Here is a 72,089-nt window from a genome sequence, read left to right as displayed (position 1 = left end):
TCGAATTCGTCAACATCGGATGAACCACGTGTCCGCCATTTTGAATTTTGTCATAAATTGCAATAACTTTTAAACAATTTGACATATCTTCACACAAATTGGTATGTATGACCTTTAGAAGGTCCTGAAGGTACCTGAGAAGTTTCAACACAGCGCCACCTACTGTTCCACAGATGTAATGATTATTGCAAAACCACTTATAACTTTTGAAAACACTTTCCAAAATGTGTATGCTTTATGTCATTTTATTCCCTGGCTTATGCCGATTCCGACGATGTGTCATTTGTCATTTTCCTTAAATGTACCTGTCCGCCATATTGAAATAAATTGAAAACAGTTTTTTCGCTACTCCTCCTACAATTTTTGTCCAATTTTGTCCAAAATCAGCTCAGGTGATCTTTGGACCGAGCCGCACAGAAATGACTGAATGGATTTTTGATATTCGCTACCATTCCCAAGATATTCATCTCTGAATGTGACCTTGCTTGTGTTTGTTGTCTTATGCTAGTTAGCTTAGCATGCTAATTGCTTAGCATGCTAACCAGTTGTCATTCTCTTTAATGTGGCTCTTCAGTTATCAAGTTAACCATGAGCTTCATTAGCATTAAGTTAGCTTAGCATGCTAATATGGTTAGCATGCTAAGTAATGCTTTTTTTGTGAATTCTTTGTTAGACTAAAAGGTTTCTTCCACAGTCTGTTGAATGTGCATCCTCAAGTAGCTCAATGTGTAAAGCCAGTTATCTAAAGAGCCCTGTATCCGAAGTTAGTGGGTTCGAATCCCAGGTGGAGCGGTTTTATAAAATAGTGTGTTTTGATTCCTTTACTGCCTCTTGGATTAGAAATAAATGCTTTTTGTTTCATGCTGTGTTCATTTTCATCTAAGCTTATGTACATTCTGAGTTCATTCTTGCCCGTAATTCTGAACCAGCTGTTTCATGTTTGTTCATTTTCTGCTGTTTTTCCTCTTCCTGCTCTGTATTGCACTACAGCATGATGAGCTGCAGAATGATCTAAAGTGCAGCTTTATAAGAATTCTTCATTTTGAGTTCATTTTCACATGAACTAATAAACTTCGGCAGGTGTGGAAACATTCACTTGCACAGTGGTGCAATGAGATGAGAAATGGACCTTGGACCCGGAGGTCGTGGATTCGAATCTCGTGTGGGGTTCCTTTATACAATTGTGTGTAATGAGTCATTTTGATACCTTTTTTATCCAAATAAGGATTGTGCTAATCTTTATTCCTCTTCAATGAGATACAAGTATTTTAGTTCATTCCGTGTTCGTTCTCTGAACTTCTATTGATTTTCATTTCATTTCCACCTGTCCTTCTGAACCAGATGTTTTGCATGTACATTCAATTTCTGCTGTTTTTGCTCTTCCTGCTCCGTATTGCGCTACTGCCCCTACTGGGGCTTGGCCCCGAATTGCTGCTTGCAGCTATATTTATTATTATTATTATTCCTCCCCAATGGGAGTCTATGGCAGCCCTATCAACGGAACATGAGAAAATGATGAAATTTGGCACACTTGTAGTGATGGTCATGTCTAGAAATCTGACCAATTTTGGAGTCTCTAGGACCAACTCTATAGCGCCACCACCAGTTCAAAAATTCAACATTCTAAAGGTTATAACTTTTGAACCATTTGCTCTAGAATAATAAAATTTAGTACATGTGATTTGTCTCTTCATGCTGATTCTATTCAAATTCTTACATTAAGTCTCCGCCCATGACAGTAGCGGCCATTTTGAAAAGTACAGTATCCCGTTTTTTCGCTACTCCTCCTTCAAAATTTGTCCAATTTTGTCCAAACTTTGATCAGGTGATCTTTGGTCTGAGCCGCACAGAAATGACTGAACAGATTTTTTTTATTCATCTTTGTTCAAAAGTTATGATGTCACGAAGTTAACGAGGTTGACCCAAAATTGCTATAGAGGCTGTATCTCGGCCAAACTTTGAGCAATCGAAACAAAAATTGGTACACTTGATCAATACCATGATCTGAGGTTCCTTGCCAAATTTGGGAACAGCGCCACCTACAGTTCATGAGATCTGAAAAATGGCTATATTGGCCAATAACTTTTGAACAGTTTGTCAGAAAATCAAGATCTTGGTGTCTATGGATTCCTTAGGCCATGCCGAATCCGAGGATATCGATTTTGTCAACATCAAATGATACACATGTCCGCCATTTTGAATTTTGTCATAAATTGAAATATCTTTTAAACAATTTGACATATCTTCACCAAAATTGGTATGTATGACCTTTAGAAGGTCCTGAAGGTACCTGAGAAGTTTCAACACAGCGCCACCTACTGTTCCACAGATGTAATGTTTTTTGCAAAAACACTTATAACTTTTTAAAACATTTTCCAAAATGTGTATGCTTTATGTCATTTTATTCCCTGGCTAACGCCAATTCCAATGATGTGTCATTTGTAATTTTCCTTAAATGTCCCTGTCCACCATATTGAAATAAATGAAAAACAGTTTTTTTGCTACTCCTCCCACAAATTTTGTCCAATTTTGTCCAACATCAGCTCAGATGATCTTTGGACCGAGCCGCATAGAAATGACTGAACGGAGTTTTGATATTCGCTACCATTCCCGAGATATTCGTCTCTGAATATGACCTTGCTTGTGTTTGTTGTCTTATGCTAATTAGCTTAGCATGCTAAATGCTTATTTTGTACAAATTGCTTCTGTTCCTGATATAGAATGTTTCTGTGAATGATCTAAACTAAAATTTAAATATAATAAATATAACATATGGTGCATTTTTATAAAAATTCTTGATTGTGAGTTCATTCTCATGAACTACTAAACTTCGACAGCATTGTGGCACTGTCTGCCCAGTGGCGCAAAGAGTTGAGTGACAGACATATGAGCCAGAGACTGTGGGTTCGAGTCCCGTGTGGGGCGGTTTTATAAAATTGTTTGTAATGTTGTCATTTCAATTCCTCTATCATCCCAAGAAGCTTATGGTCATTTTGAGCTCATTCTCACCTCTACTTCAGAACCAGCTGTTTTTCATGTACATTCAATTTTTGCTGTTTTTGCTCTTATTGCGCCGCACTGCATTACAACTCAGACATTTGAGTGCTTGAAATGCTTGCCGTGTTGCTCTGCTTTAAAAGCTGCTCTTTTTGCTGTGCTGTTCTGCCTGCAGTGTTGCTCAGCATGCTGTGCTGTTCTGTTTGCAGTGCTGCTCTCTTTGATGTTCTGCTCTGCTTGGTGTGCTGCTCTGCTTGCTGTGTTGCTCTGTTTGCGGTGCCTTCGGTGCTTGGCCCCGCATTGCTGCTTGCAGCTATATTTATTATTATTATTTTTCCCGAATGGGAGTCTATGGCAGCCCTATCAACGGAACATGAGAAAGTGATGAAATTTGGCACACTTATAGAGATGATCATGAAAAGAGATTGGACCATATTTGGAGTCTCTAGAACCAACTCTGTAGCGCCACCAACAGTTCAAAATGTCACTATTCTAATGGTCATAACTTTTGAACCATATGCTCTAGAGAAATGTAACTTAGTACATCCAGTTTGTCTCTTCATGCTGATGCATTGCAATATCATACATTAAGACTCCGCCCATGATAGTAGCAGCCATTTTGAAATGTACAGTTTGCAGTTTTTTTGCTACTCCTCCTTCAAAATTTGTCCAATTTTGGAGGAGGAGTCCAGGATCCAGATACTGTGGGTTCGAATCCTGTGTGGGGCGACTTTATAATATTGTTTGTAATGTTGTCATTTCAATTCCTTTGTCATCCCAAGAAGCTTCTGGTCATTTTGAGCTCATTCTCACCTCTACTTCTGAACCAGCTGTTTTTCATGTACATTCAATTTCTGCTGTTTTTGCTCTTCTTGCTCCGCATTGCGCTACAACTTAGACATTTGAGTTATTGAAATGCTTGTGTGTTGCTCTGCTTTAAAAGCTTCTCTGTTTGCTGTGCTGTTCTGTTTGCAGTGCTGCTCTGCTTGATGTTCTGGTCTGCTTGGTGTGCTGCTCTGCTTGCGGTGCCTTCGGTGCTTGGCCCCGCATTGTTGCTTGCAGTTATATTTATTATTTGTTTTTGGATCTGCTGACTAACAATTTGATAGTGGAATACAGTGACAAAGTTATAACCAAAGTAAAGCAGTTGAAATTAATGTTATGAAGTAAAACTGTTTCAAAACAGCTTTAAAGAAATTGATAATGTCTTATAGTACTAATTTGTATAATTGATGAGTGATATGGAAGATTATAAAAAAAATAAAAAAAAATCTGTCAGGCCTTGTTAAAGTTTATGACAATTTTGGTGCCGTGGCAAGCCTAATGAGATAAGTATCACTGCAAAATTACAGAGGTTTAAGATTTTAGTAATATAGCTGATGCCAAAGCAGTTCTAACAGACTAGACATTGAGAACAAAACTGACTTTAAAGGGAGTCCTAATTATTTGATTTTGAATTAAATTAAAAGTGAGTTTTAGATTAAACATAATTAGGTATTGAGTATGATTAACAGTGATGTCAAGATAAAGGTATATGCAATGTGTCATGATCCCTGTCTGTGTTCCCTGTATCTCCTCTGTTGTTTGTGCACCTCATGTTGCCCTGCTGCTCCCCTTGTTAGTTACCATGGACACTCATTGGACCACGCCCCCTTGTTAACTCGTTATCTTGTTAAGCTTGTTTGTGCCTGTGTACAAGTAGTGCCTGTGTCTCACTCATTCACTGCGAAGTATTGTTTAGTGTACCACTGCTATTTTGTGCATTCCCCTGGTTTCCGGTTCTTGGATTATTGCCTGTCTTTGGATTTCCCTGTATGCCTGTGTGGACTGCCTTCTTGTGTATTTTTGACCCTTTGCTAGTGATGGGCAGATAAAGGCTTTGTGAAACGTGAAAAGTTTTGAAACGGTTATGACATAACAAAGCCTCGTTTACTGAAATCATGTGACTTTGGCAGATTGATACATGCTCTGAATCACTGATTTGAAACAAAGATCCAAAAAGCTTCTGAACTTCGTGAAGCAGTGTTTCGAAATTGGCCATCACTACCCTTTGCCTGTTTCTTGACCTGGAGTGTAGGTTACCCATTAAATACACCTGCATTTAGATCCTCTACCTTCATGTCCCTGTGCAATATGTAACACAATGAAAGACAAGTTGTTGATATGAATATTGAATTTATGTTTCGATGTTTATGTAATTTTGATGAAATGTTTTTAACACTAACAAGTAGGGGTGTGACGAGTTCTCGTGTCACAAGATCTCGCGAGATTAAAATGTGACAAGATTTCTCGTCGAGGCAAAAAGTAGTCTCGTGATATTGCCATGACAGGGTGTTTGGATGATTAGGAAAGAATATGTCACTGCTACGTTTACATTATGCCTCCACTGTTGTTTTGATTTGTATTTAAATAAGAAACATTTAATTCAGTTGGATAACGGTCGCCGCCGCTCCATATTTACAGAGTACGCGCGACCGTGAAAGTGAAAGTAAATGCGAGGGCGCATTCAAACACGATTTCTCAATATGAAAGCTATTTTAGGTTAGGCAGTGTAGTTGTAACCATCTCTTAACTCTGTATCAAAGGAAAATTTGGTCTTATTTGCACTTTGAATATTGAGAGAGTGTGATTATGGTTGCACTTATTGTAAAGTGTTACCATAAAAATGAATAACAGTTTTCTCTTAATCTTATTAAGCATAAACAATTAGGTTTCATTTGTTAACATTAGTTAATGCACTAATGTTGACTATTTTTATTAAAATATTAAAAGAGCTTGTTTAGGCCCTCAAAAATGTGATTCATTTCAGAGAAGAAGAATAATTGACTCAGCAATTACAATAGGGTCCTCACACCATCGGTGCTTGGGCCCTAATAATAATAAATGGAGCAATTCCAATAGGGTCCTTGAACCATTGATGCTTGGGCCCTAATAATCCTAAGGAAAACAATAGGGCCTTCGCCATTTCAGTGCTTGGGCCCTAATAATCCTAAGGAAAACAATAGGGCCTTCGCCATTTCAGGGCTTGGAAGTTACTTCACCCGACCCTCCTCGGGGTTGACTATAGGCCACACCACCCCATTGAACTTCAATGGATGGTACCTGAATTGTATTCTGTAACCCTTTTCTACCATACACAGGACCCACTGAGATACATTTGAGAAGATTTTTCCATGCTTCTAAGGCTACATCCAGACAAAGCCAGAGCTTTCCCTATCCAATCTTTTTTTCCTCATCTCAAAAAATATCTGCGTACACATGAAACCACTGAAACGACTCAAAACGATGTAGTATACATGCCAGATCAGTATGTGGCACTGTAATTTTGCAATAGAGATACACTAAAAACAAAGAATAAGACTTGGAGTATGCGCATAAACCTTGCGCGCTGTATACAAACTTTAGTAAAGCTTCGAAATAAAGCTTTATTTTAATAAAGCTTTAGGCTCTGTAGCTTCTGCATCACGAATACAAGCATGTAGCACGCTGTTGTTGTTGCTGTTTTGTTCTGTTAGCGGTGTCTGACCAGGGTCGACATGTGGGGTGATGACATCATCGTTTCTCAAAATATACGGATTGGCTGTACACACGAAAAAATGAAAGAATGAAAAAAGCAAGACCTACATCAAACACCTGAGAGGGACTGCTACAGGTATTTAATTGTTTTCTGTCCTAACATTATCCTCTGGAATTCAGAAAGCTCTTATAGATTTAGTTCAACAACAAAAGGCTGTTGTCAGTGAGTCATGATAAATGGAGATTTGACAGTTTGATTGCAAAAGCTTTAAATTTTTTATGCTGCATTTAGCAATGCCTAACAAAACATTCACATTCCATAAACAGTGAGGTAACATTTGTTATTAGAGTATTGTGTTTAATTTACAAGCTTTTAAATGTCAGCCTGCATGAATGTTTCTGCTGCTGGTGTTCTTGGTTCTGAAAATGATTGTTTATTTTGTCTCTTTAATTACTGAATGAATTATAAATTAAACCTATGTTTAGTGTGTAATTTCTGTGCAACTAAAAAACAGAATTATAATAATGGTAACTGTTGTAAATCAGGTTTCCCAAACACTCCCCTGTCTGATATTGTTTGGACAATCACATACTCCCACCCCAAACTATGCCATTGGTTAAGGATGAGGCAGTGTTTAAAATGATTTGGTGGTCACTGGGTGTTTACAAGGAATCAACATACAGAAGATTTACTTATAGTTGTCCCTGCATATTAAACTGAGATATAATTTTAAAATGACAGCGATGAATGAACTGAAGTCAAGCAAATTTTCAAACAATACTGACCTCCAGTGGTTTTAATTCACCACATATCAGCTTAGAACGGGGCTCTTCAACTCTGATCTTCACCATGTTAACAGTCTTCAGGATTATTAGAAAGTCACAGGAAGATGAGTTTGATTGGGATTGGAGCTAAACTCTGTATGACGGTGGCCCTCCAGGACCATTGCTCAAGTTGGTTGCATGCATCCATAGTGACCTGTTTTTTTATAGCCAACCAGGAAAGTTAAAGTGAGTATTCATATGTTAAAAGTAATCTGCTACTACCTTAAAAGTGGCTCTTTCCATTGCTATAACCTTGAACAACTACATCATTCTCTTACTGCCTGCTTGTAGCATTTCATTTCTTCACCTATCCTATGCAACAGACCTGATCCCTTGAGATAGACCTAAACTGACATTTTTTTCCTCTCAAGCCACACAGAAGTTCCAGGCAGTGAGTCAGCACCTTACAAAACAGGAATATGAAATATACTGCACAGCCGTCTCCCTGCTGTGAAGGAAAGTGAGACAGGGTGGATTGATGGAACACTTGTCTCAGCAGTGGGTGATATAAGGCAGGATGCTTATGATTTTCTGTTTTTAAGTAAGCTTTTGCTCTCTGCTCTTGGGGGGAAAGTAGATTTTATTCCTGCTGTTTGTGAAGGCTGGAATGTGTTCATATCATCTAAGGAAAATGATTAGTTCAAACCTATGAGAAAAAAAAAAAAAATCAGGGTTGTAAAAAATTTTAAAGCAGCAAAGTACTGTTTTCCTTTATTTTTTTCCTGATCTTGTAGATTCTTATTTTTTCTTTGTGGATTTATTTTTTTTTTTTTTGACTTTTTGATGAAGAATTTGGCAAAACAAAAAGAAGTCAGAAAACTGAAACAATCGTCAGAGTCTTTCTACATTGTCTGCCTACAAATATGTAAAATCAGTAAGTTATTTAGCAGAGACTTAATGACACGCACTCCTTACTATGGAGCAACCTAGTTTAAAGTGGATTTAAAGGATTAGTTCACTTTAATTTTCATTTTAAAGTGAACTAATCCTTTAAGGGCAAAATTCATGATGCTCTCCTAATTCAACAACCTGTTGATTATCAGCCCAGAGATTTACCCACTAGGCCTTCTTTATCATAACATCTGTCAACAAAACATCAAATTATCTCTCCTTAAAGCAGTGGTCTCAAACTCAGTTCCTCGAGGGCCACAGCCCTGCAGAGTTTAGCTCCAACCAGCTCCAATTCACACCTGCTTGGAAGTTTCTAATAATCATGAAGACCTTGATTAGCTGGATCAGGTGTGTTTTATTAGGGTTGGAGCAAAACTGTGCAGAGCTGTGGACCTCCAGGAATTGAGTTTGAGGCCACTGCCTTAAAATAACATTTCACCCAATAATGAACATTCTTCCATGATTTGCATAACTCACTCTTATTTTCTTTGTGGAATTTGTGAAAACAGTGACATCATGCATATGCATATTACGTGTTCAGTCTATAGGTGCGTAGTGTTTCTTTACAAAGTGACATCGCCAACTACTGGCCTGGCATGAATAAAACAGCATTCTTAGTCATTTTAGCACATCCGTGTGAACGGGGTTCATTTGACATCACAATGATGTCATCTGTATGCGAAAAATGCAAAGGAATAACTTTTCAATTTCTTTATACATCGTTGTCATGTAAACGTACCCTAAGAGTAAACAAAACAAAAGCACATCCTGAGGAACGCCCACCTGGAGGGAAAAACAAACGTTCCTCCATTGCCTGCCAGTCATTTTTACTAAGTTTGTACTAAGTACTAATGTAGTAAGACAGTGATATTAATTTTATCCACATATTTTTGTTTTCCTTCTTTTGAGATGGTGAATTGACAGGGTGTGCAGCAGTTGTATGAATGTTTCGCCCTCCAGGACGCTGCGCCAGTCATGTGACTGAAAACTATGAACAACGACCAGAGGCTATCAAGCTCCAAATAGAACCAGAAAAGTAGTCCATAAAAAGTCAAACCACTTGTTAGTACGCCGATCGGAACCACTTCTATTGTTGTGATCCTTTATTTTCTTGTAATCTTGCTTTAGTTTTTTCAACTTCTCTCGGCATTGTTTTCCAGTGTGCACAATCCTAAGCTTGCATAACCGACTTACTGCTGAGTGGAGTCGACCAATCAAATGCGGGGTGAATCCGACCAATCAGCATGTTCAGCACCTAGTCCCACCCCCGAAAGTTCCTGAACTTTGAAAAAGTACCACCTCGCCATCAGGGACTTTACTGAGGGGGAAATTTTACCCGGAACTTTATTTAGTTCCTGGTTCCTGCGGTGGAAACACACCGAGTACCAGCCCAAAGTCCCTAGTTCCTGGGTAAAGCTCCTGCGGTGGAAATGGGGCTTAAATATCCTTAAGATCTTTTCCTCTTGAGTTCCATGGATGAAAGAAAGTAATAGGAATGTAAAACATTTCCTCTTGAGTTCCATGGAAGAAAGAAAGTAATAGGAATGTAAAACAACACAAGTGTTAGTAAATACAGGCAGATTTTTAATATCCACAATAATTGTAACATATTTTCTGTTTCATATAATGCTAAAATGAAAATGAAGACCTACTACCATATGAGTTAGAAAATACATTTTGAGAAGGTGGTAAAATAGAACTTAGAAAGAGGAAGGTTGAGTGACTTGCAGCTGGTGTAGAGGTCTGGCCCACCCAGTACACTTTACTCTCCTTGACTATGCATTTCTCCACATGACATCATGGTCTCTGTGAGGTCAGAATAGGCTCATGACAGCACTATAATGTTGACACAAGAGCTGTGTCCCAATTCAGGGGCCGCGCACTTCGAAGTGCATGAAAGAGGTGGGGTTTTGGAGTGGAGGGTTGCCAGGTCTGCGCAACAAAACCATCCCAAAAGTAGTGTAATCACAGCACAAGTGTAAAAGTATCCCAATCCCAGACATGGCAACAATGAGCCGAGCGTCGTTGCATGCCTAGCGCTGTGTGACAGACAGCTGACAGTTGACGTTTATGTGTGCATTTTAAAGTTTTATGACTTTCTATTGGGTTTTGACATGCTTCACTGCTGGCGACGATGGGACACTGGACCAAAATATGTATGGTTAAACTATGTAATGTTAGTTTTATATCGTTAGCAACTAGTTAACCTTGTTTGTTTTTTTATGTTAAATTATGTTAAATTTATGTTAACTGTGAAAATATATACATTCATATTTATACATTTACTCTGTATTTAATCTGAATTTAAAGTACAGTACTTTAGGATTTTATTCAACTACTCCATCTCAGTTGTTGTTTATGATGTTCAACCTAAGTTCTGTTGTAAACAGTTGTAAAGGTACTTTATGTAATGTATAGAACGATGTATTTTAATGTAAAAATATTTAATTTACATGATGAAAAAATTATTGTATATGTTGTATATGTATAATGTTTCATGTAAAATTATAAGTTGCATAAAAGAAATAAACAATGAACAGAACAATTCTTTTATTTACAGACGTGAACATGCGTAAAAAAAATTAATTATCGAACAGAAATTATAGTAATAGAAATTACTCTGGCTCATTTACAAATAAATTACTTTACAAATATAATGTATACAACTTATGCATTTCATTTTTAACTTACATCACAAAAATAAGCTGTACAGAAATTAGGCTGTTTCATTGACAAAGTGACATTTAAATAATATTTATATCGACACATTTTATGCACTGTATTCTGTTCTTGAGAAAAGTGGGGGGAAAGCAGCCTTTGAAGTGCGATTCACCGCGGCGCGAGGAGGGATGACGTAATTCGAGAGCGACTTCAAGTGCACCCTCTCCGTTTCCCAGTGGAATGAAGCACCGATTTCAAGACACTTCGTGGTCTACACTATCCCACAATACATTGCGCGCCAGTGACGACAGGAGTTCTGTGTGAATTCACATAAATGTAAGCAATGCCCCGTGTTCACCAATATCTAAATCAAACTGTAATATCTGTTTTTCATAAATACAATATTAGTCTCTAAGATGGAGTGCAGTTGAATAAAATCCTAAAGTACTGTACTTTAAATTCAGAATTAAATACAGAATAAATGTATAAATATGAATGTATATATTTTCACAGTTAACATAGCCTAAATTTAACATAATTGAACATTAAATAAAACAAACAAGGTTAACTAGTTGCTAAAACTAACATTACATAGTTTAACCATACATATTTTGGTCCAGTGTCCCATCGTCGCCGGCAGTGAAGCATGTCAAAACCCAATAGAAAGTCATAAAACTTTAAAATGCACACATAAACGTCAACTGTCAGCTGTCTGTCACACAGCGCTAGGCATGTAACGACGCTCGGCTCATTGTTGCCATGTCTGGGATTGGGATACTTTTACACTTGTGCTGTGATTACACTACTTTTGGGATAGTTTTGTTGCGCAGACCTGGCAACCCTCCACTCCAAAACCCCACCCCTTTCATGCACTTCGAAGTGCGCGGCCCCTGAATTGGGACACAGCTAAGGTCTCTCTGTTACCCACAGAAAAAGTGTAGGTTGGGCCATAGAGGATTGAGGGTGTGCATTTAAATGCAGTGAAACCAGGAAAAATATAAAAAGATTCCTGATTTAGCACCCACAGGTTGTGGGTAATGAAGACCTGTGGGTTTGTTTGTTTGTTTGTTTGTTTGTTTTTGGCTCTGTCTAAAAAATGTTAATCTTAAATTATGTATTGTGTTCTGTGTTAAAAATTACATTTGAATAAAACTGCAGTCTCTTTTACCATATTAAAGCTACTTTAATAGCTATAGTATTTTATGTGTCCTAAATACATAACATAAATAATATTTACACACCTTTTTGTCTAATTTGATAAAAATTTATAGCTTGATTTGAAATAAAGTTCAATAAAAAAAAAATTGTGAAACTTAGTTAACTTTTTTTCAAGCATGATCTTCACTGGCAAATTTGTTGGTTGTGGTAGGCATAGTTGAAATCGTTTAATAATTGATTTTTATATTTTATGAAAGTCTGGGTAGGGAACAATTTTTGAAAGGTTACAAAAAAATAAGACATTGTTTTAAAAAGACAGTTTTAGCATGACCATATAAAGAAAAGAAAATAAGTTCTTGGAAAAAAAAAAAAAATACTGGGACAAAAGTTTGTTCTATTTGAAGACACAATCAGTTATGCCTAAATGTTTTATATTCACCTTTCACCATGTTACATTATGGTTTTAAATTAACTAAGGTCATGCACTCATGTATGTCTGCAGTAGTCTTGCATAGCCTTCAGCTGAAGGTCTGGACTCTATCGCAGCTTTCATTAGCCAAGGACTACTCAAGAGGATGTTTGACTCACATGTAACACAACCAATCACAGATTGTTTTGTTCCGCGTCATGTTTAGGGGCATGAAAACATAAAGTCGATGTCCCTACAATAACAAACTGGCATGCATCTAGTAAATTATTCATTCAAGAATATTGTGCAAGTTTACTGCAACAATGGACCTGCGAACTTCATACACTTTTGAAAATCCAGCGTTTAGTTGATCCTGGTAAGCGCTTATTGTACAGTTGTAAACACAACGATGTTCTTCTTCCACAAAGGGGTTTGGCATCACGGCATTTGTTTAGAGGTGGACCATTAAAGAACGTGACACACAGGTCTCCCGGACATCCTGCAGAATTCAACCAACCAGATGATGACTTCGAAAATCCTGAAGTGTTTCCAGTTAAGTGTGCCATATTATATTGCATTTATTTATTTATAAAGCACAAACAAACTCAACAATATTTGACCACTGTGCTGTACAGGACAAATCTAAAATATATAAGAAGAAAGGAAGAAACAAAGAAAAAGGCACATAATAGAAATAAAACATAGTTAAGATGAGTTAAATGCCTGGGTAAAAAGCTATGACTTTAAGTTAAATTTAAACAAATGTACAGAGGATAGGGATCTCAGGGATAATGGGAGATCTGGGCTGGGACAGAATATTTCTGCTTGTGGACCGCAGACATCTGACTGGCGTGTTCAAATTTAAAAGTTCAGACAGGTAGGAAGGCACCAGACCATTCAGGGATTTAAAAACGAACAATAATATTTTGAATTCAACTCTATAACGCACTGGCAACCAATTTGCAACCAATAATATGTTCTTGCTTACGAACTATTTGAACTATTAAATATCTGTTTGCTGTGTTTTTAACCAACTGAAGCCTTGTCATAGTAGACTGGGATATTCCATAATATAGAGAGTTTGTTCATGTGAGATAAAACAAAGGCATGTGTAACTCTTTCAAGATCTTTGTTCCGCGTCACGCCACGGATCTGGCCCTGTGTGCTACAAAGGCCACAGCCCAGGACATCTGGTGCTCGATAGCCAGCCTGGTCATATGAGAGCACCATCTCTGGCTAAATTTGACAGAGATTAAGGAAGTGGATAAGGTGGCCTTCCTGGACTCCCCTGTCTCCCCCACCGTAGAGGGTTTCACTGAGCACTTCACCGACGCACAGAAGTCGTCCTAGGCCATGCGACACTTCTTGCCCAAGCGCTCTAGCTCAGCCACTGCCCCGAGTCGTCCCAAGTCTGTGCCGACTCAGCAGGAGAGTAAATCGTCGGCCTCTGCCACCCAAACAGTGCCTCACAAAGACCAACGTCAGCGATCTCGCTCCGCTAAGCGCCCGCCCTTCCCGAGACGTTAGGGACCTGGCCTAGGATTACGCTGGACCCAACGCCTCCGAAGTCTTCCTGATCTGTCACGAAGGAAGAGGATGGGGAAATGTCCCGCTGTGGCCAGACCACCCTTAAAGCTGCCTCGTTTAGATCTTCCACCACCCTGTTCACTTCAGGGTGTTGGAGACAAAATGTTTATTGCGCGTGCTGGGCCCACAGTTGTTGCGCCCACGCCAACCGCCGTTCTCATGGCGAGAAAAATAAAAAACATACATTTTCAAAAAGAGAGCAAATTTCCTCTTCCACCCACCACGGTTCACAGGCCCCAACTCAGTGACCTGTCAACTGATTTAATCCAGCCCCTTGCCACATGGGCCGAGGCCTCGCAGGTCATCCCCGGAGTGTCAAGCTGGGTGTTGGGGATAATAAATCGAGATTACTCACTGCAGTTCGGCCAAAGACCCCCGTGCTTCAGCGGAGTGGTCCCCACTTTGGTGAAAGTGGATGGCGGTCTCAGACCCATCCTCAACCTAAGACTCTTGAACCGCTCCCTCATGCGACGGAAGTTCAGGATGTTGACGTTGAAACAGTTCCTCCACAGATTTGCCCCAAGGACTGGTTCTTCTTGCTGGATCTGAAAGATGCATACTTTCACATCCAGATTCACATCTTTGTGTGCTTTGGCGGCTGCACCAAGGGGCTTCCAGTTACAAAGCAAAGACTCTTACGTTGGATTGTGGACGCTATCGCTCTTTGTTACTCCTCTATGGGCCTGGATTGCCCCATAGGAGTACGAGCCCACTCCACTAGAGGTATGGCCTCCTCGTGGGCCTGGTCTAGTGGTGTCTCCATTAAAGACATCTGTGAGGCGGTCGACTGGTCCTCGCCATCCACGTTTGTCAGGTTCTATAATTTGGACGTTCCAGCGTTGCACGCTCGGGTCCTTTCAGTGTGATTTGACTACGTAGTCCGTTGGTCGTGCTGTTATCTCATGGGAGCCAGCTCCCTCTTAGCATGTGTAACCATGAGGGTACGACGGCTTTTGCCTCCCTACTTATCCCCTGGGCCTCTCCGGTGCCTATGATAGGTTCAGTCGTTCCCTCCCATGGCACGGGCGTGATTGTATTCGTTCCTCATATGCAGTATGAGTGAAGTATCGAAATTTCACTAATTCCATTCAAAATGTGAAACTTGTATATTATATTCATTCATTACACACAGACTGATATATTTCAAATGTTTATTCCTTTTAATTTTGATGATCATAACTGACAACTAAGGAAAATCCCAAATTCAATATCTCAGAAAATTAGAATATTACTTAAGACCAATACAAAGAAAGGATTTTTAGAAATCTTGGCCAACTGAAAAGTATGAACATGAAAAGTATGAGCATGTACAGCACTCAATACTTAGTTGGGGCTCCTTTTGCCTGAATTACTGCAGCAATGCGGCGTGGCATGGAGTTGATCTGTCTGTGGCACTGCTCAGGTGTTACGAGAGCCCAGGTTGCTCTGATAGTGGCCTTCAGCTCTTCTGCATTGTTGGGTCTGGCATATTGCATCTTTCTCTTCACAATACCCCATAGATTTTCTATGGGGTTAAGGTCAGGCGAGTTTGCTGGCCAATTAAGAACAGGGATACCATGGTCCTTAAACCAGGTACTGGTAGCTTTGGCACTGTGTGCAGGTGCCAAGTCCTGTTGGAAAATGAAATCTGCATCTCCATAAAGTTGGTCAGCAGCAGGAAGCTCTGAAGTGCTCTAAAACTTCCTGGTATATGGCTGCGTTGACCTTGGACCTCAGGAAACACAGTGGACCAACACCAGCAGATGACATGGCACCCCAAACCCTCACTGACTGTGGAAACTTTACACTGGACCTCAAGCAACGTGGATTGTGTGCCTCTCCTCTCTTCCTCCAGACTCTGGGACCCTGATTTCCAAAGGAAATGCAAAATTTACTTTCATCAGAGAACATAACTTTAGACCACTCAGCAGCAGTCCAGTCCTTTTTGTCTTTAGACGCTTCTGATGCTGTCTGTTGTTCAAGAGTGGCTTGACACAAGGAATGCGACAGCTGAAACCCATGTCTTGCATACGTCTGTGCGTAGTGGTTCTTGAAGCACTGACTCCAGCTGCAGTCCACTCTTTGTGAATCTCCCCCACATTTTTGAATGGGTTTTGTTTCACAATCCTCTCCAGGTTGCAGTTATCCCTATTGCTTGTACACTTTTTGTTCTAACACATCTTTTCCTTCCCTTCGCCACTCTATTAATGTGCTTGGACACAGAGCTCTGTGAACAGCCAGCCACTTTTGCAATGACCTTTGTGTTTTGTGTCTTGCCCTCCTTGTGCAAGGTGTCAATGGTCGTCTTTTGGACAACTGTCAAGTCAGCAGTCTTCCCCATGGTTGTGTAGCCTACAGAACTAGACTGAGAGACCATTTAAAGGCCTTGCAGGTGTTTTGAGTTAATTAGCTGATTAGAGTGTGGCACCAGGTGTCTTCAATATTGAACCTTTTCACAATATTCTAATTTTCTGAGATACTGAATTTGGGATTTTCCTTAGTTGTCAGTTATAATCATCAAAATTAAAAGAAATAAACATTTGAAATATATCAGTCTGTGTGTAATGAATGAATATAATATACAAGTTTCACTTTTTGAATGGAATTAGTGAACTAAATCAACTTTTTGATGACATTCTAATTATATGACCAGTACCTGTATGTAGGCCATTCTACAGAATTTGTTCAAAGTCAGGAAATGTCTTAAAAAAAAAAAAAAAAAAAGTGTCTTTTCCCACAAATTATGTATTTATGCAAATTGTATAATATCCAAGGTACACATTTCTAATAATTGTGCAGTTAATTTTCATATTGTATTTTCAGAAAGTTTTGGAATATTTTCCCTCTCCCCAAATTTGTAACTACCGAAACACAATAATAAATAATTTAATAATAAGGGTTACATTGACCTATTTTGTTTACATCCACTTTGTAAATATATTTTTTGTTATTTTTAAAAAGGCTTACACATGTAAATCAATAACAATTACAATTTTAACAATATTTCAAGTGTAATTTGAGATTTGTTGTATTTTGAATCCAATCTTTCTGTGTAAAATGCATAAAGTTTATCATACTGATTTCAAAGTTAAGAATTAATTAATTTGAATATACATTAAAGGGGGGTATAATGCTATTTCATGTATTCTGACTTATTTACACTGTTAAAGAGTTGGATTCTCATGCTAAACATGGCCAAAGTTTCAAAACATGAGATGGACATATGACGGAGTATTTCTGTGCCAAAAATATTCTTCCAAATCCTCATAAATTTTGCTGTCTTTTTTTTTAATATGTGCCTGTGTGACATCAGATAGGTTGGAATTACTTGTACGGGCACTTCTCCTGGAAGAGCACGCACGCACACGTCGATCAGAACTAGAGAGCAAGACCACACCCAGCAACACGCGTTCGGCTTTACAGAAGTCGTCGGCAGCACTGCACAGGTCAAAGGACTTCATGAAATCAACAATGTCACCAAAGAAGCCGTGTTTTTGGTTGTGAGGGAAAGATAATGCTGGGTTCTTTGGGAAGCAAGGTTAAGTGGAGCTTAGAGTTTTGTGTTCACGCATTACATTGATGCGCTCTCGATATTTGTTATTAAAATAACCATAGAAACTGATAGTTGCAATCACTTTTTTTATTGGTTAAAATGAATGGAGAATATCTCGTGTTTTTCCGTGGCTGCTCGAGCCCTCAGGATCGGCGTTTATGGTTGCAAAAACAAGGCCCAGTTCTACACTGGATTTACAGATCATTTGAAACTGAAAGATGGAGCGGCCACAGCGGTAATGATCCCGGTCATGAGTCGGAACTGCAGGTGGTGAGTACTGCTTCAAATGTTTTGTTGGCAATAAGCGTCTAAGTCCATATAATGTAAACAACACGAACGTAGTGAATTCATAAATTCATCATTCACTATACGCAATATTCATTATAGTGATTCAAAAGTTATCCAGGGATAATGCGATGGTGTATTGTGTTTAAATACATGTTTAGCTGAACGTTGATAGCTTGCAGACAATCGCTGCGCAAAAGCTGCGCATGCTCGTCACTCTTTAGCTTCGCTCACATGGCACGCCTCCAGACGCTCGGCTGTTTTCAGAAAGACTCGCGTATGTATCTTTTACAAATATGATAAAACTAAAGACTTTTTGGAGATATGAAGGATGCATTACTACTTTATGGGTACTCAAGATTAACATGAGAATGGCAGAAACTGTGTGCGACACCACCACCTTTAAACCAAACATTATAATAACATCTTAGTCCTTTTTTTCACTTCCAAAACAATGATAACATGTTTGATACTTTTGAGCCTAGCTCAAAGATGCTAATCAGTACGTTTAGTTGTACATGCATAAAAACTAAATTTTTATGGAATAACACCCAAAAATGTTTTCTTAATTGCAGAAAAAAAGGTGTTTGGTAGTGACGTTCCTTAAAGTTACACACAGATTTTCAGACTTTTGAACACATTTAACTCAAAATGGTGGTATTTATCTACTATTAAAGAGAGGCTATGAGAGGGTGGTAATATTTCCTGATCAAAAATGTAGAAGTGTGGTTAAAATCATTCTCAGCCAATGGACTAAAACATACTCTGTTTCGGTAGTGACATGAAAATGTGGTCACATCTTTTTTTTTTTTTTTTTTTTTTTTTACATAAAGTTTCATGATTTAAAAATAAAATAAATATATATATTTTTAAACTTCACTTTAAAAAAAAAATTAAAAATATATTTTTTAAAAGGGAGGCTGCAATGTTCAGTTATGTTCATTCTTAGTTAGGTTCAGTTATGTTCATTCTTCGTTTCGTTTTCATGGACTTTTAGTTTGTTATTCATCACGTTTTCCTTTGGTTGAGTTCCCGTCTGTCTTACGTCTCCATGGTCACTCACACATCATTATTGGTTCTGTGTTTGGTTTGGTAGGTACTGTGATTGGTTATCACCTTGTTTTCTACACTACTTAAGTTCCTGCTTTTCTTATGTTCATTGTCCGGTCTCATATACGTTTGGTTGTGTTTGAGTTGTCTGTCTTTATTGAGTACTACTTTGTGAAATATTATTAAATTACATTGGAAACTAATCTTTGACTCCGTGCCTTCATCTGCAGAGCAACCGTTACAACCAGTGGAAAAGCTATGTTATAACAGGCAGACAGGATCTACATATCAGTCCCCGATGCTTAACAAAGGTACCCAAAAATTGCTATATTTGCAAGATTTGCAAATTACTAGGATTAATAAACAGAAGAATCATGTTTGTAATTAAGAAATCTGTGTTGCCTTGTTATATGCATTTTGAAATATCTTTTCTTTACAAATCAGTTTCCCGGTATGATGGACATTTATTGCCTTTAAATCTGAAACTTGGAACTTAGTTTTAATGCCTCTGTGTTGTAGTATGTGACTCACCTGTGTTGAATGAAAAAAATAACTTTTGGATCAGATATTAATTAAAGGAATATCTCACACAAAAATCTATTCTATATTGATCCATGTTGTTCCAATGACATCTATGATTTTCTTTCTTCTGTTAAAGCATGTAAAAAGACATTTATAAGTTTGGGTGAACTATTCCTCTAAGCTTTGAATAATTCATGTTTAGTAAATATTGATTATTGATGTTGAAGAGATAGAGGTTTCAATAAAAATAATTTAAAAAAAATATATATATATATATATATATATATATATATATATATATATATATATATATATATATCTGAAGACTGCATTTCTTTATTTAAAAAATCAATACTATTAATCCATGTTTCTTTGCAGATTTTTTTGTCATAATAAATTTACTCTTTTTACATTCAGGCACGTTTTCACATGGTGTTGGGAGGTGTTTTGTAGGGCAAAAATAAGTTCTGTGCAGCGTGTTTTTACTTTTTACTTTTTTTTGGAGAAGAAACAGCAGAGGTGTGGGTAGAGGCACTTTTTTCCGCCTGTTGTAATCATGACCTCACAGGCAGAGTCAGCACTCAAAACATACTCAAATGACATGAACAACGTCAGCTGCAATCCTGTCCGCAATATCACTGGTGGAGGAAAAATATGAAACAGACAAAAATGTTTGAGGTTCTGCTTCAGAGTCCAGCTAACAGAGCTTGAAGTGGGTGAGGTGTTGTTTAGTCATGGGTTACAGTATACGAGCAGAGTGTCAGCTCTATTATTCCAGCCATGAGAATGGAATATGATTAATATTGCCCCCAGGTGACTATGAACTCAGTGAACCTTCACACTTTTTCCTCCTTACGCAACGTGACTACCAGATCATGTTGACAAAGTTTCTCTAAAACTTTTGTCTCACCCCTTTTCTTGACATTTGGGACATTTACATATAGACTACATAAGGTACTGTAAGGTCATGAATTTTTATTATTATTATTATTATTATTATTATTATTATTATTATTATTATTCCTTAAAGGGGTCATGAACTGCATCGTTTTATTGTTGTATAATGTTTCCTGGGGGTCACTTATAATGTTAGTATGCTTTTTACACCCAAAATTGTCAATTTAGAAATAAAAGGCATTTTTCCTACCCTGATTTTAGCCCTCTGATTTGAAAGCTCTGTTTTAAGGGGTGTGTCTGCTGTGAGACTTCAGTGTAAATGCCCAGTGCTGTGATTGGCTAACATCTTTCCATTTGAAATAGCCAAGTATTACTCTCTCAAAAACTTTTAGCACATTTTACTATTAAAGCTCTCAAGGTTAACGAATCGTGAAAAGTGCTACAATACATTTAGATCTATGGCATTATGTTTACAGTAGATCATGGCATGAAAGTTTGCAGTGATGAACATTGTAGTCAATTACAGACATGTTGTTGAGCTCATGAAAGCAGTGATCTCGACATTGTAACTCAATTTCTGTACACTATCAAATGCTTTCATCATCACTAACAGTGCAAACACGATATAATTAAGAGATTCGTTGAATAAAACAGGAGTTTTCGCGCGTGTTCAGAACTCGGTCACTAATAAACTTGCACTGTTTGATTGACAGCTTCAGCGCGCACTGCTCCACTGATTACAAAGGGAGCTTTCTTTGATCGCTTTCTTTACATAATTAAATCACCGTTTAAATAACATATTATTTTAATCCTACTAAGAGAAACAATGCAAGTTGACGTTTAGTCATGGGTTTGATTTACTGACACATAGACAAAGAACATCTGACTGTACACGAATCATTAATATCAGATCAGGCATTAGAATTAACACAGATACTTACATGTTGCATTACTGTTGAGTTCAGGCACTGCACAATATTTTGTAATCCTCAACGGCATGTTTATTGCTTGGTAGTTCGAACCGGTTTAGCACCATGTAGGCCTATGTTATTTATTACATGTCATGTGCGAATCGGCGGACGGGGCTAAACAGGCAGTGATGAAGTAGGCGTTGATCTTCTTCTGTGGAGGCGGTGCTTGCTGCCCTTTGACGTCATAGATCCCCACTTTGAAAAACCTGTCGTTTGCTGGGCCTGGTGTCAATAAAAGCTTTTATTGGACTAACAAAGAAGTTCCCTTTCGTGGGAACTATCGACGCTACGTCGAATGACGTGATGGGAACCCTCTGTGTTTTGTGTTCGTGAAGCACCTCTGTATCCAACCAATGAGAAAGACGTGACGTCAGAGGCGGGTGACGTCACGGATCAGGAAGCTATAAAGCATACCCGGAACAAAGCACGCTAGCTTCTGTTGTCTTCAGCAAGCGCTATCTGTATCTGTCTGTCTTATTTATTGTTGTATTGTCTATCATACACACTGTGGTCTCTTCGTCCGAGGACAAGAGTTCCCAAGCACAAATAAGACACATATATATATATATATATATATATATATATATATATATATATATATAAGAATGGCGGAAAAGCAGCAGTTCAAGAAGTGTGCTCCTCCTTGCCCGCATTTCATTGTGGAAGGAGACACACACGAGATGTGCGTTAGATGCCTGGGGGTTGAGCATGCACAGGCGGCTCTCGAGGGAGCTGTCTGTGTACACTGCGAACGGCTCACCCTCAGAGTGCTGCGATCGCGCCGGGCGCTCTTTGAGGAGGGCGCCGGGGCGAGTGTTCCCCGCGGGTCTGGTCCCGCTGCTGCTGAGGCACAGCGAAGGCTGCACTCGTGGGGTTCACAGATGGATCTAGCAGAGGGGGAAGAGACGGGCGCTGCCCTATCGCTTCCCTTACCTGCTAGACCCAGTGTCTCTACTTTGGTGGCGGAAGCACGCGTAGCGGTTTCTTCCCCCCGAAGAGAGACACCGATGCTCAATATATCTTCCTCTGAGGAGGTTGATGTGGAGAGCGTCGATGAGGAACCGCCAGCCTCATCCCCTGCATATGAGGAGCTTTTGGAGGTGGTGACCAGGGCAGTAGAAAAATTAAATATTGACTGGCCCGCAGAGAGACCTGATAGTAAACCAAAAAGCAAGCTAGACGAAAGGTTTCTCCCTGCACGGTCACTACCCCAGCGTCGGGGTCTGCCGTTTTTTCCCGACCTCCACACCGAGGTGTCGAGGTCGTGGAAGAGACCGGTCCAGTATCGACTATACAGTCCACAGACATCTCTGTATAGTAATATTGTTGGCCTAAAACATCATGGCTATGGGGCGATGCCTCGGATCGAAGAGACGCTTGCGAGCCATCTCTCGCCCGAGTCGGCATCGTCCCTCAAGACCCTGACGTTGCCCACCAAGCCCCTAAAGACAACTTCCAGCTTGGTGGGCAAGGCTTATTCGGCAGCAGGTCAGGCGGCTGCATGCCTTCATACCATGTCAATCTTACAGGCATATCAAGCCGATCTGCTGGGGGAAATTGAAGAGAGAGGGGAAGCGTCCTTTGAGGCAATTCATGAGCTAAGAAAGGCGACAGATTTAGCTCTCCGGGCCACCAAGGAGATGGCCAAGTCCATCGGCCGCTCTATGGCAGCCCTGGTGGCCACGGAGAGGCATCTTTGGCTCAACCTCTCTGATATTAAAGAAAGAGATAAGAACACGCTCATGGATGCGCCGCTGTCTCCTGCTTGCCTGTTCGGCGACGCGATGTCAACCGTCGTCGACAGGTTTCAGGAGACACGGAAACAAACAGCGGCTTTCTCAAAAATGATTCCCCGCTGCTCTCATCCCCCGAGGCTGCTGGGCGGGAGCAGCCTCGGCCGACAGCCAGCTCCTCAGCGCACAGGGCGCAACAGAAGGCCAGTGTCGCCTCCCGTGCTCCCCCACAAAAATCTTGGGGACCGGGTCGGGCGGCACAGGCAAAGCCTTCCGGAGGTAGGACGGATCTGAGGACCGTCATTATCTCTCGGAAGGCTTCAAAGAAGAGGTCCTGACATCTATGATGCAGGATCTCTCGAGGGCAGCCCCCTCTGGGGGGATTCGGATATCGGGTCCTCCCCGGTGCCCTCAGGGGACCGTCCTGTCAACCCTGCCACCCTGTGTGCGTCAGGGCACAGCGGTCTCCGCCGATCCTCCGAGGAGGGTCGGTCAGCATGTAATTCGTTTGTCTGCCGATGCGCCGCGTCAGATAGACGAGCCAAGTGCTCAAAAAACACCAGAGACCAGTCTCGAGAGAGACACGGCGTAGTTGGGATAGCGTTCCCATCACGTCATTCGACGTAGCGTCGATAGTTCCCACGAAAGGGAACGTCTCGGGTTACAGATGTAACCCCTGTTCCCTGAGTAAGGGAACGAGACGCTACGTCACGTTGCCGTACCTCCTACATACCTGGAGCGCTTGCTTCAGACATATTACAGAAGCTAGCGTGCTTTGTTCCGGGTATGCTTTATAGCTTCCTGATCCGTGACGTCACCCGCCTCTGACGTCACGTCTTTCTCATTGGTTGGATACAGAGGTGCTTCACGAACACAAAACACAGAGGGTTCCCATCACGTCATTCGACGTAGCGTCTCGTTCCCTTACTCAGGGAACAGGGGTTACATCTGTAACCCGAGACGTTTTCAGTTCTGAAACTTACAGGATATTCTTATAGTATGATGACCTCTTATATGTCAAAAGCTCAAGGAAAATTTGATTTCTCAGTTCATCACTTCTTTAATTTACATCACAACAGTCATAATTTAGAAATAAATGGGCATTTTCTACTCTGTTTTTGACCTTCTGGTTCAAGGATAGACAACTCCAGTCCTAGACGGCCACTGTCATGCAGAGTTTATCCCTAATCAAACTGTGTCCGAATTTAGAGGCTGTATCCTTTTGAAGCCTGTTAAGGTCGAACTGAGCATTGTTAAGTGGGATGGTCTAGCCTACGGAGAATTGCTCGTCGACTACTGTTACAGATGCCATTGACAAGCGGCAGTAACGTTTATACTGGACTATCTGAAAACTGTCTGAAAACAAAACAGTGTTCATAACTTGTTTAAATATGTTCCCCTTGATGCATTTGTGTACATACTAAAGAGTATAAACAATATAAAATCATATCATAGTAAGATATGTCAACATTTGAACCTTTAATTTGATGCTTTAAAGTTTCTTGTATTGTTAGATATTTGAGTAAGTTGAAGCCCAATACTAGGCCTATATAAAAGTAATCCAACATTTTCTATCTCTCTTTCTCAAAAAAAAAAAAAAAAAATCTTTGGATACGCTAGGTTGCGAAGGATCCATCTGTTGTATCTTTCATTGCCTGGGAAAGTATGATACATTTGTAGGCCGCATTCAAAGGAGCTAGGTGCTGTGACGGTGGCAATTATATATATATATATATATATATATACACACACACACACACACACACACACACACATAGGTACTGGTCATATAATTAGAATATCATCAAAAAGTTGATTTATTTCACTAATTCCATTCAAAAAGTGAAACTTGTATATTATATTCATTCATTACACACAGACTGATATATTTCAAATGTTTATTTCTTTTAATTTTGATGATTATAACTGACAACTAAGGAAAATCCCAAATTCAGTATCTCAGAAAATTAGAATATTGTGAAAAGGTTCAATATTGAAGACACCTGGTGCCACACTCTAATCAGCTAATTAACTCAAAATACCTGCAAAGGCCTTTAAATGGTCTCTCAGTCTAGTTCTGTAGGCTACACAACCATGGGGAAGACTGCTGACTTGACAGTTGTCCAAAAGACGACCATTGACACCTTGCACAAGGAGAGCAAGACACAAAAGGTCATTGCAAAAGAGGCTGGCTGTTCACAGAGCTCTGTGTCCAAGCACATTAATAGAGTGGCAAAGGGAAGGAAAAGATGTGGTAGAACAAAAAGTGTACAAGCAATAGGGATAACTGCAACCTGGAGAGGATTGTGAAACAAAACCCATTCAAAAATGTGGGGGAGATTCACAAAGAGTGGACTGCAGCTGGAGTCAGTGCTTCAAGAACCACTACGCACAGACGTATGCAAGACATGGGTTTCAGCTGTCGCATTCCTTGTGTCAAGCCACTCTTGAAAAACAGACAGCGTCAGAAGCGTCTAAAGACAAAAAGGACTGGACTGCTGCTGAGTGGTCTAAAGTTATGTTCTCTGATGAAAGTAAATTTTGCATTTCCTTTGGAAAACAGGGTCCCAGAGTCTGGAGGAAGAGAGGAGAGGCACACAATCCACATTGCTTGAGGTCCAGTGTAAAGTTTCCACAGTCAGTGAGGGTTTGGGGTGCCATGTCATCTGCTGGTGTTGGTCCACTGTGTTTCCTGAGGTCCAAGGTCAACGCAGCCATATACCAGGAAGTTTTAGAGCACTTCAGAGCTTCCTGCTGCTGACCAACTTTATGGAGATGCAGATTTCATTTTCCAACAGGACATGGCACCTGCACACAGTGCCAAAGCTACCAGTACCTGGTTTAAGGACCATGGTATCCCTGTTCTTAATTGGCCAGCAAACTCGCCTGACCTTAACCCCATAGAAAATCTATGGGGTATTGTGAAGAGAAAGATGTGATATGCCAGACCCAACAATGCAGAAGAGCTGAAGGACACTATCAGAGCAACCTGGGCTCTCGTAACACCTGAGCAGTGCCACAGACTGATCGACTCCATGCCACGCCGCATTGCTGCAGTAATTCAGGCAAAAGGAGCCCCAACTAAGTATTGAGTGCTGTACATGTTCATACTTTTCATGTTCATACTTTTCAGTTGGCCAAGATTTCTAAAAATCCTTTCTTTGTATTGGTCTTAAGTAATATTCTAATTTTCTGAGATACTGAATTTGGGATTTTCCTTAGTTGTCAGTTATGATCATCAAAATTAAAAGAAATAAACATTTGAAATATATCAGTCTGTGTGTAATGAATGAATATAATATACAAGTTTCACATTTTGAATGGAATTAGTGAAATAAATCAACTTTTTGACGATATTCTAATTATATAACCAGCACCATATGTACAAACCCGATTCCAAAAAAGTTGGGACACTGTACAAATTATGAATAATAACAGAATGCAATGATGTGGAAGTTTCAAATTTCAATATTTTATTCAGAATACAACACATCTCAAAAAAGTTGGGACAAGGCCATGTTTACCACTGTGTGGCATCCTCTCTTCTTTTTATAACAGTCTGCAAACGTCTGGGGACTGAGGAGACAAGTTGGTCAAGTTTAGGAATAAGAATGTTGTCCCATTCTTGTCTAATACAGGCTTCTAATTACTCAACTATCTTAGGTCTTCTTTGTCGCATCTTTCTCTTTATGATGCGTCAAATGTTTTCTATGGGTGAAAGATCTGGACTTGGTGAAAGATTCCAGATCCTTCTTCTATGCAGCCATGTTGTAACTGATGCAGTATGTGGTCTGGCATTGTCATGTTGGAAAATTCAAGGTCTTCCCTGAAAGAGACAATGTCTGGATGGGAGCATATGTTGTTCTAGAACTTGGATATACCTTTCAGCATTGATGGTGCCTTTCCAGATGTGTAAGCTGCCCTTGCCACACGCACTCATGCAACCCCATACCATCAGAGATGCAGGCTTCTGAACTGAGCGCTGATAACAACTTGGGTTGTCCTTGTTCTCTTTAGTCCGGATGACATGGCGTCCCAGTTTTCCAAAAAGATTTTCAAATTTTGATTCATCTAACCACAGAACAGTTTTCCACTTTGCCACAGTCCATTTTAAATGAGCCTTGGCCCAGAGAAAATGCCTGCGCTTCTGGATCATGTTTAGATATGGCTTCCTTAGACTTATAGAGTTTTAGCCGGCAACCGCGAATGGCACGGTGGATTGTGTTCACCGACAGTGTTTTCTGGAAGTATTCCTGAGCCCATGTTGTGATTTCCATTACAGTAGCATTCCTGTATATGATGCAGTGCCGTGTAAGGGCCAGAAGATCACGGGCATCCAGTATGGTTTTCCGGCCTTGACCCTTACGCACAGAGATTGTTCCAGATTATCTGAATCTATGGATGATATTATGCACTGTAGATGATGATAACTTCAAATTTTTTGCATTTTTTCTCTGAGAAACTCCTTTCTGATATTGCTCCACTATTTTTTGCCACAGCATTGGGGGAATTTGTGATCCTCTGCCAATCTTGATTTCTGACAGTCACTGCCACTCTGAGAGGCTCTTTTTATACCCAATCATGTTGCCAATTGACCTAATAAGTTGCAAATTGGTCCTCCAGCTGTTCCTTATATGTACATTTAACTTTTCCGGCCTCTTACTGCTACCTGTCCCAACTTTTTTGGAATGTGTAGCTCTCATGAAATCCAAAATGAGACAATATTTGGCATGACATTTAAAAATCTCACTTTCAACATTTGATATGTTATCTATATTCTATTGTGAATAAAATATAAGTTTATGAGATTTGTAAATTATTGCATTCCTTTTTTATTCACAATTTGTACAGTCACAACTTTTTCGGGTTTGTATATATATATATATATATATATATATATATATATATATATATATATATATATATATATATAATAAATAAATATATATATAATAATAAAACTGTCAAACCAAAATTTATTCAGACACCTTGAACATTTCATTCATTATTACAGCTTATTCACTATAGTTAAAAAATGGAAATAAAATGGTAATAAAATATGACAAGATCTCAGAGTTAAACTGTGTCAGGAAAAAAAATCATAATTATGTCAGATAACACTTAAGAAAAACACGGTCAGGTCAAAGTGTCTGTATAAATTTTGTTCCAATTTTTTTTTAATCAATTTTACTGGTAATCCACTGTATGAAATATTTATAATATTTCACAGTAGGTATAATATGTCACAGTTTACTTTATTTAGCTATCTTCACTTACATAAATTAACTATAGTGTCCTGCACCCACTAGTTAAAAAAAAAAAAAAAAAAAATATATATATATATATATATATATATATATATATATATATATATATATATATATATATAATATAAATTAGGTGCTGTGTCAAAACATTTGCTTCTTTTAAAATACTTAACAACATGAATGAAGTGAGACTGTGTTTGCCGCTGCTCATTGCCACTAGATGGAGACATCTGAAACAGAAATTTCAATCCTGTTTCAGTCCTGTACATACAATGAATCAGCTGCATTCGTTAAATAAAGAACGCCTGAAAACGAAAATATTATATATAGTATTATATTATATTTATATTATATAAACATAACCGAATCGAATGTGAAGATGGCATAATTATAGTGTTTTTATCAGTATATTGTGAACATGAAATAATGAATAAATTTTAAATTTAGAGTCTCATGACTGTAGAGATAAAACTAAAAGCATGTCGATACAGTCAATCACTTTTTATAACATGACAATGATATAGCCAAAGTTTATAGCCAATGACCTTTGAGAAAATTTAGGCCTGTGGTCATTGGTTGTCTCGTTATTGTAGTGTCCTATTATGTTATTATATTAAAAGAGAAATATGCAGTTTTATGTAACAGTTGATCTAATTATTTATCAGTTAATGGTCGGAAAGAATTCTCTGATTAGATATGAAAGTTATATTTTAAGACTTTTTGATTAGGGCGAACATAAGATTAATTCATTTATCAGCATTTCCTATACTATAGGCTACTCGATTTGAGCTTATCCTTTAGATCCAGATAAGTCTCTGTAAAGGACCTGTTCCACCACAAACCGCGTTTGATCTTGTGTGTAGAGGATCAATGAATATGAATACACTGGATGAATACACTTCCAGTCGGAAAGACAACACGTGAGAGAAATAGCCAACTTCAGCCGCTTAAAAGAAAGCTTCCGATTTGGGAAATACGACATTGAAAACAGCATTATTGCATTATTTTAGTATAATATAGATATAGGTCTGTATTAGACCTATATATATATATATATATATATATATATATATATATATTTATTTTTTTTATTTTTTTTCCCTTCATATTGTCATTATTAAGATTATCAATAGTTGAAAACATGATCTTAAGCATGAGTCAAAAGATCAGACCTATCCAGAGTATTATTTCCATGTTTACAATGTTTTAATTAGATATGATATTCGAATTGGAAACAAAACAACTTATGTAGTCTATTTATGTAGCCTACTAGTATCTTCAGTTCGGCATTTAATTTATGTAGATAATGTAGCATTTATAATAGTACGATAGCCTACATTAAACATTTATTAAATAATGTATTCGATTTATTAGTTTTTAAATAAGAAAATAGCTTGAATCGAATAATTTGAACAGAGCGAAACAAGCAATATTGCAATAAAAACTTAACACAAGGCAAGCAAGCAATTCACACGTTTTCATTTTTGCATATGAGCGGCTTTAAATCGGGGGGTGAAATCCGGACAGGTTGTTATAGCTACCCAATCCACAGGGGTCCCTCCACCCACCAGTAGACAACCTTATATATATAACACACAAAGTCTTGCATGTCCCAATAACTATTAAAACAGTGAGTATCCTGAGCATTGCAGTTCAGGCTGACTGAGTGACTCTATCATCAGAATTTCGCCCGTGGCAAAAGCCTGTGATTGGGTCCGAATGAAAAGCCGTTCTCAACTTTAATATATGCCTCATGAACGCGCACAGAAGAAGGCTGTAGGATTATCGAAGAGAAATATCGCTCATAATCACCTCGTGTTTTCTTATTGACACACGCGGGCGAGTGTGTATGTGTGCGTGCGTGTGTGTGCGTGTGTGTGCGTGCGTGTGTGCGTGCGTGTCTGTTTAAGCCTAACTTTTTAAAGGATGATATATCTTGGATATTTCCTGTTTCTTTTTTGTGGGCTCACGCGTGTCATGGCAAGTTACCCGATATGGTGGTAAGTTTATTACTTTTTTAACCTTTCTTTGTGAAATACAATTAGATTGGTAGGGTAAATGACAAGCTTTCAACTTGACAATGATTTGGGGATTGAAAATGTCCATGACGTCAGCTGTAACCGGTGTTGATATGATGATAGATGACGCGATATCTATCTATCTATCTATCTATCTATCTATCTATCTATCTATCTATCTATCTATCTATCTATCTATCTATCTGTCTGTCTGTCTGTCTGTCTGTCGTGCACCTGTTAATAGTTTGGAGTAGTAAGCTACCATAAGTAAATTGCAGGATCAACTTTTATCAACATAGACCCATGATCTGTGTAACAACTCATGTTCAATTTGTTCGTTAAAATGTTCAATTGATTCATTAAAGGAGTTAGTATAATTAGTTTTCAACTAGCCTACTAAAAAAGTAAAAAAAAAAATGTAAAGATTCTCTCGGTGATTCAGATATTGTCTTTTTGTCACTGGCTACATTATATTAACGTTATTTTATAGGCTATTGAATGCTTTGTTGTTGTAATTTAAATAAATAGTAAAATAAAATAGGCAATTGTACCTGAGGTGGTTGGAAAATTACTGATTGTTAAGAAAATACATACTCATTTAAGAATTACATAATCATTTAAGACTAGGTCTATATTTAAAAGAATAGAAGGTATTTCTCCTTAAATATCTTTATTCTTGTACAAAAATTTCACACAAGTTCATAACTGACAGAGACATTCAAGGTGTTCCACAGATTTCACTCACAAACCTAAAAGATCATTGTTTCAGGGAGGCAAGACAATAAAGTAGAGTTTTCTCAGTGGTTGTAAAAGCTGTAATTGAGTAAGTCATTAGTCACAGTCCAGGCCAGTCTTTTTTGTTAATTGTTGTCTGTCTGACCCTCTTGAGATTTTAAAAGCTGTGCTTTCCTTCTCATTCACAATGCCAATTCAGAGAACAGCATCCAGACACTTCTGTTGTTTATTATGAGTAGCCAACCCTTGTGAAAATGAAGTACACTTAATTGTATCGAATGTGCACTTGTAGTGTACTTAAACTTTAAAACCTAACTTTAAAGTTTTTTTTTTTTTTTTTTTAAACTGGACTTGCACATAATATAATATTAATGGAATAAAGTCACTTAGGTGAACTTAAAGAGAGTTTCTTAACACAATTCACTTTTAAAAAGTGAACTTTGAAATAAAGTCAAATGAAAAGTTTCACATTAAAGGGCACCTATTATGTTTCTTTTTACAAGATGTCAAATATGTCTCTGACGTCTCCAGAGTGTGTATGTGAAGTTTTAACTCAAAATACCCCACAGATAATTTTTTATAGCATGTTAAAATAGTTTTGGGGGGTGAGCAAAATCAAGCCGTTTTTGTGTGTGTCCCTTTAATTGCAAATGAGCTGTTGATCCCTGGCCCCCTTTCAAGAAGAGGGCAGAGCTTCAAGAGCTAATGCAACAAACAAACAAACAAACAGGACAATCTCATGCACTGAAAATGATAGAAACTGTCAGTTAATGTGTTTAGTTTGAACCAAGTCAGACAATGATGCCTACAGAGCCAGAGAATATATGCTGCATGGAGTTAGAACAGGTATAGGTTATTTACAGTTATAAATTATGTTGTCATCTTGCTTTTATCCACTATTAGTACAAGCCTGTTGTAGTGGACCCTGTCCGAATGATGGACAAAACTTTGCTGATGAGTTTTATGAAGTTCATTGTACATCACACAAAAGATGAAGTGTCCGTTTTCACTCCAGAAAATCATCGTAGGAGCGGAATAAAACACAGTACAAGAAGTGTGCATTAAAGGGTTATCCATAAACTCTCTCCTTTGCATTAACGTACACAGAAATCGAATTACACAAAAACACTCGTTATTAACAGTAAACAAATATATACAGACCTTTTTTTTCGATGGGGGTGCTAAATAAACTGGTAAACTTTATATCTGTAAAATAACTCAGATGAACTGTAATGAAGTGTGTACTCTTCTCTTCACTGTTGCCATAACCAGTATCACTCCGGAGACTGTAAGCTGGATCACGAACAGTTGGTACTGATCTATCCTTCAGTAACAACTTTTTAGCAAAACCTGTGTTTTGTATTGTCTCTTTGCATTGACCCTCGTTCACAAAGCAGTCTGGAGTGAAATGATTTGCACAGACATAAACAAATTTAGTTATATTTTGGGTTCTATTACCTTCAAAATTTAACCCACTGCATCCTCAGTGGCTCGGATGTTGGGAGAAAATGAAGACTCCTATGTTCACTCTTACATCCAACAGCAAAACACCGGGACTGATTACAAGACATTGTTGTCGGTAAAGCAGCTCAGGCATTGAGAAAATGGCGGACAGTGTACAACTCGCTGAGGGCAGAAACTATGGTAATGCAGGACTGTCAGTCAGCGGCCGTGGGTTGGGCCTGAGCAGTGTGACGTCACACAAAATCCCTTATTTAACGCACCTGATTCAGATCATCAGCTCATTAGGAGAGTCTCCATGACCTGAACTGAGTGTGTCAGGTAAGAGAGACATACAAAATGTGCAGAGCAGTGGGTCCCGAGGACTGGAGTTGAGAACCACTGCTTTACACGTTCAGATCAAGCCTCCAACATGCTCCTGTTGCATTTCTTTCACCCTCTAATGAGTCTGAGTAAAATGCGTTTAGAACAAAAACAGTGCACAGCCGCTAACTGAATACAAATATGTACAGGGGTGCACATAACGTTTTTTGGTCTGGTTCTCAAGGGAGCACCTGGAGATGTTGCTTAGTACTCCCACTTTACGCTACATGCTTATCCTAAAAGCTGTCCTCATCACTTTCCTCCTGACTGCTCTCTTTACTATCTTCTTTTCTCTTGAACATGGTAGATGTTTGTAGAGGTAGGTTTTTTTATTTTATTTTACTAACATTAATGACACAGACAACAGCAAAGGCTGCTGTCACTTTAAGAAGGAAAGCACGGACCGAATAACTGACACATACGGTATCTTTCTCAACTGTTCACTTATGACATAACCGAGAGAATACTTGTCGAGACGTATTTTGACAATTTTGTGTCCGTTCAAGCGCAAGTAAATGCGAAAGAGGAATTAATTCAGTGTTCGAGCACTGTCTGACTGTCTCTCTCTCTCTCTCTGCGTGCGCGCATTTTGGGGGTGTGAGGCTGTGTGCTCAGATAACAGCTCGCAGGTCCCGATTTTCGCCTCTTCTTCCCCTTTTAAAATTATTTGAATGTGTTAAGACAAAACACGTCCAAATGATAAACTTTCACTCTATGATGGTTAAATTTAGCAGTTAATAAGCGAATCACATGCATGCCGAACCGTTGGACCTTATCCGTATGGATCACGGATTAACTGCGATCCGTTGCACACCTTATAATTAAAGAACACACTTATCATCATGATTGCTATCTTACCAGAGATGGAGAAAAATCTTACTCCAGTAAATAAACGTTTCCTCAGAAATGTTGGTACTCAGAGTGCTTCCCTCCATGTTTTCTGGTGCACATCATTTATTTTTACCGCACATGCGCACCTGCGTACCACTTATGTGCACCTGTGAATATGTAGATGTCATGTGGCTTCATGAAAAATGCATAGATCATAGAAAATGTCGTGTCATTATTTAAAGCAGATTCTCACGATTAAAATGAAATATACATAATATATCTATATCTATATACCTAACAGAACAATCTATTGTGTTGATCTCAAGATATTACTCACGGAATGATGTAACATATTTGGCATGTCACTCATCTTTCCGGGATGCAGTGTGTATTCAATGTTTCTAGAACCATCCATGTTCGTTTTCCAATGTTGATAACACAAAATAGGTATCATTTTATAGCTTAGAAAGCTTTTTAATGCATCTAACCATTTTGATAAACTCCTTAGTGCTGAGAAGTCCCTCTAAACCGGAGTGTACCGCCCGTGGGCGCCATCTAGCTGCGAAAAAATGAATAATCATTTTTTAAAATTACTGCATTGATAAACATAAAATAGGTGTCAATTGAAATCTTAGAGTCTGAACTTTACAATGCATGTAGCCAATTCAATTAACTCCGAAGTACCTCTGAGTTATTTGTTGAAAAATAGAAAAAAAAAAAAAATGTTTTCACAATTTATTTAACTAAAAACAAATATGTAGATTTCACGAGGCATTTTCTCATAACTTCATGAAACATGCACAGATCATAAAAAATAGCACACCATTATACAGCAGATTCTCACAATTAAAATGAGCCCAAAATCAGTATAATCTGTTGCACTGATCACAAGATATTCCTCGTGGAGGAGCAATTTTAAAAATGACCATTAGGCGGCATAACAAAAAGGCTAACTGAATGCTGTAAAATGCTTCCAAATGCTGTAACTTTTAATTACTTTATGCTATCACCACAAAATTTGATCCAGATGTAGCTCAGATGTAGGAGAGCTTCACCAAAAAAGAATTTTTCTTCGATCTTATTTCCTTTCTGAGTTATTGCATGTCAAATAAAAAAGATATGAAAAATTATAATAACAATTATATATATAGTCTTTTATCAGCAGTTTCTCAGCATTAAAAAGGCCAAATGTAATGTAATTTATATTTTCTAAAAAGTGTTCTATCAACCGATAACTACCTTTTGACTCTCCTTACTTTTGGAGTTATGAATCTTTACTTTTGTGTATGTCGCCCAGAAAAAGAAGAAAAAAAAAAAAAAAACTCTAAAGATGGTCTTTCAGGTCTTAAAGGGTTAATAGGGATTTTTTTTTTTTTTTTTTTTTTTTTAAAGGAGTGGGTGGATTTGTATCATTATGGGGTGGTTGTTCACAAACTGCCAAAACACATTTATGTCCAAATACCATGTAAAAGTTTTGCATAATAGGTGCCCTTTAAAGAACATTTGAACTTATGTTTTCATAATAGTTTGTCATGTAAAAGTCTTTCTTATTATTTTAACTGTGTAGTTATCAAAAAAAAAAAAAAATTGAAATTGAAATTACATTTAAAGGTCCCGTTCTTCGTGATCCCATGTTTCAAACTTTAGTTAGTGTGTAATGTTGTTGTTAGAGTATAAATAAAATCTGTAAAATTTTAAAGCTCAAAGTTCAATGCCAAGCGAGATATTTTATTTAACAGAAGTCGCCTACATCGAACGGCCAGTTTGGACTACATCCCTCTACTTCCTTCTTTAATGACGTCACTAAAACAGTTTTTTGACTAACCTCCGCCCACAGGAATACACAAAAAAAGGGGCGTGGTCTTGTTGCGCTCCCACGGAGAAGAGCAAGAGTTGCGTTTGTAGAGTGTGTCTGTCGCCATGTCGTCGAAACGCTGTTATTTTCATCCCGCAGTCCAATCACCTTTGTTTGGCCTTCCCAGGGACGCTGTACTTGGAGATCAATGGTTACAATTTATGTTTGACTCGGTTCCCGAAAATTATAATCCACATGTAAAACTATGTTTACAATAACACTGAGCGCATGCATCTCCACGTTATGGTAAGAGGCGTGACCTTTCCGGGCAAGGTGAGCTAAGCTGCTGTTGAATCACAACACAGGAACCGCTGGCACAATCAGAACTCGTTACGTATTTCTGAAGGAGGGACTTCATAGAACAAGGAAGTCATCAGCCCGTTTTTATGACAGTGGAAACAGCGGTATACAGATAAGTAAATTATGTGAAAAATACTGTGTTTTTTTACACGCGAAACATGAACACGTTATATTGCATACTATAAACACAATCAAAGCTTCAAAAAACCACGAAAAATGGGACCTTTAAAGTTATACAAGTTTCAATAGAAATGACATTAAAGCATATTTCAGTTTACCATGAATGCTAGTCCATTCAGCTCTTTTACACTTTAACCATATTTCAAAGACAGTAGTAATTATGAAATTACATATAAAGGCGTACATATAAAGTTCTACTTCAGTGGGTCAAAACACTCATAAGTTAAATTAATTGCATTTAAACTAAAATTATAAAACATTTTCATTTATTGTAAATAACATACAATTAGGTGTCAGAACAATATGTTTAGCAATTTAAGTATATTATTTCCATAATAAAAACTTAAAAGTATGCAAAAGTGTACTTCTTTTTCACAAGGGAACTCGGGGGTGCGCAATAGAATTGCTACACTTACAATCAAGGTATAAAAATGTCTAATGATACAAGAAGCTATAAAAACACTGCAGTATAAAGCTATCTAACCATCAATATATGTCTGTCAAGCTGTACACAATGTTCATTGCCTCTGGAGTCACATGTTTTTTCAGTTCCACCCTCAACACCAACTTCATGGTAAAATGTGAGAATTTAGAATTATCAGAAAAGTGTCTAGTTTGACCTATAGATCGGAGCTGTTTGTTTGTTTGTTTGTTTGTTTGTTTTAGTTATGAGAAGTTTTACTGCCTCATTTTTGCTTGAATGATATAAAGACTGCTTCTGATTGTGCCCATTTAAAGAAAACTATCAGCTTCTGAAAATAAAGTCACTGAAGTTTGATCGATTAAATTTTTATGTAGACAGATTGCTCTTTAAGAAACAAGTGCAATAAGTAACAGAGTTTCAGTTTCAAGTAACAGAAGGGCATGCGTGAAAACATACTGACATTGCTGGGCAATTTAACTCAGCAGGGTGGCCTGCGGTTCTCCAGCAGAGAGAGTTATGTGATATGATAACCTGCCGCAGGAATGCTTATGTCCATGCAGGGGAGACCTTGAAAGTATTGGTTTTGTCATGGTGTATCTATACATATACCATCTGATAACATCTAACCCATAACCTAATGTTACATTTTGCACTGTATCACTGTGAAGGCCAATTTGAAGGAGGATTTTTGACGTGGCTCAGGTATAGAGACCAGGTTCGTTGCTTCCTGCATCTCCTTATGAGATGGTGTTGCCTGACTGCACCCTAAACACCACCCCCCACACTCCACCTTAAAAGATAAATACCTGGAGGTGAAAGCTTGCCGCACATTCCTTCTCCTAAACACTTCTCTCTTGATGTCAAAGTCGGCTCTGTGGCCCCAGGGCCTACAAGTAAAGTGGTAATTCAGAGGTGCACTTGCTTGGGCTTGCTGAAATATGCATTAAAACCTAGACTGGATACACTTCAGATGAAAAGTGAGCAAATATATCTAAGACTGCAGAGCAAGTGGAAATGTTCATTTCTGTCCTTTTGTCTTTTAATTATAGCTTTAAGAGATTTGGGGGAGGTAAAGACGATACTGTTCTGCCAGGGTGGAGGGTGCATGTCAATTGGTCATGCTTTTGTTTGTGCTATCGCAAAAAAAAATTACAACTTGGCACAAGTACATAGTTCAAAGAATGCTATGAGTTCCACACACTTGACACAAATTAGGACAACCTTATAAATGCTTGTGTTCCATTTGATCTATGATTTCTACAGATCATTGTTTAAGAAATACCAGCTATCCAGTCTCAGTGCAGTAATACATTAACAATGAATCCGGTTTGCCCAGTGTGCCAAGGTACTCCAATCTCTGTTGTGTTGGTTTTAGAGTCCCTGAGTTCTCTGTTCTTACTAAATGATGATCTCAATATTATGAGCTTCAACAGATGTCCGGGGCAGACACTCGCCCAAGACAGCTGAGCATGAATGTCATTGAAACACCTGTTCACCTCACTCAGTGGTGGTGACATCTCAAATTCATCAGCTTGTGGCAAAGTACAATACCAAAGTATGAGGTGGTGATTCTAGCCGTCAACAGAGCCTGTTAATTATCACTTTAGTCTTGACTGCAGTATACCTGAGGACTGTCCACACTTGATGGAACCCACAAACCATTTTTTTTTTTTTAAAGATAGTTCTAGCTGTAAATATGATTGGATGAACCACAATTGAAACTGTCAGTACATGCACACCTGTGACTTCATGTTGAATTCTATAAGTTGCTTGGCAACTGGAAACTGCTCCTAATACTGTTCCAAATACTGTTCTAAATACTGTTCCTAATTATCTAACATTACTTGCAGTCACTTTTCAGACTCGCCTGTGGTGAAATGATTGTAACAGCCTCTTTTTGCCTTTTTGGGTGAATATAACAAAACCTCTCAAGAATATGTCTAGGTCATAATAAAGAAAAAAGAAATAATGAATCTCATTTAAAGCTCAAATGAAACTGTAAATTTCTTTTACTGTGATTACTGTGAAAAATAATGATGTATTCATAATGATTTGTTGTACTGCATCATTTATGCTGATTCAAATGAAACATTGTGGATTACAATGTAGTATTTTTTACATTAACTCATGTTAAAAAATATAGTAATGAAAAGGTAATGAGAATCGCTACTGAGAAAAATAATAATTACAAAAAACTCAACAGTAGAATGCATTTAAAACAATAAGAATTAGGGGAAAGGGGTGTGGGGTGTGCTTAACTGTCACAAAAATAAAGTCACTTTGCATTGTACAACAATGTGAAAAAATGTTAGCATTCCTGAAATAGGCTTGGATAAGGGAATTTATTTTTTTCTTTTAATTTTGGGGTTAAATGCAACCTGGGCATATTTCTGTGCAATTTATCCTATTGTTCTAGTCATTTGCAGTCATTGGCTGCTTATGGTAGCACTAGTGGCGGAGCCAGGATATTTTCATAAGGGTGACAATGCAGGGGCCAGCAACCAGTCTGGCATGGCACAGAAATGTCAATATCATTTAAACATAAAAATTAATTGTTTTAGTGCCTACAACACAACTGAATACTATTAATTGTACTTGATTGTAATTGAGATAGTGGTGGAACATATTAAATAATAATGCATGAATTTGACCATATTTGTCTTATTCCTCACCTCCAGGCACACTAGTAGAAAAGAAGCTCACACTACAGTTAAAGTTCAACTTGTTCAGTCAGTTTGGTTCTGGTTCTCAAAACCCCCAATAGCTTGTTCTTCATCATTGCATCCTCATGGATGAGATGCAGATAATTACATGTTTCAAAGATTAGTCAGTCTTCATTGAATAATATATAATCAATTAACTTTTTAAATTACAGTTAAAAATGACATAAATCTGTGCCTTATACATGTTCTTAAATATTTACATTTTGCATTTAGCAGCACTTTTATTCAAAGCATCTTACATTGCATTCAAGGCGTTCATTAGATCAATTCATTGATTACCTGAACCAATCTCAGCATTGTTAGAGCCATTGTATATGGTTAAACGTCCCGTGCCATTGGTTTGAGAGGCTACTTGGCCCCTGAGGCGAAGGACTGACAAAGGCTAAGAAAAGGTCAAATTGCAATAGGAGTTACTTGGTGAACAAATCCTCATAGTTTCGCTACACCCTGTTAGATGAGGTTTAGATCTTCTCTCGAGCCAGTTTCATTCAAGTTACTTCTTGTTTTGTGCTCTCTTAGTCTTTAAAGTAAAATTCAGATTAAGCTCCTCACTGAGAAAGATGTAAAAAGGCCTGACTCATAGTATAATAATGCCAGGGATCAACTTATACAAAGCATAATCTATTGAAGTCAGTTTAGACAAGAGCGGTCATAAAAATGACATCAAAGAGTATACTATGTAGCAGAATAACAAGGAAGTTGTTAGCTGCCTAGCAATGACTAGTATGCCTGCTTCTTTCGTTCACATTTCTCAAGCATGATTGTACAAGTACTTTTTGTACTCTTTTACAAAGTTCCAATTAATGTTCTACAGTGACACACAATGAAATTAGTAATTTGCTTTAGGCCAGCATGGTTGATCTAAGTTACCATTCATTTCCTTTACAACCAGAGATTCATAAGTTCCCCCAGAACAATGAATAAGAGGAAGTGATGTGGAATGCAGCAGGTATATGTTAGATAAAATAATTTGGAGATTAAGTATTTCGAGAAGATCTTTTCAGGTTGAGCAATCTAGCACAGAAAAGCAGGTACCTGGATACCAATAAAAGACAGACACAGACACAGTGCAGATCAATCATTGGCACACAAGTTTATTGTCCAGGGGTACATTATATAGGTAGAATATAAGAAGTGAAACTAACAGCTTAGTAACTAAAGTACATAAAAGGACTATATGTTCACTCATAACTATGATGTGAGGGCTGCATCCTTTTAGGGTGTACAGAGAAAGATCACATGATGAAGAGAGACAGGGCACATGATGTTTCTAGAATCTCACAGTATAGGAACTGGTTGGTGGCACATCAGCTGATGAGGGAGTGTCATAGTCTTTGTCACTGAGAGAGCCCTTCAGGTCTAATCACTACTGGTCAGGGGTCACTGAGGGGCCCACTTGTTGTGATTAGTAATCAGCTCATAACACAGGGCAACACACACAGCTAATGGAGACTGCTTTCACCTTTACAGACACTTCTCTTTTTTTTTTTTTTGTGACTTTTCTCTTTCACTTCTCTTTCATTCAAATCCAAAATATTAAATATATATGTTAATATGTACACCTTAATGAATTTGGCTTCTGCTTAAATATTTCTATGCATCTAGTGACCTTTTTAGCACAGCTTTTATAGGAAATCAGCATGCAATGTATCAGTTTCAAATGCGCACACTCACTATTGGGTGTAATTTTTAGTTGTTTATCTAAAATATCATGCTATCCAGCAAGAACAAGGAGTGACTGTGTCCACCGAATACTTTTTCTATTCTTTAATTTCTATATTAGTCATTTTCCATGCCTTTCTGAATAAAATATGTGGCTTCGGGGCCACATCCCTAATCATTAGAAACAATGCTGTATCCGACTTGTTTCTAAAGTGATTTTTTAAATCTTATTTCTAAAATCATCAGAAGTGTTATAATGAGATGGGTCTTGTTCTTAACATGAGTTGTTAGCATATCAAATGCAGTACTTCAAGTAAAGTCTTGTTTTAATTTCATAGTTAGGATAGAGTTAGGATACAGATTATATGCTATATTTGAAATTGATGACATAACCTGGAAAAACAGTAGCAAAGTACCAATAGTACAGACAGCTGACAAACTTTCCACAACATTGCAATGGAAACTCTGAATTGTAAGTGAAAAGCATGTCAGCACATGTCACATCTGAGCCATCTGTCATCAAAGAATGGTTGAGTTCAAACTATCCTCTGATGCTCAGCCAGACCAGTGCACACTGTGTCATTACAGGAAGCCACAGACCTATTTCACTTTTGGACAGTTTAAGAATGTCGGTGGCCCTTAATGACAAGGTACATGTCCCACACTGTGAATCCTTAATCAGTATACTACTCCTGTCTCAGCTGGCGCTTTTATGTTTGTTTACCAGTTAGCAGCATGTTATGGCTTTATCTGAACCCCTCCCACAAAGCAAAAGATCTTCAATGCCTATAACAGGTTCAAACAACACAAGGAACAATAGTTCTTACTGCTAAAGTTTTGAACTACTGTGGTACATATACAATGCCAAGTGTCAGAATGATCTCCTCTATTTGGGACCTGGAGTCCATTCACACATGTTACACTTTGATCCTATAATTGTTCTAATTACACTGTTTTGGCTATTTCATCCAACTGTGTAAATGATACACCCGTTATAATGCTGTAAGCATGAGTAGTTAGTAAAGAAGTGTTTGTGTTTTAAGCTAGTTTTAAGTTGAGTTCCATCTGAAATATGAGCATTGAATGTTCTGGTTTGGATGAGGGAACAAGAAAAGAAATGCTACTTCAATCCCCCACAGACCTCTTAACTAGCTAAACCAATGAGTAAACCATCTCCACCAAAGACATTCCTGCTAAACAGGTCCATCTGCTAGACCAGCAGCAAACCACCATAAAGAGGCTGACTAGCAGTTATGTTCTAATTTGGTCTTTTGAGTAGGGATGTATTATATTCATTCATTCAGTATTTTATCTCTGGCTACACATAGTGGCTGATAGATTTGTTTCAGATCTTCATATTTTGCACAGTAATCAAGACAACATTCATATATTTTAGGTAGCAATTAAGTTTAGCAAAAGCAAGAGAAAGCAAGGGAAAAGACAGTTGCACTTTATTTTCTAGTACATGTAGTGCATTACCTAATGTAGTACTAAGAGCTATAAGGTTAACATAGGTTAAGGAGAGGTTTAGGGTTGGAGTCAGGGTTAGTACTAAGTTAAGTACAAAGTATGCACATGCAGAAAAGGTCTATAAAATTAAGTTCTGCCAAAAAAACAGCGACCAAAATCTGGTTTGTACAAGTCAATTGCTCACTTCCATGTTTTCCTTGGCAGGTCTTTGGCGGTGGGACACCAGTACACTGGTCTGGGTACCCAGCCCATCCTGTGCAGCTCAATTCCTGGTCTGGTGCCCAAACAGCTCCGCTTCTGCCGCAACTATGTGGAAATCATGCCTAGTATGGCAGAAGGGGTGAAAATCGGCATCCAAGAGTGTCAGCATCAGTTCCGTGGCCGCAGATGGAATTGCACTACTATCAATGATAACCTGGCCATCTTCGGACCAGTGCTGGATAAAGGTAGGCAGAGAATCAGTGGGAATTAATGGTAATTAGAGACAGAGAGAATAAGAAGATAGTCAGGAACAGAACAGGAATTGCCACTACAAGCGACCAGTATATACAGGAAGTTATCACTGTTTTGCAATGGTGTTTTGCACTGGTTTTTGCATTGGTTTGTGATATAGGTTTATTAATCAGTCTATCAATACTATGCAATATTAATTATAAAACAGATGGTTCCAAATACATACACTGCCTTTAAATGTTTTGGCTGATTCTTATAGATGTAAAAATCCCTTATGTACTTCCAAAAAAAAAAAAAAAGCCATAGTTTCTACATTTTTAAGAACAGGAATGTGATCAGTCTTTATCCACCCCATAATGAAAGCTACCTGAAAATCATATTTCACTCAGTGCTTCTTTGTATTCAGTGACTATGTAACATTATGGCTTCTCAATTACAACAAAAGTCCTTGTTTACACACAGCTCTGATTACTGAGATTACTCTGTTGTTCTGTGCACATTATTTATTTGCTGCTCTATAATCCCATTCTCAATGGGCATTAGTCAGGTGCACTGGACTATGACAGTTTGTACAGATGTAGTGATGCACGCGTCTAAAGTGGGTGGGACATGTTTTGTTGTTTCTGTTGAAGGGAATCCCCACATTTCTCATTTTGTTTGTCCCAGCACAGTAAAAGTAATGCATCTCACAGCAGCAACACACTGATGTTCCTAATAGGCACTTCGTATCTCACAGTGTGTGTAACACGCACACATTAACAGACATACTTCACCGTTCAAATGGATTACATTGCCAGCTTGTGTGTTTGTCTAAGATGAAGTTATGAATGTGTTGTTTTGGTCTTTAATCAGTTGGGATTCTTGTCTAAGGCACAAGTCTGTGCATAACACATAGTTTAGGGTTATGTAGATTTAACAACTTGAGGTGGCATTTTCAGCAAAAGTCCTAATCAACTGTTTTACTAAGGTAAGCATTATTGCTATTGCTCATACATTAAACATCTATAACTTAACTAGCTACTCATAAATATTGAGGTAAACTACAGATTAAGTTAGTTGGTGTTTTTTTTAAATAAATTATTATAAAGTGATTTATTAATTTATTTTACATAACTTATTAATCAAAAACATAGTGATGAATAGCCACATTTAAGTAAACATAATATCACTATTAAAATGATTATACCATAGTAATATTTCTCCTGGCTAAATAAAGGATAAATAAATAAAATAAAAAGACACAAAGTCTCAGTAAAATGGATTGAACTTTTCTTATTTTTTCTTTCCTTTTTGATCAGGTTTAAAAACAAACAGCTTCACTTAAACAAATCTGACTTCCAATAAGAAAAAGGGCATTTTGGGACAGTTTTTGGGTTTGATTTTATTACCGGTTCACCTGGCTTAAAGCTGTGTGTGAAATACAATATTACAAAATAGTGATGTAATGTTTTGTCACACAACACCATTACACTTTGTAGAAGTAACTTGTAGAGTAGCTACTTTTTTTTTAAATGTTAAGCAACTGTACTGAAGAATATAGTTAGGTTTCAGATTCATCAGTCACTAGATAATGCTCTGGTATATCTAGATTTTTAAAGAGCAGAGATGTGTTCAATGATGAACTGCTTTTATTTCCGTCTCATTACAAAAGTAGCACTGTCAGAACTGTTGTATCAGTTCACTTCTCACAGTGAAGCAACGAGGGCTCAGGTTACAAGGGCCAGAGCCCATCAAGGGGCTGCAGGTGGGATGAATGCTGATAACCGGCTACAGTGCAAGGCGGTGTCAGCCAAGCCAATTGCTTTTAATAAACTCTCGAGCAATTGTTACATTGATGGAGAGGGCTTGAGCCCAAGCAGGCTACTGATGATAGGAGGACTACTCAGGCCTTCTCCATTGTAGTGTTAATAGCCACTCCATATCCCCTGGAGTTCACCCTCCTCCGCTCTAAATTAAAGGGGAGATTGGTCAGGGACAGGGGTGATGGAGGTTTAAACCAGGTCAGTCATCAGGGTCCAGGGGTGGCTTTAGTAAATCATTTTGATTGGATTAAAGCTTCTGAAGCTCTTAATAATGTGAGAGGTCAAAGCGGCCGGATTAAGTGCTTTGTTGGGGGGGGGGGGGGGGGGTTTAAGGGCCGCTTCGAAGCTCAGAAGCTTTTCATAGAGTTTAAAGAAGAGCACCTCTCACTTTCGCTCCTTTGTGGCTAACGCTGTCACTTTTGTAGAGGTAGTTCTATTGTGTGGTAGTGTTAATGTCTACGGTGCAGACGGATGTGTGTCGGTTTCCTCCTCTGTTTTGTCCTGGGTTAAATGGAGAGCTGATCTTCAGTAGGTTCACAGTGGCTTATTACTGACAATCACACAACTGCCAGAGATCTCCTCTGGTACTTTCAGTAGACATGGATGATGTTTCTTCAGCATTTGAGGTGATAGCAGAGAAATGTACTTTCTCCTATTCCAGCTTTATATGAAGTGACAGTCTGGCCCCATATGGCTATCAGAAAATGCTTGTGTAAGCATTACATGATTTAGGGCGGGATCTGTTTGCTTGTCCATTGGCAGATGGGGGGAATGTTCTGGAAACCTGTCTAAAAAAAGTCCTTTTTTTCTAATTCCAATGGTGACACAGAAGCAGAAAATGCTCACTTCTTCTTTAAAGGCCTTTATCTTGATACTTTTACTGATATATGGTATACCATTTGACAGCTTTCTTTGGTTAATTAGTCACAAACTTATGCATGGAAAATCAGTCCATTTTGCCACCTAGCTTTGCTTGCTTTGTACCTCTCATAAATCTGTGTTGCCTACAGTTTTGCATTGTTTTGCAAAAGTAAACTGCCTCTCCAATCTCAGCCTCATCTATCTATTTTACAGTGTTGCCTTAGGCTACGTCTGCATCAGCGCTCATTAATTTACATTAACCAAAGTGTCAAAACATGGCCCACTGGAATCCGCTTGCGATGAAAGGAGAGTCAGCGCAGGTGTTCTGGAAGAGTTTGATGAACACACCTTTAGCAGATAATGTTGCCAGTCGCATGCGAGCTGTAATTGGACACCAGAATTAACTTGTTCTTACTGTCACTTGAGATTTCTGTTACTGAAATCAGACAGTTTAACTAAAAAGCGTTGATTTATGTCCTGACTGATTACAAACAAATAACTTTATGGCCTATAGTGGCATTTTACATACAAGTACCACTATATTGTTTTTGTGATATTTGTTAAAAATAGCTTTTCTTTGCAATTTCCTCAGACATTTAACAAGCAATAAAATTGCATCTGGGTCTCAATGAAACCCTTTTCATTGGAATTCCTAAAGGGCCATCACCATGTTGGCCGCCACTACAAAGTAAAAGAATTCCATGACTCTTAATGCTAACACCCTCATCTAAACCAACTTTGCATGAGGTCAGGCTACCCGGGTTATGACCTCTGCCCTCAGGAGGAGAAACTGTTACATTTTAGGATGTACTGAGAACACCGTGGCTTTCATCAAATGCATGTTTAACTGTGCCGGGGGAGGTAAGCTCACCAGCATATCATTAACTCTGCCCAAGAAAGAAAGAATGGGGTGTGGCAAACAGAGTTGTTGGTGGGACCTTAGCCCCGCCTCCTGCTGGGCCCAACTCACCACACAATATCTGGGCGACCATAAGATTAAGCTAGAGAGAAAGCTCCTTTCACAATTCACACGCCCTTTAGATTGTTTTATTAAACCATTTCAATGGGGATTTCCCCGTCTACCGACAAGTGGGGTCCGGCCAATGCATAGTTCTCTGTTGCTATGACTTAACTTGGTCCCCACTAATCACTGGCAAGGGCAAATTTCATATAAAATATCGGGGGGCTTTTGTGTGTGTAATTCACCGTGACAGTGGCAGCACAATGGGGGATTCAGGAACCCAGCAGGTAACAGGGACCGCTTGCCATGTGAGGGTCCAGCAAAGTTAGCCAGAAGGTGGGCAGCAGGGGCCAACTGTTGTCACAAATAATCAGTCTAATCACCTGCATTCTGTTCTCAGGTAAAGACTCCCTACCACTCTAAAGTGTCTCTATATATATTTTAACCATTTTTGAATTCTTCCTCTGGATATTAATCTGCCCCCTTCTTTCCCTAATCGTTGTCTCTCCTTTATTCCCCCGACCAGTCTGTCATTTCATTGTCAGCCAGCCGTATTTGACCCACATTTTATTGGCTTCCAGATCATAAAACATAGGCACAGTTGGTTTTAAATTGTAATTGAATGACCCTTTTAGACCCGACAACTCATACCCCCAGCGACTGTATAAGTTTTTTTTAAATTTATCAAGCAATACTCTGTTTTAAGTACATTTTACTCAAACTATATAATACTGAATTAAGCCATGCTTTTAAAGTGTATGCTTTACTTAGAACATCCAAGTGAATAATACAGTAGCTATTGTGTAGGCAGCATATATAAGTAATAGAAGTAATGTGGTTATTTTATAATGTTGATATTTACGCTTAATTTCTATAAGCTTAAATTAAGTACTAATATAGAATTTACTTTACTTGTTTTTTTTTGTTTGTTTGTTTGTTTGTTTGTTTTTTTATCTTGCCTGAACTAACTTATTCAGGTAGAAATTACATTTGTTTTTGTTTTTTTGTTTTGTTTTTTTTTCTGTAGTATTTGCTTCACCACAGAATCATTTTTATCAGTGTAGCTTTTAATATTTTTGTAGTTAAGAACAAAGAAACATTGTTTGGATGGTCAATCAAAACATTCAAAGGCACTAAATTTCTTTGTCATTATAATTAGCATTAAGGAATTAGAAAGACTTGTGTCCAGTTTTGCAACATCATTATCTCTAGCCTTGATTTCTCTAACCAGTTTAAACCTGCAACAAAGGCAGACTTGATTCACATCTCCACAGCCATTTCCTCTCTCCTGCAATGGCAAGACTGCACAAGACCACAGAGTATTTATCAAAATTACCAACCTCATTAGCTGTCTGTTGGAAAATGCTTTTAAGTTTGTATGGGGCCCTTGTCAGCAAGATTCGTCACAAAATCCCCTGTTAGACAGAATGTTGGATCATCTTTGAGATTAAAATCAACCAAAAGCATTGTTCATTCTTCAAATTAATTCTGAAAGTAACATGCTGGGTCTTGTAATCACAATTCGACAGTGAGTCTTATCTATGAGTAATACAGGTTTATTTTTCTACCTCAGAGTTGCTTAATTGAGTCTTTCTAATTATAGACTTGTCAGCCTTGTATTTACCTCATCTGAAAGGATATGCTTGGTCTTCCCTGACTCATACCGGTAATGCCTCACCTTGTCCACAATGAGACCTGGGTGAACTGGCTTTACCTACAAATTTGACCACATGCTCATGAGATGTTTAATTGAATTAAGTATTTTTATGGGAACAACAATATCAGGACAAAGAATTTAATCTCCCAAGTAACCATAACTTCTCTATAACATCCTGAGGTGTAAGACATGTAACATTGCTTATTTTCTCTGTACATTTCCATAGCCACAAGAGAATCAGCATTTGTCCATGCAATTGCCTCAGCGGGGGTAGCATTTGCTGTGACACGGGCTTGCTCCGAGGGCTCTGCCACCATCTGCGGCTGTGACACACGGAGGAAAGGGCCGCCAGGCGAGGGCTGGAAGTGGGGTGGCTGTAGTGAGGATGTGGAGTTCGGCAGCATGGTATCACGAGAGTTTGCTGATGCTCGTGAGAATCGGCCAGATGCTCGCTCTGCTATGAATCGTCACAACAACGAAGCTGGACGTGTGGTGAGCACTTTTTTCCAGGTTATGCTGGCCTGGTACTAACAAAACCCTGCAGAAAAGACCAAAATGTTTTTCCACTTTGGTTCAGGTTAGTGTTCAGGTTAGTTTATTCTGCTTGTTGGTGGGTTAGTTTGTGCTCAGGTTAGTTTATGCTGCTTGCTGGTGAATAAGCATATCCTTTCTGAAAACAAATAATAATAATTTAAAAATGCCTGGTCAGGAAACCAAGGGACCAGCACCTGTTTTTTTTTCAGAAGGGTAAAACTGTAACTTGATCAGTATCAAATCAAGATCAATAATATGTTTTCCTTTTTTTCTCTAGTCAATCACTGACCACATGTATCTGAAATGCAAATGTCATGGACTTTCGGGCAGCTGTGAGGTGAAAACTTGCTGGTGGTCGCAGCCTGACTTTCGGGTGATAGGCGACTACATGAAGGATAAGTATGACAGCGCATCAGAAATGGTGGTGGAGAAACACCGGGAATCACGAGGCTGGGTGGAGACCTTACGGCCAAAATACACCTTCTTCAAGCCCCCTACTGAAACTGACCTTGTCTACTACGAAAGCTCACCTAACTTCTGTGAACCCAACCCAGAAACTGGTTCCTTTGGCACCCGTGACCGTATGTGTAACGTGACATCACATGGTATCGATGGCTGTGACTTGCTCTGTTGTGGCCGAGGCCACAATACTCAAACTGAGAAACGCAAGGAGAAATGTCACTGCATTTTCCACTGGTGCTGCTACGTAAGTTGCCAGGAGTGTACGCGAGTTTATGATGTCCACACCTGCAAGTGAGCACCTGCACCTGCACCAAAACCAGATTGGACCAGATTAGACATTTGGGGTTGTGAACATGCAAGAGCCTTTTGCTGAAACTTGTGGACCAAGCTGAAATGGTTTCACTAATAAGACATCACAAAAAGATACAGTGGACAGTAAAGTAATTCTAAAAGACCTTCAATAAGAATGCTGTTCAAACGAACAAAAAGATAAACCACTAAAGGCTTTGTTACCCACCTGGACCATTGTTGTGGACAAACACAGGCCTGTGGCTCAGCTTTAGAAGGGACTAATCATTTCCATTTTGATATGGGAGGGGATAAGTGATGGATCTGACTACTAGAGCCCTGGGACCTTGACCAATTGTGTCTCCAAGAAAAGAACAGAACATCTTTGAAAGGGGGAGGATTTGTCCACATGTGGCAGCAAACACAGATGGGAGAATTCTGTGACAACAAATGCAGCACAAACCAAATACCAGGGTTTGCCCACAAGCTCCTCTGAAATATGTTAATAGTTGCATTTTTAACAATAGCTTTACTACTAACACCGTTAAAAAAGCTATATGTATCATTTTAATACAAAGTGCATACTTGAGTACCAGCAAACAACCAACTAACAAATTCCTTTACAACATAAAATACACTTTATATTGTCTCTGTGTGTAAGATCAAACACTGAACTTATATTAGGTTGAGTTTATAGTAAGTTACTAACATTAGGTTATGAATGCACTTGTATCTGAGTGAATGTTCATACATTGTATATGTCATTGTTTTCTTGATATGATTTTAGAACTCATTGCACATATCCAGACCTCTTCTAGCTAATGCCGTTTAGGCTGCTTTCACACTTGTTTCGATTGCTTGGTCCAAACCAGAGTTCACATGCTCCCCCTTTTTCCCTGACCTTGCTGGATTGTTAACACTGTATTTTTGGATCCGAACCTTGGTATGTTTGCATCATCAATGCACCAGCTGTTTACCCCTGTTGTCAGGTAACAACTACGCAGAAGAAGGCTGCAAAATGGACAGCCAGGCTCAGTTTTGTACTTTTGTTGTTTGAATCTTTGGTTTTGTTTCCAAAGCATCAACACAGAAAGGCACTTGCGTCCATCTGCAGTGAATGTATTGCAAAGGTTCCAAAGAGCATCTGTTTTCAGTGAGCCTGTATATATTCTTTATTTTATATCAGTGGAGTGAGTAGACACAAATATAATTTAACCATATCATACCATCAATAGCGGTTCACTTCAGTGATTTAGGATGATTGTTCAGCCACCATATCAGAGTTCATATGAAACCACATCACAGACTACCTTTTTTTTACTGGACTCGGGTTCCCTTCATGAGTGTGCACCTAGGTCAGAAAACAGTGTTCACATCATCCAAACAAACTGACGACAAACTAACCCAGGTGTGGACCAAAAGTGCTAGTGTGAAAACACCCAATTTTCCCCAAAGATTAATAATCTATTAAAGGATTAGTTCACTTTCAAATGAAAATAGTTCACTTTCAAATCCTGACGCATCCGAGCTTTATAATGGCAGTGAGTGGGATTCCACACGGCTCTGGGGGGTCAATAAAGGCCTTCTGAAGCGAAGCGATGCATTTGTGTAAAAAAAAATATATACATATTTAATAAGTTATGAAGTAAAATATCTAGCTTCCGCCCAACCACCTTCCTTATTCAAGTTACGTGTAAACTGGCATCACTTCAGCTAAGTTTTTTTTTCCATAAGTTGAATAGGGAATGCGTAGGACGTAGCGTAAGCCTTTTTGAACTGCGAACTGCCATTATATATGATGCGTCAGGATATTTATTAATATTTCTCCGATTGTGTTCATCAGAAAGAAAAAAGTCATATATACCTAGGATGGCTTGAGGGTGAGTAAAGCTTGAAGTAGTTTTCATTTAAAAGTAAACTAATCCTTTAAAGAGAAAAAAAGAAGAAAGAAAAAAAAACAGATGTCAGCACTTCTATCTTAAAATGGAGCATGCTATTCATTTGCCTTATTGGTGGTATTATTGATTTTTCACAGACAGTTTATGACATTTCACAAGTAATTGTGGCTTTATTCACTAGCTGAAACCAAAATTAACACTCAAATGTGTCATGTGTCAAATGTGAGCAAATAATAATTATTTTTATTTTAAAAAGAAACTAATGCAAAACAGAGGATCATTTTGTCAGTCCACCCACCTTTGACAGGCAGTGAAAAGTTTTTTGTAATTTTTATTAATATTATTTTGGTTTGTTTTATTTTTGTTTGGCAAAAGGTTCATTTTCAACCGTGATGACAGGTTTTGTTTCTGCTATGACAAAAATGAATTATTTCGTTTTTATTCACAATTGAAATACTGAAGTATTTTTCACATCTGTCTTTAATAGCCATTATATGTGAATCCATGACCAAAATTAATGTGTTTTTATTATTCTGACTTTACCTACCCAGTTGTACATGAATGTTAGCAGCAGTGCAGAAACTAAATGAACTACTCTCATTTATAATGCTGCTAACTAATAACAGGTTTGTTGTTATATTTATGTGTGATTATGTGCTTGTGCATTTGCGTTTCTCTGTGTAAATCTACTGTAAGTGTCATGATGTTTGTATGTAAATGTATCTGTATGTGCATGACTCTTTGTTTTCTTCTTTCTGTGAAAGACACTGTGTAAGCATAATTAACAACTAAAATGTGAAGTTTTCTACTAATTGAATCTTGATAGAGAGTTTGTATTCGTTAACCAAATAGAGATATTCTAACACTTTTGCATTACTTTTTGAACAATAGCTTGTAAAATATATACTGTCTGAAAACTGAGATGCATTGAATATGGTGTTAAAAGCCACGGTATATTTTGACAAAGTAACATTGAAAAATTATATGCAGCCAACTTTCTGAAAAATACTTTGTGATCATACCTATGGTCAATTCACAATTAATATTAAATACATAAATATATATATTATATTAACTGCAATATATTAGAACTGCAATATATTATTCTCCCATCTGCAATATATTAACTATAAGTCAGTGTAATATCACAGGGAAATGTGAGAAGGCAAAGTTAAAACCCCAGCTTGTAAAATTCTTTGGCAGAAGTTCTTTTTGCAGATCTTTCCTCAAAGAAAATAAACTCAAGTTTCCTCTTGCCCATCTCACACTGATTTAATCTCTCATCAATCAAGGATCATTTCAAAGTACATTCCCTATTCAGCGTTTTTATGTGTACATCACTGCATCTAAATTTCGATTGTTTGCTTACACACAGTTCAGTTTGTATTTTAAACATGGTCTTAAATTCCAAAGTTTTGTACAGACTAGTTCTGTGTTTATGGATTTCTAAAGTATGAGGATTTTTTATGATTATTTATTTTACTGTAATGTATATATTAGTAAGAGTATATATTTGCTCAAAAAATATTATTACTTGTGTGGAAAATGTTGTTTTGTGTAACAGTTTTACCAGCAACCAGAAACTGACCACATAGGATGCACTGTATGTCCTGCTCTCTGTTATTAGAATTCTAGCTGTTAATGTTATAACCAAATTAAATAAAAATACAAACAAATTCTCATTTTTCGTCATTGATTTTTGATTTAAATGTGTTTTTACTTTATGTACCCAGATTTGACATTAGACATTGTTAAATGTCAAAGTTTAAGGATTAGTTCAGTTTCAAATGAAAATTATCCCAAGCTTTACTCACCCTCAAGCCATCCTAGGTGTATATGACTTTCTTCTTTCTGAAAAACACTCTCAGAGATATTTTAATAAATATCCTGACACATCCAAGCTTTATAATGGCAGTGAACGGGACCCATGAGTATGAGCTGCTGAAAGTCCTTCCACATCCATCCATCATAAACGTGTACTCCAGACGGCTCCGGGGGGTTAATAAAGGCCTTCTGAAGTGAAGTGAAGTGATGTGTTTGTGTAAAAAAATATCCACATTTATCAAGTCATGAAGTAAAATATCTTGCTTCCGCCAGACCGCCTTCGATATTCAAGTTACAAAGAAAGTGTAATCTGGCGTTGCATCAGTCTTCTACACTTTTTCTGTAAACTGAATAGGGAAGGCGTAGGATGTAGTGTAAGCTTTTTGAACTGCAAGAGTTTTACACTTTCTTTGTATGTATAGAGTGTGTATATTGTTACATAAGCCCTTACAAAAAAGAATTTAAAGTTTCACAGTAATTTCTTTTGTGTATTGTCAATTTACAACTATACTATTAACTGTAGCCTACTACAAGTGAATTTATATGTATACACTGTTTAGTGGCTATATACTTCTAGCCTACTTTTTAGTTTATGAAAGCATAAGCTAAAAGCATTTGAGGTATACTCTTAGAAAACTACCAGTTTAATAGTTTCTGTACTGCAAATATAGTATGTTTTCTTTAAGATTCCTCATCATATGATTTATTCTAACAGCTTAAAATAAAAGCCATTGTGAATCAAGTCAGTTAAATTGTCAAAAAAATCATCTAAATGTTTATCTGTTTCTGTGTGGGTTAACACTGTGTACAAAAAAGATCAGGTTCAATTTCACTCATGTAATATTTACTATTGAGCATTAATACAAACAAGCCAATATGTGTGAAAAAAGTATTTAAGTTGTCAAAAGAATTAACACAATTACAAGGCAAGTATACATACAATACTTAAATTGCCCCTATTATGCTATTTTAAAGGTTCCTAATTTTGTTTTGGATGTCTCCTACAAGAGGTTTTCATGCATCAGAGGTCAAATAACACTTTCATTTTCTCATAATATACATTTATTACCTAATTTCTCAAAAAGTCAGAAACTATTTGCTCGAAGCAGTTAGAACCCTTCCTTTTCGTCAGCCTACTCTGCTCTGATTGGTCTACCACTTATATGGAATTACGTTTGTTCCAAAAATAATGAGTGTAACTTTTCAAAAAAACTAATAAAAATAGAAATTGAAACTGAATAAAATGTCTTTGAAACTTAAAAAAAATAAATCGCAGGCAAAATGTTTGACTTTGTTTTTAATACACTGCATGTTTTGCTAACAGTTTCTTTTCTTTCTTTCACTGATCTTTACTTACAAAAGCATTTCCAGAGTTTTCATTTATGCTTCTGAAGTTTTCGTTTACGATCCCAGAGTTTTCGTTCGTCTTTCTGACACAAATCTCTCACGGGGGCGGGGCCAGCAGTGGTGTGTTCTCATTGGCTTACTGAGTTTTTGATTGACAGCTTCTTCTTGACCTGGAAGTGAAGACGTCAGCGTTGTGTTTACAATTACATGTGTGGAGGTGAGCGTCTGTAAGCGGCTTCTTATTTCATTTAAAGCTTTTTTTTTAATTTTATCTGTATTTATCTGCGGCTTCTACTTGCTTCTACTAGCGTGAGAGATCAAACGCGAGAGAAAATGAATGTCTTGAGGTTTAATTGTACATTAAAGGTTATAATACTGAAAATATTGCATAATGTCCAATGTTTTCGGAGAATATTTGATTATTTCTGATGATTCTTCTCTATTGTTGGGTCTGATTAGGTTGTGCTGTTACAGTTTAAAGAGAATACTAGTATCATATACATGTATATATTCAGCCGTCAAGAAAGTCTCACTCCAACCAGGTAATCAAGGTTGGCAACCATGGCCATCACTCTACCCATTGTTAGCATATGCACATACACCATCACAATTAATGATCACTTAATTCTGAAGGATTCAAACAATATGAAAATAACAGTCGTGGCTTGCTGTAAGGGCATTTCAGTACTCCACACAAAGAATGATCTTGTTGCCATTTTTTATCATCTAATAATTTTATTTAGTTAACATTATCATCTAACATATAAAAGTAGATTTTTTTAAACAATCATCAACAGTTTCAATTGTGACTATATATATATATATATATATATATATATATATATATAAACAGTTGAATAAATGAAAATATGAATCAATTCAAATAAATTTAAATTCTTTATTGTCACTACAGCATACACACAAGTATAAAAGTGAAAGTGTTGGATGCAATTATGTTGTGAAAGGAACGACCAGAATCCACAAAACACTAACTGCATATTCATGTAATCCACAGTATTCTCATGATATACAGTACATTACTATAAAAATGCACAAGCACCTATTATAGAATACATGTGTAAAATTCATAAAATTCATTTTATTACCATTTTTTTTAAACTATAGTGAATAAACTTAATGAATGGAATGAAATGTTCATGTTGTCTGAATACATTTTTGGTTTGACTTTATGACTTTCTCCACATAAGCACAAATATCTTTAAGAAAATAGTCCATCTCTGTGTCCATCTCATAAGTGGACTGTAACCCATACACGTATGATGGTTGGTGGGAAACGATTGTTAATAATTAAAACAGTTTAAATTATTAGTATTTTTCTCATCTATTGTTTCACTTCAGAAGACATTGATTCATCCACTGGGGTCGCATGGATTAATGTGTCTTTAGGACTCGAAGACATGTATTATTTTCCTAAAAATCCTAATTCATGTTTATCTGTAGAAAGAAAGTAATACGTATCTTGGACGGCATGAGGGTGAGTAAAATATATGAGAATTTTTTGGGGGTGAACTATCACTTTAACATTCATATGTTGTTGATATGCTAATCCAAGATCAGTATGGACTAATAAGAATAAAGTACAACCTCTTGTGTGTTTGTGAACTGTGTCTTGTTTTAATCTAGAGCTCCAAAAAAATTAAAATATTTGCATAATATCAGGTGTCTGAAGATCAAGATCCCAGTCAGTCAAAGGTGATGTGTCTGAACAAAATAAGATTCTTGTCTGATGGGGACAGTGGATCTCTGGGGCTACCACTCCCTCCTCTGGGTCAGCATCAGAATTTTGTTAATGGAAAAGTTGCTCCACTCCCTGGAAAATAAGAAATCAGATGTATTATAATCTAACAATACAAACTGCTTTGAATTCCCACATAACAAATTATGCAGACTTAAAATATTTATTTCAAACAAACTATATATAATTTCAGCCATAATTACTTTCATGTATTAGGTTTTGCATTTAGCCATACAGTAGGCCTACTGTGCAAAAGTCTTAGCTTTGTTGTTTTAGCAATGTTTAGCAAATTATTTTTTGGTCTTTATTACAATGCAAACAGAAAATACAGGAAATATGCACACAAAAAAATCAGAACAAAATGGATTCTATAAGCAAAAATCAGTATTTAATGTGACCTCCTAGACTTCCAGTTTTTTCAAAGGAGAAACTTGTGATCAGATTTTGAAAGTTTTCTTGGCCTTCCAGTCATTTTCCATTCCATTTAGGTTTGAGAGAGCCAGGTTCTCACTATTACTCAAGTGTAAGGAGAGGTCACTAAATACTTGCCACTTTAGCCTGTAGAAGTCTTTTTTTCCCTGTTTTTTTAATAATTCTTACAAATTTAAAGTATTTCCTGGTCATATTCTAATAAGAAGACTGAAAAAAAAATTATATGGTCACTATACCATTGTCACGGTTGATCAATCCGCTGTCTCATTCTGGTGTCTGTGTGTTTGTGTGGGTGTGTCTGGTTGATTGTTCTGTGTGGGCGTCGCCGCTGATTGTTGATCAGCGGCAGCTGTGTGCAATCATTATCTGCCTATTTAACGCCTTGTCTTTCGTCTCGTGTTTGTCAGATCGTTGTTTGGAATCCTGGTGTTGTGTCCTGTGCTCTCTCGTGTTTGTTTGTTCCCCGGAGTGGATTACCTCGTCGTTGTTTCCTGTTCCTGTTCTCCGTCGGACTCTCACTTTGGATTGCACTCACAGATTCGGACGCACGGACTCACGGGCTCACGACACCATCTCACCTCACCACAGGATTTCCAGCTGCCCATCGAAGTCCCTGCGTCACCACTCTCCTGCTACTGTCTCTTCTCGTTTTATGACTAACTCTGTGTGAAGCTCTAATAAAGAGATTAACTTGCACTTGCATCTGTCATTCTTTCCGTGACAGAACGATCTGACCTACTATGGATGCAGCAAGTTCAGCAGCGTTGACGGAGTTCATCAATCACAGCATTTCTCGGATGGATCAACAACAGGAGAGTATCTCTTCAACCGGACGCGCTGTTCAAGCGCTGGTGACGCAGGTGTCCGAGCTCTCCCAGCAGCTTCAAGAACTTCGTGCTCCCACTGCGCCGCCCACGCCGCCGATTCCCCCCCACACCTCTGGAGCGAATGGACCAGCCAGAGCCATGCCTCCCGGTTCCGCAGACCTACGCTGGTGAGCCGAACTTTTGCAGAGCCTTCTTGACCAGATGTTCCATGCATTTCTCATTGCAGCCACGCACATTTGAAAGAGAAGAATCCAAGGTGGCGTTCGTACTGACGCTTTTGACTGGTCAGGCTGCTTTGTGGGGAACGGCGGTGTGGGAGAACCAGGACCCGTGCTGCGCCTCGTTCCAGGCACTCGCCGCCGAGATGAAGAGGGTGTTTGACCGTGCGGTGGCGGGCAAGGACGCTGCTCGACAACTCACTGAGCTCAGACAAGGAAATCGCACGGTCGCCGAATACTCTATTGAGTTCCGCACCCTGGCGGCGGAGTGCCGATGGAACGAGGTGGCGCAGTGGGATGTATTCCTGCATGGGTTGGCCGACCGTGTCCACAGAGAGATCTACGTGTTGGACCTTCCTCAAACCCTCAATGGACTCATCGATCTCGCCTTACGAGTGGATGCTCGCCTCCAGCGGCTGGAGCGTCTTGCTCTTCCCAGTCCTGTCTCCCGTGGAGCGGAGGGACGGTCGGCCAGCTCAGCGGACACGGTCGGCCCTTCATCCGATCCTGAACCCATGCAGGTAGGGAGAGCTCGGCTTTCCCGGGAGGAGAGAGAAAGGCGGAGATCCCAGGGATTATGTTTGTACTGCGGCGGAACGGGCCACTTCCTACGGTCATGTCCAGTAAAAGGACCAAGCCCGGTAGTAATGAAGAGGCTACTATCGGGTGGGATCTCCGCCGAGAAGTCCTCACCATCCACTCTCCTTCCGGTAAGACTGAGATGGGCCACACACAACCTCACCTGCCAGGCACTCCTAGACTCTGGGGCTGAGGGGAACTTCATGGACACCGGCTTTGCACGCAACAACAACTTACCCACCATTCTACTCAACCAGCAGATCACAGTCAACGCACTCAACGGACAACGGCTCCCCAACATTTCTCAGTCTACCGATTCCATTACTCTCGTCACGTCTGGCAACCACACCGAAAGCATAAAGTTTCTTCTCATGGACTCCCCACTGGCACCCATTGTACTCGGACACCCTTGGCTCACTGAACACAACCCCAAGGTCGACTGGCAGCAGCACTCCATCACGGAGTGGAGCACTCATTGTCACAGGTCTTGTCTTTTGTCTGCTTGTTCCACTGTGTCTGCTTCTGTGTTACAGGAAGAGGCGGTGGATTTGTCAAACGTGCCCACGGAGTACTTGGATCTGAAGGAAGTGTTCAGTAAGTCCCGTGCTGCTTCTCTTCCTCCGCACCGTCCCTACGACTGTGCTATAGATTTAGTGCCCGTTAAGTCTCCGCCTAAAGGCAAATTATACTCTCTGTCCGCTCCCGAGAGGGAGGCCATGGAGAAATATATTTCTGATTCTCTGGCAGCGGGGTTCATCCGTCCTTCCTCTTCTCCAGCGGGGGCGGGGTTCTTTTTTGTGGGGAAGAAGGATGGTTCCTTGCGACCTTGTATTGATTACCGAGGGCTGAATAACATCACGGTAAAGAATACTTATCCTTTGCCGTTGATGTCTTCAGCCTTTGAGAGGTTGCAAGGAGCATCCGTTTTCACTAAATTGGACTTAAGAAACGCTTATCATTTGGTTCGCATCAGGAAGGGGGATGAATGGAAGACCGCTTTTAACACCCCTAGGGGGCACTTTGAATACTTGGTCATGCCCTTCGGGCTGTCCAACTCCCCGGCGGTCTTCCAGGCACTCGTCAATGACGTGTTGAGAGATATGGTCGACCAGTTCATTTATGTCTACCTGGATGACATATTGATTTTTTCTTCATCTCTCCAGGAACATGTGCAACATGTCAGACGAGTGCTTCAATGTCTGTTAGAGAATGGGCTTTTTGTCAAGGCGGAGAAATGCGATTTTCATGCACAGTCTGTTTCTTTCCTAGGGTACATCGTCTCGTCTGAGGGAGTGCGCATGGATCCTGACAAGGTTAAGGCTGTGGTGGATTGGCCAAGTCCAGATTCCCGTAAGGCCCTACAGAGGTTTCTGGGGTTCGCCAATTTTTACCGGCGGTTTATTCGCAATTTCAGCCAACTAGCCACGCCTCTGACCGCCTTGACCTCCCCCAGAACGACGTTCAGGTGGTCCGATGCAGCGGAGGCTGCATTTACCAAACTGAAGAGTCGCTTCGTTTCGGCTCCCATTCTCATTGCCACTGATTCCTCACGTCAGTTCGTGGTGGAGGTCGACGCGTCAGAGGTGGGGGTAGGTGCAGTGTTATCTCAGCGTTCTCCCACAGACGATAAGATGCACCCTTGCGCATATTTTTCTCATCGTTTGTCACCCGCCGAACGCAATTACGACATTGGTAACAGAGTTGTTGGCAGTCAAATTAGCGTTGGAGGAGTGGCGACATTGGTTGGAAGGTTCTGGGGTACCTTTTATCGTTTGGACGGATCACAAGAACTTAGAGTATATCCGATCAGCTAAAAGACTTAACTCCAGGCAGGCTCGGTGGGCACTTTTTTTCGGACGATTTGATTTTTCTCTCTCGTACCGCCCGGGCTCCAAGAACATCAAGCCCGATTCTTTATCTCGCATTTTTGACCCTTCCGAACGCCCGTCTACTCCCGAGTGTATTCTTCCTGAGACATTAGTGGTCTCCACTCTTACATGGGAGGTCGAATCGAAGGTCTTGGTGGCCTTAGAAGGGGTAACGCCTCCGCCCGCTTGCCCACCGAATCGTTTATTTGTGCCGGAGAAGTTGAGGTCCTGCGTTATCAAATGGGGTCACTGTTCCAACGTAGCTTGTCATCCAGGGGTTAATCGTACCAGGTTTTTGGTTAAGCAACGATTCTGGTGGCCTGCCATGGCTCGTGACATTCGCAGTTTTGTTTTGGCTTGCTCGGTTTGCGCCACTGGTAAGACTTCCAACCGACCCCCAGATGGGTTACTCCAACCGCTGTCTGTCCCTTCGAGACCCTGGTCCCACATCGCGCTAGATTTTGTCACCGCCCTCCCACCCTCTCAGGGTTACACGGTCGTTTTGACCGTAGTGGACCGGTTCTCGAAGGCGACTCATTTCATTCCCTTAACCAAATTACCCTCTGCTAAGGAGACAGCGGTAACTGTCGTTGACCACATCTTTCGGTTACATGGCCTCCCGGTAGATGTGGTGTCCGACAGGGGTCCCCAATTTGTGTCCAAATTTTGGCGAGAGTTTTGTAGATTACTGGGGGCGACTGTCAGTCTTTCATCTGGGTTCCATCCCCAGACCAATGGTCAAACCGAGAGAGCCAACCAAGATTTAGAGAGAATGTTGCGATGTTTGGCTTCCAAGAATCCTTCCTCCTGGAGCCAACAACTCTCTATGATTGAGTACGCACATAATTCGTTACCAGTGTCTTCCACGGGCCTCTCACCCTTTGAAGGTAGTGTAGGTTACCAGCCACCTGTTCTTCCCAGTCTGGAATCCGAAGTCGCGGTCCCCTCCGCTCACGCCTTTGTCCAGAGGTGCCACCGCACTTGGAGTAGAGCCCGTGAGACTCTTCTGCAGGTGAGGGCGCGCACCAAGGCTAAGACTGATCGCCACCGGTCGAAGCCTCCCGTATACGTCGTGGGTCAAAAAGTGTGGCTTTCTACCAAGAATATTCCGCTCCGCTCCGTTTCTAACAAGTTAGCTCCCAAATTTATCGGCCCGTTCCCTGTCACCAAGATCATTAGTCCGGTGGCAGTCCGACTCAAACTTCCTCCAGCGTACAGGAGAATTCATTCCGCCTTTCATGTCTCCAAAATTAAACCTGTGTTTCATTCACATCTTAATCCGCCCACTCCGGTTCCCCCACCGCCGCGACTCGTAGACGGGGAACCCACTTATTCGGTCAATCGTATTCTGGACTCAAGGCAGAGGGGACGTGGATTCCAGTACTTGGTGGACTGGGAAGGTTACGGTCCGGAGGAGAGAAGTTGGGTTCCTGCTAGGGACATCCTGGATCACTCCCTTATCGATGATTACAATCGACAGGTAGGTGGTTCTGGGAACGCCGTGAGGCGTTCCTAGGAGGGAGGGTACTGTCACGGTTGATCAATCCACTGTCTCATTCTGGTGTCTGTGTGTTTGTGTGGGTGTGTCTGGTTGATTGTTCTGTGTGGGCGTCGCCGCTGATTGTTGATCAGCGGCAGCTGTGTGCAATCATTATCTGCCTATTTAACGCCTTGTCTTTCGTCTCGTGTTTGTCAGATCGTTGTTTGGAATCCTGGTGTTGTGTCCTGTGCTCTCTCGTGTTTGTTTGTTCCCCGGAGTGGATTACCTCGTCGTTGTTTCCTGTTCCTGTTCTCCGTCGGACTCTCACTTTGGATTGCACTCACAGATTCGGACGCACGGACTCACGGGCTCACGACACCATCTCACCTCACCACAGGATTTCCAGCTGCCCATCGAAGTCCCTGCGTCACCACTCTCCTGCTACTGTCTCTTCTCATTTTATGACTAACTCTGGTGTGAAGCTCTAATAAAGAGATTAACTTGCACTTGCATCTGTCATTCTTTCCGTGACAACCATTGCTAAAACAACATCTAACGGTGTCCTAAGACTTTTGCACAGTACTTTATATGTATTATTATTAAAGACTACCTTTTCCCCTTTAAATATGATCTAATCCAAGGCTGTATGTACAGTAGGCTACATAACCAGATCCTGTAATTAAATCAAGACAACACTGCTGTATAAAGTGGGCTCTAAATGAGCTCTAAAATACCTCTCCATCTGAAAAAGCAAAAGCAAGTAATGTTACTTATATTGATTTTGTAAACGTAAAAAATACTGACTTACCGCGAGTATCCAGATAACGACGATGACTGATGATAATGATGATTATATCATTCGTCTGTGCTAGGCCTAAGAAATCATCTCACCATAGTAGCAGCAGCTACAGATAAAATAATAAAAACTCCTATCTTCACATCACTAAAATGAAATAAGAAGCCGCTTACAGACGCTCACCTCGACACATGTAATTGTAAACACAACGCTGACGTCTTCACTTCCAGGTCAAGAAGAAGCTGTCAATCAAAAACTCAGTAAGCCAATGAGAACACACCACTGCTGGCCCCGCCCCCGCGAGAGATTTGTGTCAGAAAGACGAACGAAAACTCTGGGATCGTAAACGAAAACTTCAGAAGCATAAATGAAAACTCTGGAAATGCTTTTGTAAGTAAAGATCAGTGAAAGAAAGAAAAGAAACTGTTAGCAAAACATGCAGTGTATTAAAAACAAAGTCAAACATTTTGCCTGCGATTTATTTTTTTTAAGTTTCAAAGACATTTTATTCAGTTTCAATTTCTATTTTTATTAGGTTTTTTGAAAAGTTACGTTCATTATTTTTGGAACAAACGTAATTCCATACACTTACAGCTCATGCTGGAAACAAAACTCACATTACCATATCTGAATTTCAGCTCCAGAGGCTTCCTCAATCTTCAGAGATTGTACACACTATAAGGACAGAAAGATGCAAGATGAAATCGAATTTATCGTATCAATTCGAGCATGAGTCCGATGATGAAACATTGGAAGAACTTGTCAATCAACCACAAATTTTAGCATGACTTCACATGACTTGAGCAGGACATATTTCAATTGTAAGTTTCTGCTTAGTTTATGGTACATTATGAGATGTAATAGCAGTGTCATTCTATTTCTAATTAATCAGGGTGCATGAGTGGGAACTGTATCACAGTTTGACATTACTGGGGGTGTTTACAGAGAGAATACTTGAGCAAGTTAGTGAGGAGTACCATGGACAGTGCTCACATATTTACATACTGTTATGGTACAGATAGTGCTCCACTCTGTTATAATAACAAAAACAAAGAACGCTTTGTATTACACTTATGTAAGAAAGCCTGGCCCACAGCTAAAAGTAAACACTTACCCAAACAATAACGGTACATACATTAGCCGAGCACAAACATGAATGACTGATAAAACATTACAGTTTGTAAACCAAAATATTGCTCCATTCTTTATTATTATTCAAAGTAATAAGAACAATAGACAACCTGCATTAATCAACACAATTTTAGACAATAGTGGGCCCACAGCTGATTAACTATTTCAGTTAAGACAATAATAACATGAGTTAACAGCTACATTAAACACTGCATGAAAGGTAAAATTTTAAAAAGCATAATGGGGCACTTTAATGACAGTTATGGTTTTGCTTGCAAAGGTCACTATCATGATCAAGTCATTAATTAGACCCGGCTCAAACTGATACAGCAAAACTGACACCATAGTTGACGTAGTTACAGTGGTATTTACAGTGTCTCAAGCAGCCTCCAGAGTTCATACATGCCGTTACATTTCCAACTCATGCTATAAGCAGTAAACTAATCACAGACTGGGGCCAAATGATCAATCAGAGAAACTGGGCTTTTACGAAGGTGGGTTTTAAAAAAGCCAAAACTAAAACAGACCTTTCATAGAGATGGTGAAATCAGGTGCTACAATGATGTAAATTATAAGAATTTTTTTTTTTTTTTTAACATTAAATCATGTAAATCTATGACTGGACAAAATTCTGAACTTGTAAATTAGCATAATAGGAGCCATTTAATTATATTTCTGACAGATAAAAAGTAGACTGAAAATGTACTCTCTTTAAAAGTACTCAGTTAAAACCCGTCCTTCGGATGAGATGTTAAACCGAGGTCCTGACTAAAAAGTCGTTAAAAATCCCAGGATGTCCTTCGAAAAGAGCAGGGGTGTAACCCCGGCATCCTGGCCAAATTTGCCCATTGGCCTCTGTCCATCATGGCCTTCTAATCATCCCCATGCACTGATACACTGATTGGCTTCATCACTCTGTCTCCTCTTCACCAACAAGATGTTGTGTGGTGGGCATTCTGGCGCAATATGGCTGCTGTCGCATCATCCAGGTGGATGCTGCACATTGGTTGAGGAGATTCCCCCTTCAATATATAAAGCACTTTGAGTGCCCGAAACGCGCTATATAAATGTAAGGAATTATTAATAATTCTTCTTATTATTAAAAGAAGTAAATTATTAGCACACTTGAATAAACTTCTCCTTTTTGTTAGGTAGTTTTCATTTAATTTCATCAGTATCGATCTGTTGTGAAAGTAATCCAGACTAACGTGAAAATTAAGCACTCTTAAAGTACAATGGGGTACAAATTACTGATTTTATGCTTGCTGCTGGTTAAATTGTCATCAGAGAAATGTTTACATTCTTTACTTGTAGTGCATCCAAAGCTGATGCTGTCAGGGCTCGGGTTTGTCATCTGTCCTCTCTGCTCTACTTTTATTTGTTTTTGTTTTCTTCTTTCCACATGACTCTCATCTGTCTTCTATTTTCCATTGATTACTCACTCTATATTTGCATGCACTCTGCCTATCCTGCCCACTTTGCTGGATTGCTCCCGTACATCAGTCTGCTCATCCTGGTCTGAACCTGTGATTTATCCTGACTTGGGTCTGTGATCTACCCTTTGGATTGTTTGCTATTAAGGTCTATGGTACTGAACCCTGTCTGTCATTGACTTTGCCTCTGCTTCACCACTGGTACTTTTGTTGGATTGGACTGATCTCTCAGCGCTGACCTTTGCCTGACTCTGACTTCCCTTTAATCATCTGTCCTGTTGTCTCAAGCTGGTTTGGGACTCGGCAACCCGATTTTTGTTGTTTTCTCTGCAGACTAAAAGTTTTAGTTCAGTAATCCTCTGCTCTTGGGTCCTCCTTACAGCAAACCTAATAGAACACTCTGGCCAGTATGAATCCAGCAGGGGATTCTATGCAGCAGTGAAGTCATGTTAGGTCATCTGGAGGATTAGCTTGCTTTGGTGTGTCTAACTGTTGATCCTTTGGTTTCTCAGGTCATCGAGGTCTCAGACCAGCTCCAACATCTTTGTCTCAGCCAAGGTCATGGGTTGACTCTCACCATTTGCCTGGAACAAAGCTTTGACTTTCGGCGGCGAGCCGGGGTGGGTCATGGGCAGAACTATTTGAAATGCCCTCTGTTCCCTGAGTGACAAAGAATAACCTATTCCTAACCTAAACCTGTACCTGTACCTCTAACTGCATTAGACAGGAAACGTCTCGGTTACTTATGTACTTTTGTCAGTAATCTAAAGTGTGTAGCACCTCCACCTCCCCATCACTTAGCTTTTGCACTCTGCAGCCTGTCACTGTGATGGTGAACAACATCTGTAACAACATCAACATTAGCAACTGGGATCTAATGGCAGTGCGGCTGGCTTTGGGGTGGGTGGCCTCACTGGCTGAAGGGGGCTACCATTCTATTCATGGAGTAGGCTGAACAGAGGAATCTGGTGTACATTCACTAAAAGACTGGCTAGAAGAACGGCAAGCCAGGTAACTTGTTGCAATGCTTCATTGCTTCAGGCAATGTTCTTCATCCTGATATCATCTTGATGGGGGCCACTGTTTGGGGTATCAAGAGTCTTGGAGGAGGGTCTTGAGTGGAATCGAGGTGCCTGGGAATTGTCCAGCAGGTCAGTTGTTCATTATTGGGGCAGTTTGCTCTGTGGTTGTCAGGTGGGTCATTGCTCCAAACTGGTTTGCAGTTTTGTTGGCCAGCCGTGACAGAGGATGTTCTGGTTGTGGGTGCATGCTCGGTCTGTGTTCGAAACAAGTCATTTCATTTTCTTGCGTCGATGACAGGGAACCCCAGTTCATCTCTTACTTTCTGTCGACAGATTGGCATTACCACTAGTCTGTCATCAGGATTCAATCCCCAGACCAATGACCAATGTCTGGTCTCCCACAACCCGTCTTCTTGGAGTCTGCCACTGTCATAGACTGTCCAAATTTTTGTGCTCTCTTGGCTTTCATCCCCCTCTGTTTCCGTCCCAATGCCTGCTATCCCTCCGGTCTTTGTATTTATCTACTGCCTCTGCTACACCTGGATGAGGTATAGTAGGAAGTTACTACAGATCAAGGAACACATGAAAAAACAGCTGACCAATGCCAATGTCATGTGTTTGGACGTTCTTTTTGCATTTTGATTCGTTCTTGTGTTCCTTTGTTCAGTTTCCCACCAGCACTTAGTGTCAGCTGTTCATCATTAATCATCTCGTTTCTGTTTATTATTTAACCCTTTAACACATACGATCACACCGGTGTGATCAGTCTTGTCTGGCCCCAGGAGCGTACGATCACACCGGTGTGATTAGAACGTTCAGTGCATTATGTGATCAACTGCCAAATTCAAATGTGCGTGCGCGCTTTAACTGGCGCTAAAACAGAGACGGACGCGCGCAGCGCTTTTCATATATCACATATATGCAGTGTTTTCAACCAAATAATGTTCATTTCAGGTTTCAGACATTTAAATACACATGAGTACTAACAAAACAATATATTTAGAGTTTGTAAAATACACAATGATGTCTATAGAAGTGGAAATAACAACCCTTTCCATTATAACTTGACAACACGTTTAATTCATATCAGATACACATTGTCACATTGTGAAAATAACTTAAAAGCTTACTCTATTCTTCCCCAGTTCACCGGCACACTTACTTTCATGTATTTCGGGAGAAGTGGATAAATTCACGGGTTGTAAATCCAACAGATCCGATTCTTTGCGCGGTGCAAACTAACATGGCGGCGCCCATCGCTCATATTGCTCAACTAACGCGATCGTTATAAAGGTGTTTAAACAGCAAAACACATTCACTTGCACATATTTGGCAATCGGAATATTAGATATTTAATGCTATAGTTAACAAATTTGTGAATATTTTGAATAAAAAAGGAAAAATTAAATGAAAGCAGATCATCAGTCATACAGCGCTGCGGTGTGTCATGTAACAAGCAATGATGCGTCACCATGGAAACCATAAAGTGATACGTTCTAAATAACGGTTGCCTTAAAAAACTCACGCTTGGGGGGTCAGCCAGAATATTTGAAACTTACTTGCGAAAGGGTTAACCTCCACTCTTCCCTGCACTCTTGGTCCAGTCTCTGTTGTCAATAGATGTGTTTGCACCATCCGTTTGCCTGCCTTTTAAGTTGAATTAAAGTCTTTGGGTTTTGGATTACCTGTTTCTTCTGCCTTCTTTGGATCCTCTGCATATGATGTTTTATAAACGTAGTTCAGGAGGAACAAGTCAAATAAGATACCCAATCATTTCATCATCTTAATCATTACGTCATCTTAACCAGCTGTCAACAATCTGTAATCAACGTATCTACCCAATCGGCATGAGTTCAGGCCTGTATATAAATCACAGTCAAACTCACCCAAGGATCCTCGACAGTTTCCAGCATTTGGTCCCGCCCTAAGTTCCTAACATGTCTGAAGTCGCGTCCGATGAAGAATCTTTCATCCTCAAGGAATCTTTGCCACAATCCTCTGGCCTTAAGAACAATTTTTCTCCAATCCAACGGCATTATTTCGGAGGGGCGTCAGCCCAAACAAACGGGTCCCTGCATGCCAAAACGCCGAGGCCTGTCACCACGTCCGAATCATCCGCGATATCCTTCTGTGTATTTCCCTACTCTGGCCCATTCAATCATTACTGTCATAGAAAAATGACAATAAGGCAGCCGAGCACCAAGCTCGAGTCTCGGGCAATGCCGCCTCTTCCCGCGACGGAACGGGCCTTCTTCCAGCGCCAGGCCACCGCAGCAGGCCTTCAGTAAACCCGGAGCCGCGCCGCAGCGCAGATCCAGTTCCCAGCCGGCTCACACTCTCCACTCCATTGGCTCAACCCCGCAAGAAGCACAGTTTAAATCCTTCTCGTCTTCTTTCCTGAATTTTCAGTCATTCCATCTGGATCAATGTTGATCGGGGGATTGTTTCTGTGACTTGCCGTTATAAATTACTGTGCCGCTTCCTTGCGGTTAAACACGCAAACAGTGGCTCATATATCATGTTCAGTTCGCACGCTGAATCACTATGAAACTCGGAACTTATTGTCATCGCTGTTCTGCGATTTATCAACAAATCGCTTGGAAACTTAAAGTAATAGTATGCATTTCTGTAACTTCAACCCACAGCTTCACTATTGAGACGAGGCACAGACTGGTAGGACAAATTCTTAAAATCGTTCTTTTGCTGATGCATTTAAATAAATTTTACCGTTCCTATTCATCTGTATGTTCATCTATATTTAGAACTAGCAGAAATCTGTAAGTAACGTAACGAACCATAGACAAATAACCAGTGAATAAACTGTTATGTTGTATGTTCCTATGCAGTTTGATAAAGCATGGAATTTGATTTGAGCAATTTGAGTACCAGGTCTGGATAAGTATTGGTAAATAGAACTAAAAAGTAAACAAATAAATTTAATTAAATAAAAAAAATAAAAAAAAATCATTCAAGCAGCGTGTTCATGGTAAATTTAATGCTTGTTGAACACAATTGAATAAATCCAAGTTGCACATTTTTATTATGCAAAGCTCTCTTTTTACAAGCTAGTCTCTTTTGATCTTTACTAAATGAAGGTGCACGTGACTCAAACCAGCAACAGTTAAAAGAACAAACGATCATCTAAATCAGTCTGTAGCCTACTTTGCTGTTTGATGATTGTTCAACATCAATCAATTACAGTACAAACTGTAAACGACAGTATGGTATCAAACAATCATGCCAGAGGTGAATATATGCAGGTTATAAAGCATTTTAGGCTTATTAATAAAAATTAATAATCGACTTCTCAGCCTTGCACAGTTTTGCTGAACTCAAACTGAATTTATGGACTTTAACTTAAATACAGTTAATTTCTAGGCCTCACCACATAAGGAAAAATAGGATATTTTTTTATTTGTTTCCATCTTCATAGATGGTCCAAACTGTTCTAAACAGGAACTACTATCTTTGCTCCGCTATCTTCATGATGCGCATAATCCCGCAGGTCGCTTTTTCATCTCCTCTCTCTTGCTTCTTCGATTCATGCACTAGAAGACAGGCGTCAGGCCGCAGTGAGCCTGGGCTGGGCCCCAGATTCCCCACTCTCCTCCTCCCTCCGCCTAGCCACACACCGCAGTTTCCCAGGTGCCACACCACATACAGCTCTCTTCGCCCTCTTGGCGAATGCCTTCCCTCCTAGCGTGAGGATGCCTCCGCTAGCAGAGCAAGCTCCGCTGTTTCAGCCATTTCATCCCACCGTCTCTTACCCTATCCATTGTCTGTGGCCTGTAGATGTTAGCGTGAGGATGCCTCCGCTAATAGCGCAGGCCCGGTCATCAGTCTCAAACTCTCTTTTTGTCTTTGGTCTACAGCTCAACCACAGACCTTAGCGTGAGGCTGCCTCCGTTAGCGGTGCAGGCCCAGATGCCATATTTTACTCCCCAGTTTCCCTCTTTTCTACACTTCTTGTTCCTCCCCAGGCTCCAGGGACTGACCCAAGCGTGAGGTTGTCTCCGCTAGCGGCGCAGGCCCAGAAGCCTTATTGGACTCCCAGCTTCCCTCTTTTCTACACTTCTTGTTCCTCCCCAGGCTCCAGGGACTGACCCAAGCGTGAGGTTGCCTCCGCTAGCGGCGCAGGCCCAGAGGCCTTATTGGACTCCCAGCTTCCCTCTTTTCTACACTTCTTGTTCCTCCCTAGGTTCCAGGGGCCAGCCCGAGCATGAGGCTGCCTCTGCAAGCGGCCTCGTTCCCAGCCATTCCTCCAGCCTGCCTTTCCTGATTTTCTCTTCTCAACATTACTTTATTTATATCATGTAAACAGCATTAAGAACCTCCAAGCTCCCAGCAGACCACTTTTCCCAGCAGACCACTTTTCCAGTAATTCATTCCCCATAGGAGTAACAACCACAGCTGCTCAATAAGGCCTTTCCCAGCATCAGATTCAAACACTTGGTCACTGGTCATAAGAAGCTTTTAAGAACTACATCAAACTGTTTACACATTAAAGAAGCCTACCAAACACTTATCAGCTAGGTTTTCAGCTCCAGCTCATATTCTCACACATACCCACAAGCCATATCAAACTCAACTAATACCATCATTCCAATAAAATGGGAATGATCTCATTGCCAGTGCAGCGATGTCGCCTCGGCTCCCGCAGGAGCTCAATTCTTCTGGCACTTCTCTCCACTGCCACAGCAGTGATGTCCCCTCGGCTCCCGCAGATCATTTCTTCTGGCTAATTTCTCCACTGCCGCAGCAGTGATGTCACCTCGGCTCCCACAGGGGCTCAGTTTCTCTGGCTTTTTCTCTCCACTGCCGCAGCAGTGATGTCACTTCGGCTCCCACAGATCAGTTCTTCTAGCTAATTTCTCCACTGCCGCAGCAGTGATGTTGCCTCGGCTCCCGCAGATCAGTTCTTCTGGCTAATTTCTCCACTGCCGCAGCAGTGATGTCACCCCCGTTCCCGCAGGAGCCCAGCTCTGCCCAAACTCGCCCTCATCCAATGTTGCAAGAAATCTCCCGGTCTTCAAACTAACCCTCTATACAGATGATTCAAACCACCCAGTCAAATCAGTCAAACTTCAATCTGACACCATGAGTATTGAGCTCCCATAAGAACCTCAGAAACAGTATACATTTTCTATTCTTGTTCAACTATGGCTGGGCTTATCCGTCCGATCGCTGCGAGTATTGAACTCCCGTCGGACTGCGCGAAAGCCCTCCCAGTTGAAAATAGCTAAACGTTTTGCGTTTATGCCATCAGGGGCTTACGCGTCCATTCGCAGCGAGTATTGAACTCCCGTCGGACGTCGCTAGAGCGCTTACCAATCTAAAATAATTAAACGTTTACCTCACTGCCAGCAGGGGCTTACCCGTCCGATTGCAGTGAGTATTGAACTCCCGTCGGACGCCATGAGAGCCTCCCAATCCAAAATAACTAACGCTAACCTCACTGCCAGCGGGGGCTTACCCGTCCGATCGCAGCGAGTATTGAACTCCCGTCGGATGCCGCTAGAACCCTCCCAATCTAAAATAACTAAACATTCACCCCATGCCAACCGTGGCTTACCCGTCCGATCGCAGTGAGTATCGAACTCCCGTCGGACACCACACGAGCCTCCAATCTAAAATTACTAAACGTCCACCCCACCATCAGCGGGGGGACTTACCCGTCCATTCGCAGCGAGTATTGAACTCCCGTTGGATGCTGCTAGAACCCTCCCAATCTAAAATAACTAAACATTCACCCCATGCCAACAGGGGCTTACCCGTCCGATCGCAGTGAGTATTGAACTCCCGTCGGATGCCGCAAGAGCCCCCCAATTACTAAACGTCCTCCCCACCGTCAGCTGGGGCTTACCCGTCCGATCGCAGTGAGTATTGAACTCCCGTCAGACACCTAAAGGGGCCCCCTCAGCTGAAGCTACCCTTCTAGTCGCCGCAAGTAACGAACTCCTGTCGGATGCCATTCCTTCTCAATGTTCTGGCTGGTGGGGTTTTACCCATCCGATCGCTGCGAGTATTGAACTCCCGTCGGATGCTGCAGACGCCCCCAGCCAAAACATCTAAACCTTATCTTAGTTTGCTGGTCGAAGAGGTTCATATTCATTGGTTCGCTGTGAGTATTGAACTCC

General features: G+C 39.6%; 1 protein-coding gene across 1 annotated transcript; it reads left to right on the top strand.

Annotated features, from left to right (window-relative positions):
* The first annotated feature begins 29,769 nt into the window (after nucleotides 1-29,769).
* wnt3a (wingless-type MMTV integration site family, member 3A) lies at nucleotides 29,770-52,921 on the top strand. The gene is made up of 4 exons (XM_048179859.1): nucleotides 29,770-30,301; nucleotides 42,528-42,769; nucleotides 48,284-48,549; nucleotides 48,869-52,921. Exons 1-4 carry the CDS (start codon nucleotides 30,228-30,230, stop codon nucleotides 49,346-49,348), a joined length of 1,062 nt encoding a protein of 353 aa, XP_048035816.1. The 5' UTR covers nucleotides 29,770-30,227; the 3' UTR covers nucleotides 49,349-52,921.
* Nucleotides 52,922-72,089: the final 19,168 nt, after the last annotated feature.

The sequence above is a fragment of the Megalobrama amblycephala genome, unplaced genomic scaffold (genome assembly GCF_018812025.1).
Source record: "Megalobrama amblycephala isolate DHTTF-2021 unplaced genomic scaffold, ASM1881202v1 scaffold379, whole genome shotgun sequence".
NCBI lineage: Eukaryota > Metazoa > Chordata > Actinopteri > Cypriniformes > Xenocyprididae > Megalobrama > Megalobrama amblycephala.
This window is presented reverse-complemented; position numbering and strand designations above follow the sequence as displayed.

What these genes read in the sequence shown, in the direction of transcription:
- wnt3a (XM_048179859.1), top strand. Translation starts at nt 30,228, where the DNA reads ATGATATATCTTGGATATTTCCTGTTTCTTTTTTGTGGGCTCACGCGT. An exon ending in GCAAGTTACCCGATATGGTG is followed by an intron (nt 30,302 to 42,527) that starts GTAAGTTTATTA and finishes TTTCCTTGGCAG; the next exon opens with GTCTTTGGCGGTGGGACACC. An exon ending in CGGACCAGTGCTGGATAAAG is followed by an intron (nt 42,770 to 48,283) that starts GTAGGCAGAGAA and finishes ACATTTCCATAG; the next exon opens with CCACAAGAGAATCAGCATTT.